The 72089-nt window shown below is 44.2% G+C and overlaps 1 protein-coding gene, 1 non-coding gene and 1 pseudogene across 2 annotated transcripts; 1 reads left to right on the forward strand and 2 right to left on the reverse strand.

Annotated features, from left to right (window-relative positions):
- Window positions 1–14221: 14221 nt before the first annotated feature.
- On the reverse strand, window positions 14222–43422 carry HAPSTR1 (HUWE1 associated protein modifying stress responses). Its single transcript, XM_012448289.2, has 4 exons — window positions 43197–43422; window positions 42474–42554; window positions 31274–31549; window positions 14222–17561 (listed from the first exon to the last, which is right to left on the reverse strand). Exons 1-4 carry the CDS (start codon window positions 43420–43422, stop codon window positions 17317–17319), a joined length of 828 nt encoding a protein of 275 aa, XP_012303712.1. The 3' UTR covers window positions 14222–17316.
- On the reverse strand, window positions 32380–32520 carry LOC135269175 (U4 spliceosomal RNA). The gene has a single exon (XR_010337469.1). It is a non-coding gene; the product is annotated as a U4 spliceosomal RNA (small nuclear RNA).
- Window positions 43423–52477: 9055 nt separating the features above from the next.
- Window positions 52478–52578, forward strand: LOC135269199 (U6 spliceosomal RNA; annotated as a pseudogene).
- Window positions 52579–72089: the final 19511 nt, after the last annotated feature.

Consider the following 72089-nt stretch of genomic DNA (forward strand, 5'->3'; position numbering starts at 1 on the left):
CCGAGGCACAGAGTGGTGGAGTAGTGTGCCTAGGATCACGCAGCTAATAAGGGGCAGAGCTGGGCTTCAAACCCACTTCTTTCTGATGTCAAGGCTTGTGCTCTTTCAAAATTTAATCAGGTGTGCACACAGTTCTTTCAAAATTTAAATAAGTCAGGTATGCGTGCAGTTTACTGCAGGTGCTCATCCATCCAAGAAAACCTCCTGGCTGGGCGCGGTGGCTCACACTTGTAACGCCAGCACTTTGGGAGGCCAATGCAGGTGGATTACGAAGTCAGGAGTTCAAGACCAGCCTGGCCAACATGGTGAAAACCCGTCTCTATTAAAAACACAAAAAATTAGCTGTGCATTGTGGCAGGTGCCTGTAAGCTCAGCTACTTGGGAGGCTGAGGCAGGAGAGTTTCTTGAACCTGGGAGGTGGAGGTTGTAGTGAGCCAAGACTGCACCACTGCATTCCAGCCTGCACAATAGAGAGAGACTTCATCTTACAAAAAAAAAAAAAAAGAAAAAAGAAAGAAAGAAAAGAAAACCTAGCAGGAGCCTCTCTGCTGTCAGTGCTCTGATCTTGCAACAGCCTTGGCGTCTTGCCTCCAGATCTGCAGGGCTCTCTGGAGAGTCCTGGCCTGGACCCACATCCATGCTTGTGTGTGGGTCGGACTGTCCAGCCAATAGGGCAATCTGGAAGGTCAGATAAGAAGGGAGCCAGGGACTATGTTGAGCGCCTGGCTGCTCTCCCAGCAACAGGCTCTGGGAGAGCAAGAGCCAGAGGTCTGTATGAGTCAGCATAGTGGGAAGTGGAAATGATGACTCAGCTCTGGGCCCTAATTTGCTTCTTCTTTGTCTAAGAGATGAGTCATCGCCGATATGCCTTTAATTTTCAGACTTTCGAACTCATCCCAGCAATGTAGAGGAAGCTGATAAGGGAAAGCTCCCTGCAGTGTGGGCTGTGCCCCCAGGAGCCCCCAAGTTTAAATTCAGTCTCTGCTACTTACTAATCACAGGATGTTGGCAAATCGCTGAGCCTGCATCCCCCCATCTGTCAAATAGGGGTGCTAAGGCCTACCTGGCAAGATTCCCTTACCTAATCAGTGCCAGGAGCTGAGGAGATGATAGTAAATGACATAGACAAAATTCCTGCCCCCACGAAACTTACATTCTAACGAGGAAAAACAACAATAAACAAATCTGTATGTATAACCTAAGGCCAGCTGGTGGTGAGCATGTGAAGAAAAAGTAAACGGGTGAGGTGTAGAGGTAAGAGAAGGTAAGAGGATTGGACGAGGAAGTCCCTATAGAGTGTCTGACACTGGGTCTGACAAAGGCTAGGGCTTCAATAAATAAATACAGATTGTCCTTTTTGTGGTTTAGGAATTAAGGGGCATATGGCTTACAGGACTGAACAGAATACACACACACACACACACACACACACACACACACACACACACACACATATAGAATGGCACAGTGGCTCATGCCTGCAATCCCAGCCTCTTTTGGGAGGTTGAAGTGGGAGGATCCCTTAAGACCAGAAGTTTGAGGCCAGCCTAGGCAATATATGGAGACCCCCCTCATCTCTATAAAAATTAAAGAAAATTAGCTGGGCATGGTGACGTGCACATGTAGTCCCAGCTACTCAGGGGGCTGAGACAGGAGGATCACCTGAACCCAGGAGTTTGAGGTTGCAGTGAGCTATGGCAACACCACTGCACTCCAGCCTGGGCAACAGAGGGGGACTCCATCTCTAAAGATAAATAAATAAGTAAATAAATGAATTGTTTTTATTGAGGTGAAACTCACATAACATAAAATTAACCATTAACCATTTTAAAGTCAATAGTAGCATTTAGTATATTCACAATGCTGTGCAACCACTCATGCCACCTCTATCTAGTTCCAAGACATTTTCAGCACCCAAAAGGAAACCCTGTGTTGATAAAGCAGTCACTCCTCATTCCTCCCCCTCCCTAGTCCCTGACAACCACTAATCTGCTTTCTGTATATTGGTTTACCTTCTATTCTGGATGTTTCACATAAATGGGATCATGTAATATGTGACTGTGTTTCTGGCTTCTTTCACTATGCATGTTTTTTGTTTTGGTGTTTTGAGACAGGGTTTCTCTCCTATTGCCCAGGCTGAAGTGCGGTGGTGCACCCTTGGTTCACCACAAGCTCCGCCTCTCTAGCTCAAGAGATCCTTCTGCCTCAGCCTCTAGAGTAGCTGGGACTACAGGTATGCGCCACCACACCTGGCTAATTATTTTATTTTATTTTTTGTAGAAACGGGGTTTCACCATGTTGGCCAGGCTGGTCTTGAACTCTCCACCTCAAGTGATCCTCCTGCTTCGGCCTCCCAAACTGCTGGGATTACAGGCATGAGCCCCCGCACCTGGCTGATCATAATGTTTTTAAGGCTCTTTCAAGTTGTAGTATGCGTCAATGCTTTGTTCCTTCTTATAGTTGAATAATAATCCATTGTGTGGATATACAATCTATGTTTATTCATTTATCAGTTGAAGTAATTTTTAAAATTTTAAACATTTTTGGGTTTTGTTTTGAGACAGGGTCTCACTCCCTGTCACCCAGGCTGTAGTATGCCATCACACCTGGCTAATTTTTTGTAGTTTTGGTAGAGACAGGGTTTCTCCATGTTGGTCAAGCTGGTCTTGAAAGCTGGTCTTGAACTCCTGGCCTCAAGCAGTCCTCTCACCTAGGCCTCCCAAAGTGCTGAGATCACAGGCCTGAGCCACTGCACCCAGCTCATTTTACCCTCTTGATGGTTCGCTTGCCTGGTCCTAGTTCCAGCCCTGGGAGGTGATGTCAGGAATCACTCAGAGGCAGAGGGAGTGAAGGGGATGAGAAGGCCAGAACCAACAAAAGGTGCAGGTTATCGTGGGCAAATGTCTATGTTGTGCTGCCTCAGTGGAGGGCGGGGAGCCTGGGGCATTTATCCAAACCACTCCTAACCCGACTGGTCGAGGTGGCCCTCGGGACTGGAACTCCCCTGACATTTCCAGGGTGAGCCTGTTTGGTTGAGCTGGAGAGCACCCTCAGGTGGAGAAGCAGAGAGATTCAGGCTCCTAAAACCAGAAGTGCTGAGTGAACTGGAAACCATCTCTTCTGCAGCTGCAGGTGAGCTCCGGTGAGCAAGGGGATACAGGTAGCATCGTCAGCCCCTGCAGGAACTTACACGATGCTTGAGAGCTTGACAAATACCAGTTCACTGACTTTTTTTTGTTGTCGTTGAGATGGAGTTTTGCTCTGTCGGCTGTAGTGCAGTGGCACAATCTCAGCTCTCTGCAACCTCCACCTCCCGGGTTTAAGTGATTCCCCTGGCTCAGCCTCCCAAGTAGCTGAGACTACAGGTGTGCGCCACCAGACCTGGCTAATTTTTGTTTTTTTAGTAGAGGCAGGATTTCACCATATTGGCCAGGCTGGTCTCAAACTCCTGACCTCAGGTGATCCACTCGCCTCAGCCTCCCCAAGTGCTGGGATTACAGGTGTGAGCCACTGTACCTGGCACAATTAACTGACTTCTAGAGACAGTCCTACGAAACAGGTATTATCACTGTCCCCATTTTAAAGATGAAGACACTGAGGCCAATAACTTATCCAAGATTACGCAGTGAGTCGATTTTAGAGCAGGATTCAAACCCAGGAAGTCTGTGCTCCTCACGTCCATGCACTGCTCTTGCCCACTCAGTTTTGCTTCCTTTCATGCTTTCCATGGGCCCCAACTTCATCTGCAGACACCATGCCCACTACCCAGTTAGGGTGGCCAAATCTAGCAAATAAAAATACAGGATTCCCACTGAAATGTGAATTTCAGAAAAACAATGTTTTTAGTATGAGTATTTTTTTAAGAGATAAAATATTGTGTGGGAGATACTTACACTAAAAAATAAGTGGCTGTTTATCTGAAATTCAAATATAACTGCGTGTCCTGCATTTAATCTGGAAATCACATTCCCTCTCCTTACTATTCTCCTGGGGTGGAACTAGAAGCCGGTAGGAGGTGTTAGAAGAAGCCCCCCTATTGTTCTCTCTCTTTTTTTTTTTTTTGCTAGAGCCCCCCCCGCATTGTTCTTTTTTTTTTTTTTTTTTTTTGAGCTTTTTTTTTTTTTTTTATTGAGACGGAGTTTCGCTCTTGTTACCCAGGCTGGAGTGCAATGGCGCAATCTCGGCTCACCGCAACCTCCGTCTCCTGGGTTCAAGCAATCCTCCTGCCTCAGCCTCCCGAGTAGCTGGGACTACAGGCGTGCGCCACCATGCCCAGCTAATTTTTGTATTTTTCGTAGAGACGGGGTTTCACCATGTTGACCAGGATGGTCTCGATCTCTTGACCTCGTGATCCACCCGTCTCGGCCTCCCAAAGTGCTGGGATTATAGGCGTGAGCCACCAAGCCGGGCCTTTTTTTTTTTTTTTATTGAGACGGAGTTTCGCTCTTGTTACCCAGGCTGGAGTGCAATGGCGCGATCTCGGCTCACTGCAACCTCCGCCTCCTGGGTTCAGGCAATTCTCCTGCCTCAGCCTCCTGAGTAGCTGGGATTATGGCACGTGCCACCATGCCCAGCTAATTTTTTGTATTTTTCGTAGAGACGGGGTTTCACCATGTTGACCAGGATGGTCTCGATCTCTTGACCTCGTGATCCACCCGCCTCGGCCTCCCAAAGTGCTGGCATTACAGGCGTGAGCCACCGCGCCTGGCCTTGAGCTAGAGTTTCACTGTTACTAGGCTCGAGTGCAGTGGCAATCATCTCAGCTCACCGCAACTCCGACTCCCTGGTTCAAGTGATTCTCCTGCCTTAGCGTCCTGAGTAGCTGGGATTACAGGCACGTGCCACTACGCCCAGCTATTTTTTTTTTTTTTTTGAATTTTTAGTTGAAACGGGGTTTCACCATGTTGGCCAGGATGATCTTGACCTCGTAATCTGCAAACCTCGGCCTCTCAAAGTGCTGGAATTACAGGAATGAGCCACCGTGCCTGGCCCTGAGCTCAGCTCTTTAAAGTGGACTTTGTATCATGACTCTGTATTACTTAAGAGAACACTAGCCACTGTAACAAAGAAACCCTCAAAAGGACAAAAAACAAACAAACAAAAAACAAAGAAACCCCCAAATCTCAGTGGCCTAACACAATAGAAATTTATTTCTTGCTCATGTAAAGTCCAAAATTGGTATTCTTGATGGGGAGGTGGTTCTCTTCCAATACCTGATCCAGGGATCCAGGCTCCTGCTAGCTCGTGGCTCTGCTTTCTCCATCAAAATAAGTAAAATGCAGAAACAAAGAGGATGGCCCAGGAGGTGTCACCAGCAAGGTCTGAAAGCAGCTGTCCTTGCCTCTCCTTGCATTCCTTTGGCCAAAATCCAGTCACATGTCCATCCTCAACAGCAAGGGATGCTGGGAGATGTAGTCCAGCTACACACCAAGGAGTAGGCCAGGAACAGCATTTGGCTCTTAAACTCTGAGTCCCTGAGTAATCTGGGTCTGACCTCACTCCACCTTCCTCATTCACTATGCTATAGCTACCTTGACTCCTATAGTTCCCCCAAATGAAAACCTCTTCCTTACCTCAGCTTTTGTCCTTGCTGCTCCTTCTGCCTAACATGCCCTTCCCCTCTGTCAAACTGGCTTATTCCTTCCCATCCTTCAGGTCTTAGGGTGGGGATCCTCTCCTAAGAAGCCTCTTATGACCATGTCATCAAAAAAAGATCCCTGCAGTCCAGGCTCGGTGGCTCATGCCTGTAATCCCAGTACTTTGGGAGGTCAGGGGTTCCAAACCAGCCTGACCAACATGGTGAAACCCTGTCTCTACTAAAAATACAAAAATTAGCCTGGCATAGTGGTGCACACCTGTAATTCCAGCTGGAGGCTAAGGCAGGAGAATGGCTTGAACCTGGGAGGCTGAGGTTGCAGTGAGCAGAGATCATGCCACTGCATTCCAGCCTGGGTGATGAGACTCTGTCTAAAAAAAAAAAAAGAAATAAAAATAAAGAAAAATGGGCCACTTCCCCTAGCCTCTGTCACAGATTTCTATTTGCTTTCCTCTTGCCACTCATGATTTGTAATGATTGTATCTGGTTTACCTACTTAGCATCTGTCTCCTTTGCTAGACTGGAAGCTCCACGAGGGCAGAAGCTGATCTCCCTTATTCACAGTTGCACTTCTAGTTCCCAGCTCAGGGCCTGGCTCAGAGTAGAGCTTAATAAATGTCAACAGCACTTTAAGTGTAGTTGAATAATTAAATAAATGAACCCAACTTACAAAACATCCTGATGCCATGTTTCTATAGCTCTGGCATATACAAATTATACTGTTGTCCAAATATTAATTAATGAAGTCTGCAATTTCCCCAAGGGGTTGGCTGAGGGTGCTTTCATGTGGATGATACAAGACACAAATAGAGCAAAATGATTTATTCTGGGTCACTGGTGACTCAGTGTCTGGGAATAGAAACATACTCCAAAACCTCTGCTCTAATTAGTCAAGGTAATTATTAGGCACAATAATTAAGCATGAATGACCTCAGCCAGGCTGTTTTGTAACCTCTGGAATTTAAGACCTGTGCTAATTCTGCTTTAATGACAGTATTTGTTATGGCTTGCCACAAACCTTTTTGCTTTTCCTGAGAAATCAAACATATTTGTCTAAAAATATAGTATTTTCAATAATGAATGCTTTGATTTACTCACTGTCACATTCCGGAGTCATTCCTTACATTTCCCTCTAATATGATTTTTGTTTTTGTGGGATTCTTTTGTGTTTTAGTTTTTTATGATTTTTACAGGTCAATTCTAGTCCCATTAGAAACTCCTACCCAGGCCCATTTATTTATTCAATCAATATTTATTGTGGGCTGGGCATGATGGCTCATGACTGCAATCCCCAAATTTTGGGAGTCCCAGGTGGGAGGACCACTTGAGGCCAGGAGTTAGAGACCAGCATGGGCAACATAGCAAGACTCCATCTCTACAAAAAATAGAAAACTGACCGGGCATGTTGGTGTGTGCCTGTGGCGAAGGCAGGAGAATTGCTTGAGCCCAAGGGTTCGAGGCTGCAGTAAGTTGTGATTGTGCCACTGCACTCCAGCCTGGGCAACACATCTAGGTCCTGTCTTAAAAAAAAAAAAAAAAAGGCCGGGCGCAGTGGCTCACTCCTGTAATCCCAACACTTTGGGAGGCCGAGGTGGGCGGATCACAAGGTCAAGAGATCGAGACCATCCTGGCCAACACGGTGAAACCCCGTCTCTACTAAAAATACAAAAAATAGCCGGGCATGGTGGCACGTGCCTGTGGTCCCAGCTACTCGGGAGGCTGAGGCGGAAGAGTCGCTTGAACCCAGGAGGCGGAGGTTGCAGTGAGCCGAGATTGCGCCATTGCACTCCAGCCTGGCGACAGAGCAAGACTGCGTCTCAAAAAAAAAAAAAGGAAAAAAAGAAAAAAAAAATTCTGGCCAGGCGTGGTGGCTTACGCCTGTAATCCCAGCACTTTGGGAGGCCAAGGTGGTGGATCACCTGAGGTCAGGAGTTTGAAACCACTCTGACCAAGGTGAAACCCCGTCCCCTACTCTAAGCAGGGTTCTATGCACTAAGGTAGGGACAGTAAGGAACAAAACATAGTTCCCACTTTGAAAAACTTCCCTAGGCTGGGCGCGGTGGCTCATGCCTATAATCCCAGCACTTTTGGAAGCTTGGTGGGAGGATCACTTGAGGTCAGGAGTTCAAGACCAGTCTGGCCAACATGGTGAAGCTCTGTCTTTACTAAAAATACAAAAATTAGCTAGAAGTGGTGGCAGGTGTCTGTAGTCCTGGCTACTTGGGAGGCAGAAGCAAGAGAATCGCTTGAACCTGAGAGGCGGGAGGTGGACGTTACGGTGAGTGGAGACCCTGCCACCGCAATCCAGCCTGGGCAACAGAAAAATACTACATCTCAACAACAACAACACTTATCTGTATGTGTTATTGTTAGTATGAGGAGGGTTTGTAACACTGTAGTTATTCTTTTAGCATGCTGTTTGCTATAGCCTCACTCAGCCAACATCTCCAGAGGTCTTAATCCATACAAGGCTTGGCAATGTATAAATTGGCTCCTTTAATCCTCAAAGCCGACCTAGAGGAATATGCTATTATTAGTACTGTTATTCTCATTCCCAGTTTGCAGATGAGAAAACTGTAGCATGGGGGGTTTAAGAAGCCTGCCCTCAAATCACATGGCTGGTAGTTAGATGACGGTGGCAGAATCTGAACCCAGGGAGTTCATAATCCGAGCCTGTGCTCTTACCTCCATCTTACTCGGCTCATACCAGAATTTTTGATTGTCTAAAAAGGACCTCAACTTCTCTAATATTGCACATTGCCCCTATACATTCATGCAACAAGCATTTGCTGATGGTTCGAGACTCTGGGCTCAAATCCTGGCTTGATCAGCAATTAGGGTTGCAGAGTTCACTAATAAAATTACAGGTCAGGGCTGGGTGCGATGGCTCATGCTAGTAATCCCAGCACTTTGGGAGGCTGAAGTGGGTGGATCACCTAAGGTCGGGAGTTTGAGACCAGACTGGCCAACATGGCGAAGCCCTGTCTCTACTAAAATACAAAAATTAGTCAGGCATGGTGGTGGGTGCCTGTAATCCCAGCTACTGGGGAGGCTGAGGCAGGAGAACCGCTTGAACATGGGAGGCAGAGATTGCAGTAAGCCGAGATCGTACCATTGCACTCCAGCCTGGGTGACAAAGCGAGACTCCATCTCAAAAAAACGCAAAAAACAAAATAAACATGATTTTCAGATAAACAACAACTTTTTTAGTGTAAGTATGTTCCATGCCGTATTTTATCTGGCAACCCTGCAGGGAATTGCTGTGTGACCTTGGGTACCTCTCTCAAACTCCCTGGTCTCAGATTATTTGTTTTCAAACTAAAGAGAACAATCCCCATTCACAGACTTGCTTTGAGAAGTAAGAATGCTGCCAGGCACAGTGGCTCATGCCTTTAATCCCAACACTTCAGGAGGCCAAGGGTGGATCACTTGAGGTCAGGAGTTCGAGACCAGCATGACCAACATGGTGAAACCCCATCTCTACAAAAATACAAAAATTAGCTGGGTGTGGCGACACACTCCTGTTGTCCCAACTACTTGAGAGGCTGAGACAGAAGAATCTCTTGAACCCAGGCGACAGAGGTTGCAGTGAGCAGAGATTGTGCCATTGCACTCCAGCCTGGGGTGAGAGTGAGTCTCTGTTTCCAAAAAAAAAAAAAAAAAAGCTTATAAAGTACTTGGAATGCTGCAGTGCCTCCTAACTGGTCTTCTTTTCACAGGCAGCCCACTCCAAACTGTGCCCTGTGCATTAGCTAGGCTAGAGGAGAATTTTATTATTTTTGAGATGGAGTTTAGCTCTTGTCGCCCAGGCTGAAGTGCAATGGTGAGATCTCTGCTCACTGCAACCTCTGCCTCCCGAGTTCAAGCAATTCTCCTGCCTCAGCCTCCTGAGTAGCTGGGATTATAGATGCCCGCCACCACCCCCAGCTATTTTTTGTATTTTTAGTAGATATGGGGTTTCACCATGTTGGCATGCTGGTCTCGAACTCCTGACCTCAAGTGATCCACCCTCCTTGGTCTCCCAAAGTGCTGGGACTACAGGTGTGAACCACTGTGCTGGGCTAAGACTTTTTTTTTTCTGAGACGAAGTGTCGCTCTGTTGCCCAGGCTGGAGTAGTGTTGCGATCTTGGCTCAATGCAACCTCCACCTCCTGGGTTCAAGCAATTCTCCTGCCTCAGCCTCCTGAGTAGGTGGGATTACAGGCATGAGCCACTATATCCAGCTAATTTTTTTATTTTTAGTAGAGAAGGGGTTTCACCATGTTGGTCAGGCTTGTCTCGAACTCCTGATCTCGTGATCTGCCCGCCTCGGCCTCCCAAAGTGCTGGGGTTACAGGTGTGAGCCACCACGCCTGGCCGAGACTTTTATTTTAAATTAATTAACTAGTTATTTTTAAAGAGAAGTTCTCACTCTGTTTCCCAGGCTGGAGTGCAGTGGCATGATCATAGCTCACTGCAGCCTCTATCTCCTGGACTCAAGGGATCCGTCTTCCTCAGACTCCTGAGTAACTGGGACTACAGACATGCACCACACTTGGCTATTTTTTTTTAAGGGAGGGTCTCCCTATGTTACCCAGGCTGGTCTTGAACTCCTGGCCTCAAGGGATCCTCCCATCTTGGCTTCCTAGAGGGGACTTTTAAAATCAGGCCACGGCCTATTGAAAACTCTTAAAAAGTTCCCATGCTTGGCTGGGCATGGTGGCTCACGCCTGTAATGCCGGCACTTTGGGAGGTCAAGGTGGCTGGAACATTTGAGGTCAGGAGTTTGAGACTAGCCTGGCCAACATAATGAAACTCTGTCTCTACTAAAAATACAAAAAATAGCTGGGTGTCGTGGCACATGCCTGGGAGGCTGAGGCAGGAGAATTGCTTGAACCCAGGAAGTGGAAGCTGCAGTGAGCCCAGATCATGCCACTGCACTCCAGTCTGAGTGATACAGCCAGACTGTCTCAAAAAAAAAGTGCCTATGGCATCTAGACTAAAGCCCAAAGGGGTACAGGAAAAGCACTTGAAGTGAAGGAGGAAAGAACATGGATGGGGATTTGAAATTAGAAGCTGAAATAATGTAGAATACAGCCAAGCATACTTGAATCCATCCTTCTCTTCTGGCCTCTCCACACGGTCACCCTAGGTTAGACCTCACTTGCCCCTGCAGCTGCAATACCCTTCTCACTGGTCTCCCATCTCCTATGAACCACTGTGCTGGGCGGAGACTTTTTTTTCAGAAGGTAACAAAAGCAGAGTGACTAGAATCATGAACCCAGCTTCAACAATGCTCAGATCATCAGCTCATGGCCAGTCCAGTTTCAGTCACTCCTCGATTCATTGGAATTTTTTTTTTTTTTTGGATGGAATTTCGCTCTTGTTGCCCAGGCTGGAGTGCAGTGGCGCCATCTCGGCTCAGCGCAACCTTCGCCTCCTGGGTTCGATTCTCCTGCCTCAGCCTCCCGAGTCGCTGGGATTACAGGCGTGTGCCACCACGCCCAGCTAATTCTGTATTTTTAGTAGAGACTGGGTTTCTCCATGTTGGTCAGGCTAGTGTCTAACTCCCAACCTCAGGTGATCCACCTGCCTCGGCCTCCCAAAGTGCTGCGATTACAGGCATGAGCCACCATGCCCGGCCCTCATTGGAATTTTTAATTCCTCCTCCAGAGATTTTTTTTCTTTTATGTTGAAAAATTTCAGTCTCAGGGACAGGATAACATGACTCTTCTTTTTCTACCTACTTAGGTTTGTTAGTGGTTGCTACCTATCAAGTCTGCAGTGAGCTATGATCATGCCACTGCACCTCAGCCTAGGCAAGAGTAAAACACTGTCTCGCAAAAAAAAGCGGGGGCTAATTTTTCAATGGCATGTTGAAATAAACTATCAGCCATATTCCGGAGTTCTCCAGGGCTCTGCTGATGGGAGAATTATAAATGCAGATGTGAATGTATCCAACTTCCAAGGAACACAAGTCACTAATGTACACATTTTTAAATTTATTTTTCTATTTATTTCACAGATGATGAAACTGAGCCGAGAGAGGCAAACTTACCTAGGTTCCCATACCTGGTAAGTAGAGTCAGCATTCAAACCCACATGATATCGAGCAAAAAGTCGTCCTTCATATGAGTGGGTAAAAAGCATATTAAAACCGAAAGGTCACTTCTGCCAAAGGAAATATAGATAACCCCACACTGGCTAAAATGCAAGGGGACAGGTACTCTTACTTTCTGATGGCAGAACCCATCAGTATTTTATAGAGGAATTCCTTTGACCCAGCTAGTTCATCTGCAAAATTTTGTCACAGAGATACTTAAATATTAGGCTGGGTGCCGTGGCTCACACCTGCAATCCTAGCACTTTGGGAGGTCGTGGTGGGTGGATCACAAGGTAAGGTGTTCAAGACTAGCCTGGTCAACATGGTGAAACCCCATCTCTACTAAAAAGTATAAAAATTAGCCAGGCATGGTGGTGCGTGCCTGTAGTCCCAGCTACTGGGGAAGCTGGGGCAGGAGAATTGCTTGAACCTGGGAGGCGGACGTTGCAGTGAGCTGAGATTGTGCCACTGCACTACAGTCTGGGAGATAGAGCAAGACTCCGTCTAGAGAAGGAAAAAAAAAAAAAAAAAAGACCGGGCACAGTGTCTCATGCCTGTAATACCAGCACTTGGGGAGGCCAAGACAGATGGATCACTTAAGGTCAGGAATTCGAGACTAGCCTGGCCAACAAGGTGAAACTCCGTCTCTACTAAAAATAAAAAAAATAAATAAATTAGCTGGACGTAGTGGCGCATATGTGTAGTTCCAGGAAGGAGAATCGCTTGAACCTGGGTAGTGGAGGTTGCAGTGAGCCGGGATCGCACCACAGCACTCCAGCCTGGGCAACAGAGACCCCATCTCAAAAAAAAAAAAAAAAAAAATCACTGCTGCATTACTACTAATTAAAAAAACCCAGCTGGGCATGGTGGCTCACGCCTGCAATCCAAGCACTTTGGAGGCCAAGGCGGGCGGATCACCTGAGGTCGGGAGTTTGAGACCAGCCTGACCAACATGGTGAAACCCTGTCTTTAAAATTAAAAAAAAAAGAAGAAGAAGAAGAAGAAAAAAAAAAACCTGGAAAGTGTATCAAGGCTCATCCGTACAAGGAAGTACTATTCTGTCATAAGATTTCACCTTATTTGAAACCCTGTATCTAACAAAAATACAAAAATCAGCCAGGCTTAATGGTGGGCGCCTGTAATACCAGCCACTCAGGACACTAAGGCATAAGAACTGCTTGAATCTGGGAGGCAAAGGTTGCAGTGAGCCAAGATCGTGCCACTGCACTCCAGCCTGAGCAACAGAGTTAGACTCGTCTTAACAACAAAAAGATGTCACCATATTAATTCTAATGTGTAAAAGACCTGTACAGCCTGGGCATGGTAGCTCACGCCTATAATCCTAGCACTTTGGGAGGCCGAGGTGGGCAGATAACCTGAGGTCAGAAGTTTGAGACCAGCCAGGCCAACATGGTGGAACCCCGTTTCTCTACTAAAAATACAAAAAAAATTAGCCGGCGTGGTGGAACGCACCTGTAATCCCAGCTACTCAGGAGGCTGAGGCAGGAGAATCACTTGAACCCAGGAGGTGGAGGCTGCAGTGAGCTGAGATTGTGCCGTTGCACTCCAGCTTGGGCAACAAGAGCGAAACTCCATTAAAAAAAAAAAAAAAAAAGACCTGTATATACTATAAGCTGTTGTATGGCTTGATTTCTGCTGTTCTAATTCTTTTTTAAAGTACTAAATCAGTACAAAGAAAATGAAGGGCCATTGAAACTTGACTTGCCACATCACAGGCTACTGTCTACTGAACTTCACAAAGAGCCTGCAGGAAGTAAAACCCTGGATCTCACCCCATCAAATCCAACAGGTACAACACATGGTCTGACCGCCAGCCTGGGTGCTCAGGCCTGCTCCTCTCTTAAATACTGTCTCCACTAAAACATCACACATCTCAAATATTCCACGGGGAGGCTAGAAGCTGGCCATATGGGGTAAGGTTATCTGAACTATCAAAGCTGACAGCTTTCAAGAAGGGGTAGCAGGTACTATAAACACTTATAACTTTAAACAAGGGGTTCCTATGGAAGAACCTTTCTAGTCACTTCATTCCAAAACTCCAGAATGTATCTCTGAAGATTCTCATCCTCAACATAACTAGATACCTCAGTCACCAATCTAATGAATGAAGTGCCAGGTTATTACATACTATGTGAAGTAAAACGCAATGAGATTAACCTGCTAAAGTAGTCACCACTAGAGGTAGTAGCCAGGCCAAAAATTTAATCATTCTGTTCATAATTTTCTGAAATGGCCCCATTTCAAAATCATCTCTTGGCGTCTTGCACTGGCCTCTGAGGTTGACTAGCCCTCTGGGTTGATGTTGGCCGTCCCTCTCACTATAAAGGAAGTTAGCCCAGTTTCCACTGCTGAATGGCAATCTTCAGGCCCAAAGTCACAATTATTCAAGTTTAATGAGCTCCAGTAGCCCTTAGAAAAAAACACTTAGGAAGCTAATTCTTTTTTAAAAGCCTAAACTTCATTTGATTGCATCAAAAAGTTATTCAGATGTGATGACCAAACAAAACTGCAGACAAGCCCCATGGTTTTTTTGTTTTTATTCATTTTATGATTAAGGTGTGTATCACTACTCCAGTTGGGTAAACCACATTGAAGAATTTGACTGCAGGTCTTTAGATTCAGCCAAATGCTTTCCTGTAGGTTTGCTCTATAAAATATTAAACATTATAATACTTCAGCCATGCTCAGAACACTGCAGTCTAAGGATGAACCTCAACCCACCCATGCCAAGTAAGGGCAACAGGAGCAGAACTAATGAACTATGAATGTCTAAAAGAATCAGAGAATCTGGTTTAAGACGAAGAGAGGTTCTGTTCCCCCAAACTACAGTATTTAGTCTTTAAATCTAACCTGAACTGTTCAAGAAACTGAAAAAGTCAACTTGTTCTTAAAGTACCACACAGGTATGCAATCTTCCATTCTTTAGCATCTAAACTAGCCCAGGCAAACACTTCAAAAACCTAGCTGTCAGAAGTTAAGTTTTCCTAAGAGAAATCATTATCCTTCTACAAGTGAGCTTGTTTATTGTGTGTGTGGGAGAACAGAAGACAGCAATGGGACAGAGAAGGGAAAAGTTGCAACTGGGTGGCAAATGCATCAGGTGCATTTGAGAGTAAATGCAATGGAAAAAAGTAACAAATGCTAAGGTTTTGTAAAAGTTTAATGAAGCCATTAAGGCATATAAATTGTGTTCTGGCAGACAATAAGACCTGCTTCCTCTTACCAAAGAAAATGGCACATGTTTTATCAAAATTTGACAATTCAGAGTAAAGGGTACTGAGTGTAAGCTTCAGAGCACCAACTTAAACAAAATAACAAAAAAACTGTTATCCAACTTGGAGAGAGGAACGAGAACCAAGGCATAAAGGGGAATTAAATGTGTTCCTCGATCTCAAAATCCTTTTACGAATAGGAGTTCTGGCCACTTGTGAGCAACACATCGTACCACCAAACCCCAATTCCAGAATCTAAATTTACAACGATAGAAAAACAAAGGTAACTCCAAATGCATGTCTTGTATATTCCAAAGGGAAGCTTGAAAGTATTCATAACACATAGGCTTGTCTGTTTCAGGTAAAATGACAGGTTGCTATAATTCTTCCTGCTATTATAATCAAACAAAAAATGATCCACTTTTGCAAAAATTTAGAAATCTCTCACTTCCATTCCTAGTTTTAGTATGGAATTCACTTTTTTAAATAAGGGCTACATCTACAATGAATACAAAACTTCAATTCACACAACATTTCTAACATTCCATTCACATCCCACCCAGTCAATGAATATTTATGGTTAACTTAGCAGAGTTTCTTCACATAAAGATATTATTAAATGGCTGAAGAAATTGCAAACTTTAACAAAAGTGCTGTGAGTAATTATTGGAAAAACCCTTACACTGATTTGCAATGGTCTTTTAAGGATAAAAATAGGAAGTAACTGATACTGGACTACAAGTTTGCAAGGAAACATTTTTCACTGTCCTACTTGATATATAATATAATAATATGATAGAATAAATTACAGTACCTGGCAGGCTGACATCAGTTCTTCATCTAAAAAAAAACACTATCATTCAGTTTAGGATATTAAAAATGAAGATGAAACATGCTCTAAAACATTGTAGCTACAAGAGGTCTTATATTTACTCAAAAGAGGAATCTATTGAGAACTTTTATTTAGGTCTACCTAACAGCTTGAGAATCTCCATGCGATTCCATCTTTTCCAGAATGAGATTCCAAACTGAACTTTTTAGGAGAGGGATTGGAGGGACAGGGAGAGTTGGGTTTTGCTATTTTAAGTTGCAATCACATTATTAGTAGATAAAAGAGAGCTTTATCATCTTCTGCCCACTCCAATGGAAACTGCACTAAGCAGGGCCTCCATGAAAAATGTAAAATGATAGACTAGAAAACCTACCCCACTATCCATCTCCCTCTCCCTCTCACTAATACTGAACCAAAAAGGAAGCCCATTCTCAAAAGTTCATAACCTCTCTAGTTTAGGTCACCTCAAATGCAGTCTACATGTTTACATTTACCGTAAGTCAAGTACCCCACATAGGAAGTAGTGTTTTGTCTTAAAACTGAGTACTTTAGGCCTACAGGGTTAATCTGGGGCAGTTTAATAATAATATTGCTGGGCCGGGCGCGGTGGCTCAAGCCTGTAATCCCAGCACTTTGGGAGGCCAAGGCGGGTGGATCACGAGGTGAAGAGATCGAGACCATCCTGGTCAACATGGTGAAACCCCGTCTCTACTAATACAAAAAACTAGCTGGGCATGGTGGCGCGTGCCTGTAATCCCAGCTACTCAGGAGGCTGAGGCAGGAGAATTGCCTGAACCCAGGAGGCGGAGGTTGCGGTGAGCCGAGATCGCGCCATTGCACTCCAGCCTGGGTAACGAGCGAAACTCCGTCTCAAAAAAATAATAATAATAATAATAATAATATTGCTACTTTAGAGCACTAACACACACAAAGTGAATCCAATAAAGCTCTGTGCATTGATTCAATATTAAGTATTAATTGCATGACCATCATAGCACCTCTTTACATCACACAATCACCAGAATTAGAAACTGCTTTGAAAACTAAAAACAGGGCACAGTCCAATAATTAGAGTTGCACACTGTTACTATTTAGAAACCAGGTGCATGGTACAGTGCAGCTGAAAAAATGGAAGCCAAATCATGTTTTTAGACAATTTTAGGAATCTGGCAATATTGTTGAAGCAAAATACTCAACACAGCAGGAAATGGACCAAAAAAAAAAAGCCTTCTATAACCAAATAAACATCTGATATTTCCTTTCCCTTTGAGAATAAATACAGTTAAGGTCACTTTTAGCCTTGGAACGGGTATATGTTTGCCTATGATGATCTTGCTAACGACTACACAATATCTGATGTCCTCTGCTAGGATTATAGTTTTAAGAAAGCCATAGTTACAAGAGGCATCTACTGTAAATACCTACAACTTCCTTTTATGGCAACCACTACAGAATTCACTTGTCTTAAACAGTGAACAAGGGAAGATGGCCTCATGTTTCCTTTGCAATTATAGTATATGTTGAGGATCAAGTGGCTTTCAAGCAGCATGGTGGGTGTGAAAATGTTTGCAGTTTAGATCATTCTGTTGCGTTTATGGGTTGGTGAGTCTGTAATGACATCGCCACACTGGGCTGAGGTACGCTTTCTAGTTCCACCATTGTCCAAGTGGAGTGCCATTTCTTCTGATATGAAAGTGTTCAAATCGACATCATGGAGTCCATTTCTCCTTCGACTAGCATTCGATCCACTGCTTACATGTGTAGGAGAGCCTGGGGTACTCGAACGCACGCTTATACTAGCCATTGCACCACTAAGACCTAGGAAGAAGAAAAAAGGTTTTAGAGTTGCTCAATTATTTAACCCTTTCGAATGCAACCCACTTACTTTCCATGTTGTCACAATGTCAAAGCATGTCTGCCTATTTTCTTTTATAAAGGGTTACTGGCAAGCAATTAAGTTTCATTCTGGAAAAACACACCATCTGGCCTTGAGATATGTTTTATTGGTAATACTACCAATATCTGCAATATTGGTAACTACCAATTACTACAAGTTACCATGTGTCAGCCATGGTGCCAGGTGTACAAATAGCTCATGAAATTTCCCATCTATTAGGTAGGTGCTACACACAATTTACAGAAAGCACAGGAGGCGTTTGCTTTAAAACAAGACATTTTTGGTTACCCACAGTTACCATTCCAACAGATCCCTCTGATGAGTGTGTATGTCTGTGATGTATTCAAGAGAGCAAGAAAGCACTTCCAGGCCTAGGTGGGCTTATTCCAACAACCCCTTTAGATAAGGTGACCATGTAATTTATCATCCAAAACAGTATGACTACTGAGCCCAAAAAGAGTCACTGTTAAAATGTCTACTGGGACATCAGGTACAAAGTCAGTCTGCCCTTACTGGGCTACATGATCCCCTCAAGTCTGGAATGTAGATATCCTTCAGGACAGCCTCAATCATGATCCTCTCTAATCCTTTAGAGAAGTGGGGAGGAGAGGGGGTTATAAAGAATCATGCTGCTTTGTTTTCAACATTAAGAGTTACTGAATCCAGGGCTGGCCACAGTGGCTCACGCCTGTAATCCCAGTACTTTGGGAGGGTCAAGGCAGGCAGATCACTTGAGGTTAGGAGTTTGTGAACAGCCTGGCCAACATGGTAAAACCCCGTATTTACTAAAAAAAATACAAAAATTAGCTAGGTGTGGTGGCGAGTGCCTGTAATCTCAATTACTCAGGAAGCTGAGGCAGGAGAATTGCTTGAAGCCAGGAAGAGGAGGCTGCAATGAGCTGAGACCGTGCCACCGCACTCCAGCCTGGGTTACAAGAGCAAAACTCTGTCTCAAATAAATTTTTTAAAAAAGTTAATGAATCCAGAATATACCTAGCACTTATGGACACTCTTCCTTTCCTTAAACTCTTACACAGTTGAAGAGCAAAACTTACATTCCACCCCTAAATGTTCAGGATGAACCTGTGAAAGGTATGAGTCAGGCCAGGTAACATAAACCATAGTGTTGCATTTTTAAAAACCTACCGTCATTAGCAGTGATCTTAGGCCTTAGGAATTTCCCCTTCCACTATTCTTGCCTCATGTAGAGATTTGTTATTGCTTGACTAAATTTATAACACAGTTTAGTATAATCAATTAATTTTCAAAGAATGTAACTTGTATCTTCAAGTAAGCTTAGAGGTTTCATTTGACAGGGGCCCATTCTTTCTAATCATTAACTCTGTAAATATGTAGCTTAAATTTGAACTTTAAGTTGAAAAAAGATTCTCTGCCTCCTATCACATGAAATCTATTAAATTCCCCTTGACATTTTTCTCCCTCCACCAAATATATGCTGTGAACGTTCTTAAATGCATGGCCTCCACTATCGTCCCATGTGCTGACCATGTCCTCCTGGCCACATCTCCCTTCTGAGGTGCTCTCGACTCTGCACTCTAGGTGCCTCCCATTCCTTCCTGCACAAACCCAACCAATTCCCTGGCTGCTCTCCCTGAAGAAGATGCATCCTCCCTTCCCGCTGGTGGTCAGAGGAAATCAAACTATGTCCCTCTTTAGCCTCTAAACCTTTCAAAGGCTAGCATCTACTAAAAAATAAAAGCATTAACGTGGGAGTTACTTCCTACATCAGGTACTGGATGTCAATTACTCCTATGACATCTACAACATCTCCACTCTGCAGGTGAAAATCCAAGTTTAAAGGTTAAGTAATTCATCCAAGGTCAACAGGCAGTAAACAAGAGCTGGGACTCCCACTCAAGTGTAATCCATATTCCTATTCAGTTATTCTGATTCCCAAGTCTAGAGTATTTAGCAAAAAGGTGGCTTCAAGTTGGTCCTAGGACCAGCCTGCCTCTTAGGCCTCATCTCTCTGAACAGTTTCTCTCCTTTCTCTTCCTGCTCTCTTTACCCTTAGACCGAATCTGCACTACCAACATCATGCAATTTGCAGCTCTCTGAAATAGTGAAGCCTGCAACTGTCTCTTCCAACATTTACGTCGAGTGATCCCACCTGCTCCCCAGCACACCTTCCCTCTGACGCTCCTTTCCTGGTTCTCCTACCTCTCCATTTTCCTGCTGGCTCCTCTTTCCTCCTCCTTGAAATTGAAACTCTCTGCTCCTTCCTATTCACCAGACTGCCAGCTCCCTCCCCCGGTCGCCTTTGTGGGGTTCCCTTCTGCCCCTAAAAGGCTGTTGTCACCCTGGGTGATCTCAATACCATCAAAACGGAACTTCACTTCCTCTTCCCCAACCAGCACAAGCTTATTTTTTAAAACCAAACACCATCTTAAGCTATTTTTCTATAGCATGGTATAATCAACTATCTCTTCCTATAGAAAATATCTTTTCATTTCTATATAATGACCTTAACAGTGCCTGACACATCATAACATACATTGAATTCTGAAAAACAACAATACTTCAAAGTCCTACATCCCCTCGTGGAAATCCACTGAAATCCAACGCTCCACTGTTGATGTTTATTCACCTCTCCAATACCAGGAAATATAAACCAAACCCAGGTGGTTCTCTCTGCTACTCCCATCGAGTTTAAAACTCAATTATCCCCATTGTTGGCTTTTTTTGAGGTTCTACAGCAAGACTAAAGTTAAGGGGAGAGCTATGCCTTCTTTTATCCTCATGTCTCAGCCTGTAACATATTAATACAAGGTGCCCATGTTAACCTTTCATACTTGTTTCATAATGCAAAAGGTCCCAAGGTCATATGGCAAAATACAGGCACATTCGGCAATAAACTGGCCTACTCCAATAATTAAAATCAAGATACCCCTTATCATTTCAAAAGACAAAAAGAATTCAACGAACCCCACCCCAATGCCCTTGTTAACACAGGACTCCAATGGCAGCATGTTTAATATCTAACAACAAATATGGAAGGCTCAAAACACTGTATCAGAAGTGGACTAGGCATTTCAAGCAAATGTTACTTGTTGTTTCAGTTGCCATTCTCCATGAAAAAGAAGATGTATTAAACATCAATTTGGTAAATCTGAACTCCAGCAGCTTCTGGGAGAACCGCTTTTTCTACTGAGTGTATGACCTGGGTGTTTAGCTTGATAACTGTAATGTGCAATATGATCTATGACTGACTCTCATTGCATTGAAAATATTTTCAAAGTTTGCCTACCTAATCTTCCCCAAAAAGACTTCACAAGGGTCAAAAATAATTAAGATTAACAACCAAAAAATGTGCATTTTGACAGCCCAAATTTTATTTTACAAACCAATGACAGCTACTAGAAGATGCTTTAGGAAACCTTAGCTAAGCCACATAAACAATCAGGCCTATACAAGTACAGAAAAATCTAAACATGCTTCAGAACTAAAAAACAAACAAACAAAACAAAAAACAACAAAAAACCAAGTTGTACGTCCTGAGGGCATACAACTTAATTTCCTCCAAAAACACTTTTTCAAAAGGGCTACGGGAGTTATCAATTGACAAAAAAAGAACAAATAGCATAATTAGACAGAGAAGTCTCAATTGCTTAACACAAGATAAACTCAACAGTTGTATTCTGTATCCATTTTAAATTAGTCCAGGGGTGGAAAAGATTAGGATGGTTTCATCATACTTTGAAAAGGAAACTCCCACTGGAGCTAAAAGAAATTTACAGACCAGGTTATAGGAATCCAAGTTACATGATAAATTGTTAAAAGTAGCACATAACTATTATTGTCATACCAAGTTCATGCTTAAGCAACAAGAAAATCCTGTTTGCAGCATTAATTACATGTAATTCAGTTTCCAGGCACATAGTTAGAGGTCACACACAGGCAGAGAAAGAACAAATGCCAGCCCAGTCATCTCACTGCCGCAGTCCAGCAGCCAGTGGCCCAGGACATCATCTACACTGTCTACCTGCTTCCCAACCGCTTAAAAGCCCCATGAGGGAAGGCAAGGCAGCCAGCCCAGGAGGTGAGAAGGCATCGTTGGTCCACCTTTGCAGATCCGTTCCACCAGTGTTATCTCCCAAAGAAAATGGGATTTGAAACCGCAACTTAAACAAAGTGGGTAATATCCTGACTGGAGGCCCTAAGAAACTGGCATTCTTGCGTTGAAAATGAATTGCACTATTCAGATGCACAGCACTCCTTTTGCACAAAGTTGTGTTCTGAGGTGCCAGGACATACAAGTACTTGCAGTGTCAATGTCGTGTTTAAGATGTACCAGGGGAGTTCAAACATTTAAAAGGGAATTCTATTAGGAAGATTTTGGTAATTTGAAGTAGATACCACTCCCCACCCCAATCTGTAAATTATAATACTGAATTTTTATTGAAATAAAGCACACTAAATCAAACCAATTACAAAGATACATGGGTCACACCAAGAAAACATTTTCAGTTATGCTGACAGCCCCAAATGTTTTCCACATTTTTCAAAGACAGTTTTTAATGTCATGGGAAAATTGCTCACGACGTTAAAATGTAAAAAGCAAAATACAGTATCATATATGCAGTATCTCAACTATGAAATAATTTTAATATTTATACATTGAAAAAAAAGACTAGAAGAAAATGCACCAAACATTGAACTGCAGTTTATCTCTATATAGTGGAATAACAAGATATTCATTTTTTTAATTTTTGAAAACTTTCAAATTTTCCAAGAAATTATTTATAAATCATAAAATCAGTGAGAAAATTAAATTGAATATCAAAACTGCTTAAACAAGCACTAGGCTGAGTCACCTGGCTTTGAGGTATGCTACATGGCCTCCTTTTTCACTGCAATGAAAAAAATGTGTGACAAAATTTTATCGCAGGTTCAAGACAATGTTGCATTACTGATGTTGGAAGCTTTATGTCCTACCTCCTCAAACATCAGCAGCTAACATCTAACCTTAATCTACAGAAAATGCCAACTTTTCACTGAAAACTTTAATGCTACCTGAATTGCCTTAATTGTTCTTTTCAGGGGTTGGCTTGAACAAAGGGGCATAATTTACAAATTCCAGCCTTCACAGGAAATTTAATTAAAGATTCTTTAAAATAATTCATTTTAAGCAATTAAGAGATTGCTTTGGTGCATTAATCTCTTACATCTTAATTTCCGAATGTTTTTCAGACACATATTACTGTTAAAACAGTTATCAACAGTTATTTCAAGAAGATGCAGACTGCAACATTCAACAAGCATTCCTTAAGAATCTACTGTATTCCACACACTGCCAGGAGTGTGGATTTCCAGAGAGAAGAAAGGATTCTGAAAGGTGGGTGGGTATATCCAACAGGTTGGTTCTAATTAATCCTCTGTAACAGAAAACTGCAAGAAGTTTCTTTCGTACTATACCATCAGTTTTGTTTTGCTTTGAGACGAGTTTCACTCTTGTCGCCGAGGCTGGAATGCAATGGCGTGATCTGAGCTCACTGCAACCTCTGCCTCCTGAGTTCAAGTGATTCCCTGCCTCAGCCTCCCGAGTAGCTGGGATTACAGGCGCACGCCACGACCCGGCTAATTTTTGTGTTTTTAGTAGAGACGGGGTTTCACCATGTTGGCCAGGCTAATTTCAAACTCCTGATCTCAGGTGATCCACCCACTTTGGCTTCCCAAAGTACTGGGATTACAGGCGTGAGCCACCACGCCCGGCCGTATCATCAGTTTTAAAACACTTAACTGAAACATTTGTGCTAGCTGTCAAGACATACTTCTAAATATTTAGCTATAGCAATGGAAGAGGTAGAAAAGTGACACGAAAAGGGCAAGACAGAGAACCAAAGACAATTAAATTTCTTCTTAAAATGATTATCAATTGTCTAAGAAATTTTATCAGGAGTGATTTGTTCTCAAAAAAAAAAAAAAAAAAAAGTGGTAACTTCCTTTCTGTATCACTCTGGCATTTGTAGGGCCAAAGAATGTTTTGACCAACAAAGGATACAAAAATCTGCACTTGGAGGAGAAAGAGTATCTTACTGGTTCAGGGTGCCTAAAATAAGCTTTCCTTTTTCTAGGGAAAAGGTAGCAGTTTTATACTTTGGATGTGACAAATCAGTTATGTGCCTTATATTCTTCTTTGTAAAACATTCCTAGCTAACCTTATAACCCCTAAATCTGATTTTGAATAATTTTTTTATAGGGCCCCACACCCAGTTTCTCCAGATACAAGAATCTTGTCAAGCAACTTAATGATTTAAGAGAATAAGAAGTTCCATGGAGCCCACAGAAAGATTCTGTTGGGCAAAAAAAAAAAAGAACACACAAATGCAGCCTATTAATTCTCAAGGCGATGACACTGCCTCAATCTGATTCCTTGGATTTAGATACCTCACACTACTATAATTCTATCAGGCCAGAAACTCAGAAACTCCTTCAGGAGATTATTAGCTTATTCCTTTTTTTATTCACCTGCCCCTACTCTTAGCCTCTAATAAATAGAGTGCTTGGTATTCACTGTATTCAGTAAATACAGGACAATAGGAAAGGCTGCAGAATGACAATAAGAACTCTTAACACCAAACCCACAAAGAAAGCAAAGTTTTCAAACCAAAAAGTTCTCGGCAATCAACTAAGGAGCCGCTGTCTTGTAACTCACAAAGCACTGCTATATATGAGATATATATATCAGATATGAGATAGATATATACATCTCCTTAAGTTTTTTCCTCTGTGTTTTGAAATTCTTGTATTAAAGGCTAGACTGCCTAAGCTTGCCTAAGTCCCCTTGTCTTTTAAACTTGTTTTAAACACAAAAGAAACTTAAAATTGGGATTAAAGCCAAAAGCCAATGATAGCAATGGTTTCCACTGGTGCCTATTATGATACCAGATCCTGTATGCTAGAAGCCTTTGAGTCTGAAATGATGTGTAGCTTTAGAGAGGGACAAGTCAGGCCCAGTGGATTTAATTCCAAGCCCTGCAGTCAACAATGTCATCAAAATCAAATTCAGTTTGGGAACTAAAACCAAGTGTATGAAACAGTCTGAATTAGGGTCAGCAACTTACAGAGACCACCTATAAGATGCTATGAGTGAGAGTGAGGCTTTGAATAAAACTTCAGAGTGAAGTCTGGCTTGGCGTCTGGCTCCCCACCCTAGGACACATGCCATCTTCTTACTCGGGACCCTATTCACTTAACCCCCATGACGACAGCTAGGATGAAGAGAGACCAGATTTCAATCTAATGCTTTCAAGAAACAGCACTGGGTTGCGCAGGGCAACTCCAAATCTCTCCTTCCAGTGAGGAGAGAGACAATTTAAACCAACTTCACTAGTATGTCAACATGAGACAAGCTCAAGATCTTAGCAAGTACTATTTAAGCAGTCAAAAGTTTTAAATGACCTGACCCTCCAGCGTGATATCTGCAATTTAAAATGTGACCCTTACTAAACAGGGAGGCAAAAAAGTATTCCAGAAGGCAATGGCCTCTGGGCCTTGAGATCCTTGGTCTATTTTTGTGGTAAAATAGCCCAGGGAAAAAGAGGGTACTCACAGGACCTGGAAATAACCAGCAATTCTCCTTTTCTCAAGGCAAATAATACTTCCAGTGTCATGGTAGGGTAGGTAACCTGCCTGGGTTCTCATTTAATGTATCATCTTATAAGTAAGTATATCACCTTTCACAAAGGAGACTGGCTTGGAGAGGCTGAGTATGTCGCCCATGGTTATGCAAGGAAAAGAGCCTATAACAGCAAGCCTATGTATTCCTCCTAACAGTGAACCAGGGACACAGCTGGTCATTCACCTTTAAGCCTACTTATCCAGATTTGCTTATGGGGAAAACCCCAGAAAGATATAAAATTTGCATCGTTTCTGATGACTTTCAAGAAGCAAAGCCTTGAGATCTTTCCTACCTGAACACCTAAGCTCTAGGTTTCAGAGGGGATGATGCGGCAGACAGAAATTCTAAAAATATAAGGGCATAGTGGTTAGGAGTATGCACTTTGAGACCAGGTACTGTGGCTCATGCCAGTAATCCCAACATTTTGGAAGGGCAAGGATGGGAGATAGCTTGCGCCCATGAGTTTGACACCAGTCTGGGCAACATGATGAAACTCCAACTCTACAAAAAATAAAAAATTAAGAAATATGTTGAAAATTAAAAATTTATAAATTCAAAAACTATATATTTTTAGATACAAGACTTGTGTATCTATTCTACCACTTACTAACCTGCTCCCTATCTTAGCCAAGTGAGTCTTTCTTCATCAACCAAGTGTTAATAACCCAGGGTAGGTGTGAGGATTAAATGAGAACCTCCTTAGTGTAATGCTTATTTTATTTTATTTATTATTTTTTGTGGCGGGGAAGGGAGGAGGGGAGCCAGTGTAATGCTTTTATAAACACTGAAAGAGTAGGTTTAACTGTTATTATCCTATGGTCCCATGTAAGTCTCAGTTGTTCTAATTCAAGATTATCATGTAGCACCCTAGGCAAACAGGTTACATTATACCCTGATTGTAGCTATCTGGGGTAATTCTCAACTCTTTCTAGAGGTTCTGGGTCCCCACAGTGTTGTATTTATTCACTTAGCAGGTCTCTGCGATAATCCCAGTGGTAAACTCACAAATTTATGTCATGTTCTTCGCTATGTTCTATCAAAGCCAAAAGGACTAAGGCAAGGTCCCTGCTATATTGTGGCCCCAAGGGGCTGGGATAGTCACAGAAACAAATCATGCAGCAAAGCAAATGCACAGGTCAGGGAGGCTACAGAGATTGGGAGACCTGAAGGAAGGCTGTGTCACAGAAGTGAGGTATGAACACGTAGGGGTAGGAGCTGGACTCAAAGAGCACAGAGGTATTCAAGAGATAAACACTATGGATAGGATACCTGACCCATGGTTAAGACCAGATCATAAGGGTCTTGCAATAGCATGCTGAATTTGAACTTCTCTGTGTAGGCCCCAGGGAAATTTTAAACCAAGAAGTGACAAGATCAGAAAGATCACTCCAATGGTCTCATGAAAGATGGACTGGCGTCAACAGCTCAGGACTGGGAAGTGAGAGCTGAAATATCAGCCCAAGGGCTAAGGCTCACCTCCTCTGGAGGGCATGCCCTGAGCCGCACACAACAGGGCTATACTGTGAAATAGCCCTTTCTGCCCTCAGAATTATCTTCCACATACCACATTCACGGCATTAATAGAAATTATCCAAATCCGTGTTTGCCTCAACAGAAGAAGGAAACACTCTATATTTGTTTATATACTTCCAGAGACAGCACTCAATCTGCCATATAGAAAATGTGCTGAATGGCTCAATGAGTCTGTTGCTGGAGCGGAAGAATGAGTCCATCCTGAAATGTCATCTGAGACAAATGCCTGTGGGACACTTTGGAGATGTACACCAGAGGACGGGGGACATGCCATCTGGCAGTCAAGAGAGGAGGTCTAAACGAGAGGCCCAGATTTGGATATGAAGAGTGACATGGGGAACGTAATCTAGGGGAGTGACAGGGCCTGAGGACAGGTCAGGCAGGCCAATGTGGCAGAAGAGAAGCCAAGATGAGGAAAAGCTCTACAAGAAAAGGAATGAACAGAGGACCGGTGAGAATGGTAGACAGAGATCCACGAAGCAGTTCAGAAGATTTCTGGTCTCAAGTATGCTGTTTACATAAAAACGAGTGACCAGTTATTAATTCAACTCTTGGGAAGTTTATAATATTATTTTAAGACATAGGATAACAAAGCAAGACAGAAATCAACTTAGCACATGCATATGTATCTCTTTAAATCCTCTGTGAGTCTAACATACAGATGACTGGGTCCCATAGGACACAAGAAAAAAAAATTAACATGTTGCAGACAAGTGTCAAAATAAAGCAGTGAATTAAATCTTTAAGCCTTGATAACCACTAATTGAAGTCATTTTAATTAAAACTATTTGAGGCTGGGCATGGTGGCTCACAACTGTAATCCCAGCACTTAGGGAGGCCGAGACAGGCAGGAGGCTGAGACAGGTGGATCACTTGAGGTCAGGAGTTTTGAGACCAGCCTGGCTAACATAGTGAAACCCTGTTTCTACTAAAAATACAAGTATTAGCTGGGCATGGTAGTGGGCACCAGCTACTCAAGAGGCTGAGGCATGAGAATGGCTTGAACCTGGGAGGCAGAGGCTGCAGTGAGCCAAGATCACGTCACTGCACTCCAGCCTGGCCGACAGAGCAAGACTCAGTCTCAAAACAAAACAAAAAACAAAAAAAAACCTCTCTGACAACCATTAATTGATATACTTTTTTTTCTTTTTAAATAGAGATAGGGTTTCACCATGTTGGCCAGGCTGGTCTCAAACTCCACCTCAAGTGATCTGCCCACCTTGGCCTCTCAAAATGCAGGCATTATAGGTGTTAGCCACAGTGCTCGGCCAATTGATCTACTTTTGAGTAAAGCTCTTGGCCAGGCATGGTGGCTCATGACTGTAATCCCAGCACTTTGGGAGGCAAAAGAGGGCAGATCATGAGGTCAGGAGTTCGAGATCAGCCTGAACAACACAGTGAAACCCGATCTCTACTAAAAATACAAAAATTAGCTGGGTGTGGTGGTGCACGCCTAGAATCCCAGCTACTCAGGAGTCTGAGGCAAGAGTTGCTTGAACCCAGGAATGCTGGAGGTTGCAGTGAGTCGAGATGGCACCACTGTACTCCAGCCTGGGTGACAAGAGCAAAACTCCATCTCAAAAAAAAAAAAAAAAAAGGTGTTTACATTAGTCTCTCCCACTAAACTGAGCTCTGAGGCTTACTTAGAAGGGTAATGAATGGGATTTTATTCATTGTCACACTCTCTACATGAAATACTCTGCAGGTATCTTAAGTCTGCCATTTTCCTTCAAGTTAAGAGCATATTTATTTGGTTGGGCTATGTTTAATGGGTGTAGGAGTAAGGAATGGGAAAAAAACTGAAGGAAAACTGTCTTCTCTTATAAATACATAGGACACGATAGAGGAGTATGAGTTTGCTTTGATTATAAACTCAAGTCTGCCTCAATAGATCAATTCTTTTCCCATGTCCTTTTGTTCTCCGAACACATGAATTTAGATTCACCCCAAATGTAAACCTCCAAAAATTTCAATTTGACCTAACTTAACTTCATAAATTTGGCTAAGCACATAATATGCAAGACTGAATTCAGACATTGTATTTACTTTGACTATGGTGTTTCCAAATACATTTTTAAAAGAGCATCTTAACAGTTTTTACTTCAGACAATTCAACAAATCAGATAATAAGGACACCCAGTTAAAGTCACTAATTTACATTACTAGTTAACAATGGCCCTATTACTGGAACCATTCAAATTACTTTCTTTAACTATTCAAATTAAACTACTACTCTCCCCAATACACTGATGTTCTCACAAACCAGTAGAGCACAACTCAGTATAATTTATGTTTCTGTAGATGCTTTCAAAGGGCCCTATTACTTCATCACAGCACTGTTTTAACCGTATGAATTAGAGGTATGAACCCTAAGAGTAAGAATACATTCAGTCTCCGATCTATACTGGATTAGTTCTACATTAACAATTTATTGAAGGGAAAGATCATTTTTTTCCTACACAAAGTCTTATATTCAAACTTTTGAAAATCCTCACAACTTAAACATGTGAAAATTATAAATAGTCCCTTCAACTGTATCATTACTTAAAACTCCCAAAGTTCAGGAAAACAATAAGTAACAGGTTGAACAGATCAAATATGAGAAAATGTAATGGGAGTTGGAGTTTTTCAGGGCAGAGGGGGCTGGCCTGCCGTTGTTATTATTATGTACACTACTCCGTTAAGTTAACAAGCATGGTTTTTATGTTTCTTAAAACTATCTTCTAAAGTTTAATAGCACAATACAATAAAAAGATACCCTAAGAGAAGCATGGAATGAGCCATAACCCTCTTAATAAAGGAAGAAAATCACAATACTTAAGGAGAGACAACTGCATCAAATATTACCATGCACTACAATTAATCTAACAAACTATGTACACCTCTAGTTAATTGTTTTCCCAAACTTTAGGGGGAAAGATGTGAAACTCTCTAATTCAGCAGAAACAGATCAGTCACATTTTTGTCTGAGTTTCCAAAGTTCTGACAGCCTAACTACTCCACTGTATCAGGAATAATGCGCAGTCTTAAGTACTGCATCCATACAACCTGAACTTTCCTGCAATTAATGTTTTTGTTTTTAATTGTCCTAAACACTATCTAGCTGAAAAAAAAAAACATTGGGGTTTAGGAAAGAATCATGGTTTGCCAGAGAGAACAAGATCTCTACAGGTATAAAGTTTCAATGATTCAATTTCAATAAAGTTTCTTTATATCCCACTAGTTCTTAGTACCTTACCAGGTTACTTCATTTTAGATGACCTGTACTATGGTCCAAAAATGTTAACTTTCAACAAGACTCATGACACCTAACTAATTACTTCTACTTGCTTAGCGATCTGCATGATACATGCTTTCATCTTGGTTTCAAGCAAGTCTTATTCTGTTGCTTTTTTTCTATAGCAGTATTAAATGCTGTCACACAGGTTAACTCTCCCAGTTCTATTTGGAAGTCTGTATTAGAGAGCAACAGGCAACAACAGACTTATCACTGACTACACTCCCCAGGCTTCTCCAGCAATACTAAAATCCCTAAGCCAAGAGTGCCTTCTTACAACAGGTCTGGACTGGCAAGATGGTGATGTACCTGTCCACTGGCTGCATCTCTACTGGTCCCGCCTATTAAAGTGCAAGGGACCTGAGGGACAACAGGCAGAAGGAAAACTGAGTCTTACATCTGTCCTCTCTCACAATCTACAGCATACTAGGTAAGAAAGGTGTCAAGGGAGGTGCCAGGTCCCATGAGAACTAACCCAACAATTTCCCACCTTACTTGCCTGTCATGGAGCAAGCAACTAGAAATGTAATAGAATTTTTTTTTTGAGATGGAGTCTTGCTCTGTCACCAGGCTGGAAGGCAGTGGCACCATCTCAGCTCACTGCAACCTCTGACTCCCTGGTTCAAGCAATTCTCCTGCCTCAGCCTCCCGAGTAGCTGGGATTACAGGCATGTGCCACCATGCCCAGCTAATTTTTGTATTTTTAGTAGAGACGGGGTTTTACCACGTTGGCCAGGATGGTCTTGATCTCTTGACCATCCGAGGCCTCGGCCTCCCAAAGGGCTGGGATTACAGGCGTGAGCCACCACACCCAGCCTAGAAATGTAGCAGAATTCTTAAGACACAAGAACTTCCTCTTTGACCTCAGAAGAGGAAAAAAAACATATACAATATGTAAGTGTAAAGTGATATACTCTAACGCTGCAGAAAAATCTGTCATTTTAAACACCAATAAGCTCAAACTAACTTTCTGAAAACATTTTCTAGGATGGGTTAGCTGACAGAGTAAGTTCACCCATGTAAATTCTTAGCTTACATTCTATTAAACATTTCTAGAGAAAGCTGTTACTGTAAAAGACAAAAAACAGTCAATATATCCGGACCTAAACCTAAATGTGAAAAATGGGTCCACAGGCACCCTCTTAACCATTTTCCAAAGAAATATGTTTAAACGGCTTTACCATGCAGAGCTATGGCTTCCCGGAAGGGTTGCAAATCAGTCTCTACAGATGAGCTAGTTTCCGTTGAAGTAGCTCGGTTAGGGGACACTACAGTCAGTCTTGGGGGAGCTCTAGAGTTTCGTGGTGGAGGAACCTTTCCACACAGGAAGCTGATCAAATCTTCTCTACGAATAGTTCTTCTGCGTTTTTTAACCCAAGCCAACACATCCTTATTGCGTCGCTGATAGCCAATCTGAATTCCAATATCAAAACTTCGTTGATGGGTATCCACGCTTTCTGTTAGAAAAAAAGAAAAAGAGAAAACATGTATCATGATCACTAGAGCCATAATGTATTCCCCTCTAAAGAAAATCATTTTACAAGTTAACCAAAGTGAATACCATGATGTGGCCTCTGACCCCATCAGTATCGACTAAACTGAAATGATTTCAATCATAATGAAAATGTTACATATGATATTCAATCTTAATGGTCTAAATTCAGTGTTTCTTACACTTCTAGAGCTTGTCTTGTTCTTAAAAAAATTTCTTTTAACATCTGCATTTACCATCTAATTGGGAAGATGCCCTCCTACTGACAGATTCAGCACCGACAATCAGGAACATGCCGAAGGCAGCAGCAAACGTGTTAGAATGAAAAATTAATCCTGATTAATTTCAACACTAAAACCAAACAGCATGGTGGAAACAAAAAGCTTCATCCATTTCCCTAGGTATATTGTCATTCTGCTTCCAGTTCCCAACAGCTTCCTGTAACTCAACCATTCCCAACAGATCTCCCAGACTAGATTACCTATATACTGAGTTTTGGTAAAAATGACCCCTACCTTTTAGTGGTTTGATCTAGTTAGAAAAAAAAATTGAAAATTTAAGTCACTGCAATTTATTTTTAATTGTGCTATGCTCGCACAAAAATCACCAGTATGTCTTTTTAAAAAAAATTTATAAATATATATATATATAAAAACTAAGATGGGGTTTCACCATGATGGCCAGGTTGGTCTTGAACTCCTGACCTCAGGTGATCCACCCACCTCGGCCTCCCAAAGTGCTAGGATTATAGGCATGAGCTATCGTGCCTGGCATCTTTTTTTTTTTTTAATTCAGTCTCCATAGAGACTGACAAAAATTGCCAAAGCTGACTGTATTTAAAGTCGTCATGGAAGGGTATTGGGAAAAGTTTTCAATTAGCAATAATCGCGCCTTGGATAAACCTCATTGGCTACAATACTGCCACTGCGCAAAGCCACCATTATGTCTTTAATGGAATTAATCCATTGTACTTTATCCCTGAACCTTTTGTAAAAGCAACAATACTGTGTACATTTCTCTATTACTTTTTGTGGCTTTATTTTAATTTCTTGTCTGCTATGTCTACAATAGACTCTGAAAGGATAAGCAATAGTTAAACAATGTAAAGCTGTGTTCCAGCAAGAAGACAATCATCCAGACATCACAGAGGATCCCAAGCTGAATTTGCATTATTAAATAAAATGGCAAGAGGGCAGCAGAATAACCAGAACTTTATAACAAGCCCTACTCCTTAGCAGACGATAGTATTTATTGCTAAAGATAAACAGAGATACTGTCCACAGAAGATCTTTTCTCTTAAAAAGTAATGAAAGCAGGACCTGGGATGTTATGAAGAAAAAAAAAATACTTAAAAAGGACCAGGAGGCCGGGCGTGGTGGCTCACGCCTGTAATCCAAGCACTTTGGAGGCCAAGGCGGGCAGATCACCTGAGGTCGGGAGTTCAAGACCAGCCTGATCAACATAGTGAAACCCCGTCTTATTTTCTAAAATTAAAAAGGACCAGGACTAGATTTCAACAACAATTTGGAAACCCAATATGCTATAAAGTGCATTCATAACTTCACATTTACACACCCATCACAACTTTGAGAAAGTGATTATAATTTTACAAATATAAAAAACTCGAGAGTGAAGTAACTTCTCCAGTGTCTCACTACTGGTATAATGTAAATCAATAATCTTTATTTTTCACTTCTTCATAAACAAAGAAAGCGTCTACTCCATTCTGAATGTAAATAGCATTCGAAAGGATCAGCACTTTCTCATCTCTTTGGGAAAAGATTTAGATGAGCCAACCCTAAAAGGGTGGACCACCCAAAGATGACCTTGTGATGCTGTACCTAAAACTTAAATGATTCTGAAAAAGCTGGAGGCATTAAGAGAAATCAACACATTGAGCAACTAAACCTATCTTATCAGACTACAGAAAGGATAAATGTAGTATGTGTGAACCTAGAAGCAATCAGGTTTTTAAACCTATCCTACCTAGAAGAATTGCTTTTAATCACGTTTTAAACGAAGAAGTTTCTGTTTCTAAAGAGAATGAGGATATTTTATTCTTCAAAAGCCAAATGGAGGTAAGCCCAGACCTGAAGAAACAGAGGAAAAAAGTCTGAAAAAAGGGATTTTTTCAGTAAAAGGGATACAAGAAACAAGTCTAAAGAATGCTTGGAGAGCACAAAGAAAGACGGCCAGGCGTGGTAGCTCAGGCCTGTAATCCTAGCACTTTGGGAGGCCAAAGTGGGTGGATCACTTTAAGTCAGGAATTAACCATGTTGACCAGCCCGGGCAACATGGTTAATCTCCATCTCTCTATTTTTTTTTTTTTTTTTTGGAGACAGAGTCTCACTCCATCGCCAGGCTGGAGTACAGTGGAGTGACCTCGGCTCACTGCAACCTCCACCGCCCGGATTCAAGCAACTCTCCTGCCTCAGCCTCCTGAGTAGCTGGGACTACAGGCGCGCACCACCACGCCCAGCTAATTTTTTTTTTTTTGTATTTTTAGTAGACATGGTGTTTCAACATGTTGGCCAGGATGGTCTCTATCTCTTGACCTAGTGATCCGCCCGCCTCGGCCTCCCAAAGTGCTGGGATTACAGGCGTAAGCCACTGCGCCCAGCCAATCTCCATCTCTACTAAAAATACAAACATTAGGCTGGGTATGGTAATGTTACAGGCTCACGCCTGTAATCCCAGAACTTTCGGAGGCCAAGGTGGGCAGATCACCTGAGGTCAGGAGTTTGAGACCAGCCTGGTTAACATGGTGAAACACCATTTCTACTAAAAATACCCTCGGCGTGGTGGCACATGCCTGTAATCCCAGTTACTCAGGAGGCGGAAACTGCAATGAGCTGAGATCGCGCTGTTGCACTTCAGCCTGGGCAACAAGAGCAAAACTCCATCTCAAAAAAAAAAAAAAAAAAATTAGCCGAGCATGGTGGTGGGTGCCTGTAATCTCAGCCACTCAGAAGGCTGAGGCAGGAAAATCAGCTGAACCAGGGGTGGAGGTGGAAGGGTGAGGAAGCTTGCAGTGACCCAAGACTGTGCCACTTCACTCCAGCCAAGGCAAAAGAGCGAGACTGTTTCAAAAAAAAGAAAGATGAAGCAGACATGTAAACATACACCTGGCAAACCAAACAGCAAAAGAGAGAAGCTAAACTTGATACAAAACTCAAAAGCCAAAGGGAAGGGGCCACGTGAGGTGGCTTAAAAAAAAACTATCCTGTGAAGAAAGAGCCTGGCCAAGTTTTGGTTTGTTTTGATTTGAAGACACAAGAAGTCCAACAGTCAGATCTGCAAGGGACTAGTGCTTTCATCACAATTTGAACAACATTGGAAAACTCAATAATCACTAGTGGCCTGGCTTAGATATAAGACAGTTATATAACCAGTTGTGAACCTCTTTAAAAAATTATGCAACTGACCAATTATTTCACCTCAAAAATTATGAGATGACCAAGTCTCAACATCAGGACTATGAGTACAGTAAAAGTCATGCGTTTTACAAACACTACCTTACAGACTAGAAGGTACTAGAGGAGAAAAGCAGATACAACATTGAAGGTTTCAGGTATGTTTTTGCACCACCAGGGCATAATGTGGTTTTAAACCGTTAACAGTGTATTTTGAAAACCAAGTCCAATTGCCTTACCACTCAAATTAACCCAACCTCAGTTATTTCCCAAAATACGAAGTCTCATGTAGATGCTGAAGTATTTAAAATAAGAGTTCTTCCTAAATAGTTATCTGACTGAAAATAAACCTTCCTCATACCTCGAGTTAATCAGGAGAGCTGTGTGCTTACTAGAGAATCTTAGGCATGACTACATTTTAACGTAATCCCAAGATAATCTAGTTGTCCAGTGGATAATCACACAATCACACACACACAAACACAGCCCCTTGAAGGCTCTCAGCCGAACACTGCTCTGATCACACCCCAATTCTAGAAACATGGGGTTTCAGGCACCTATCCAAGAAAAGCAGAGCGCAGAGGCCATGGCCAGTCTTGTGTGCAACACTATTTCATCGAAACCAAAGTCACTGTGGAAAAGAGCCACATACTTGAAGGTTAGGCAAACCCCAAGGGCATCGAAATGTCAATCTAACCTTTAACCACAACACATTCATTTCCTTATTCAAAAAAGGAACTGGGGCGGGTGGGGTGGCTCACACATAATCCCAGCACTTTGGGAGGTCAAGTTGGGTGGATCACTTGAGGCCTGGAGTTTGAGATCAGCTTGACCAACACGGTGAAACCCCGTCTCTACTCGAAATACAAAAATTAGCCAGGCATGGTGGCAGGCACCTGTAATCCCAACTAATCAGGAGACTGAGGCAACAGAATTGCTTGACTCTGGGAGGCAGAGGTTGCAGTGAGCCAAGATGGTGCCACAGTATTCCAGCCTGGGTAACGGCAAGACTACATCTCAAAAAAAAAAAAAAAGAAAGAAAGAAAAGAAAAAGAGAGAAAAACTGATTCATACACGAGTCATAGATTTCCCGTACTTCATTTTTTAAAAAATGCTTTTATATAAACATGTAAAATTGAATCCAAGAAATTTTAGAAGACAAATTCTCCTACCACAATGGGCTGGGGTGGGGGCAGAGGGCAAAGAATTATATTGATTCTGAAGACCAAATGCAGAACTTTCTTACAGGACTGCACAAAATTAATCAGATTACACTACTTATAGCTTTTCGATACACACAAAACATCATGTGAAGTAGAGCAGGTATCCCAAGTTTATAACAAAGAACTGAAGTTCAAAGGGCCTTATGTCCAAAGTTCAGTAACTGAGTTCCTTCTACGACCTATCTCTTCCTCAAGTGAGAAGCTATCTCTCAATCATAGACAATCTACAAACCGTAAGAACACAATGCTACATCAAAGCAACACTTCTAAAGAAATACTACTGCCTACATAAGATTTAAACTTAAGAATTAAATTTGTACTAGTCAGGCCAGGCGTGGTGGCTCACGCCTGTAATTCCAACACTCTGGGAGGCAAAGGCAGGAGAATCATGAGGTCAGGAGTTCGAGCCCAGTCTGGCCAACATGGTGAAACCCCATCTCTACTAAAAATATAAAAAATTAGCTGGGCATAGCGGTGGGCGCCTGTAATCCCAGCTACTCGGGAGGCTGAGGCAGGAGAATCACTTGAACCCAGGAAGCATAAGTTACAGTGAGCAGATATCACGCCACTGTACTCCAGCCGGGGTGACAGAGACTCCAACTCAAAAATAAATAAAGAAAAAATAAATTTGCACTAGTCAGTCCACCACAGAGAAAAATATTTTATTATTTTTTAGAGGAAGGGTAGAGGCAGGTCTCACTGTTACCCAGGCTGATCTCACACTCCTAGCCTCAAGAGATCCTCTCGCCTCAGCCTCCCAAGTGCTGGGACTATAGGTGTGTGCCATGACACTCCAACCAGTAAAGAAAATGTAATGTTTCTTTAGGAATGTAACAATCTTAAGTCACAGTCAAAATAAAACTGTTTCCAATGGTATTCCTCAAGGAAGTAGTATCCAAAAATAAGTATTCTAGCTGCTTATAGGTTTGCTTAATCTTCACCTAGCACACAAAACTAAGGACAGGAACCAGGGGGAGATTCTTAACCTTCACAGTTTGTTGCCTGCCTGGCATCCAATCCTTGTCCTTCCCTTCCTAAAAGCACTCCAAGTTTCTGTTTGGATAGCCTATCACATTCTGAGAGACGCTCCCTCCACATTTGCTCAAGGGGTGGAAATATGGCTTAGCCCTCAATTCATTTGCATAATCCCATATACCCTTATGACTGGTTGTGAGTAAGCAAGTGATCCCATTATGGCCAAGAGATGACAGAATTCATTTTTAGAGTGGCCCTACGATATGAGCCACAAGTCATTCGCCAACCTAATGAAGCCAGTCTGAAGACAAGTGTGTGAGTACACACAGGGGAGACCAGAGCAGGGGAGAGCCTGGGCCACACAATGAAATCAATCCTACAGTGGCCTTTTAAGTCAGAGGGGGCCAATACATGTCTATACAGCTAAAGCCAGCCTGACTTGTGTTTTCTGATACTTGCAACCAACATATCCTTTCACAGAAAAATTATGTACAGGCCAGGTGCAGTAGCTCTCACTTGTAATCCCAGCACTTTGAGAGGCTGAGGCAGGTAGATCGCCTGAGCTCAGGAGTTAGAGATCAGCCCGAGCAACATAACAAAACCTCATTTCTACCAAAAATACAAAAGATTAGTTAGCTGGGCATGGTGGTGCATGCCATCTACTTGGGTGGCTGAGATGAAAGGATCACTTGAGCCTGGAAAGTAGAGGTTGCAGTGAACCAAGACTGCACCACTGCACTCCCACCTGGGTGACAGAATGAGACCCTACCTCAAAAAAAAGGAAAAAAATAAGAGCTACACACAAAAATAAGCAGTTTTCTATAAAAAATCTACAATCTACAAACAACATCATGAATAACTGACGCTACTCCTGACAAAGCTAAAAATTTTTTTCTTTTAAATTAAAAAAAAATTTAAGACATAGGATCTCACTATACTGCCCCAAGCAATCCTCCTGCCTCAGCCTCCCAAAGTGCTCAGATTACAGGCTGGAAAAGTTAAACAGAATTTAACGCTTAGGGTCTCTCACTGTAATCCATACTAAGGTATTCTGAACAAAGTCTCAAACTCAGTAATAATTTTTTACAGCAAAGTTGAGTCACAAGCCAGCTCCATCAGTCTCCAGGTAGAATATGATTTCCAGCCATTTGTTTATAAGTCACCTGCCATTTGGTCCTCACATTTACACTTATGCTCAGTTCTCCTTTAGCTTACGAGTCCAAAATGGCCACACTGAAGTGAGACATTTAAAGAGGGCTTGGCATCAAGATGTATCAAAAATGAGAACTTGAAGGGCATCAGACTATTTTTCCCATACTCCATTTAGGGAAAGAAGATGAAGGAAAGTACACACAAGAGTTTATTCCAACACAAGAAAAAAAAATGAAGACAGAAAAGAAAAATAAACTATTATTACTTTACTTCATTTTAAGCACTGCCCATGGTGACAAAAATCCAAAAAATAGTTAAAACTTGACCACCAACACAATGAATGCCACGGCACTCACTATGCCAGGCACAAAGCTAAGAGCCTGTGCTATAGTCTGTGGTAGTTATCTCTATTTACAGTTAATTCAAACAAGGAATACAATGGTGAAATAAACACTTGGCTTACTGTAGGTCTCCAGGACCATAAAAGAAACTCAGGCAATGTGGCAGTAGACTCCAACTCACAATGACACTAGCCCTCTGCAAGCACTGCTAGAGTACAGACCATGCTCAGGGAAATGCCGTTCAAGAAGATAACCAGAAACAACGTTTAGCAATATATCCAGGACTGCATGTAACTAATGCTCAAATACAGTTTCAAAATGCGGAGGCAAAGAAAACAAACATCAAAGAAGAAAAAGATGAAAAGCTGAAGAACAATTACAGAAGTGGCTCTATGGGCACAATCGAGCATGGGCTCACACAGGCTGCTGGAAAGTGGGATCTCTGATGTAGGGAGCAAACACAGGTAGGCTTGGCCAAGACTTCCCAGGTAAACACCAACCCTAGCTAGATTAAAATGATTTTTTTTTTAATCCCTTCTGTAGTTGTGGCTATCAAAAAATACACTGATCTAAGAATACTACTGAATATTGAAGAAACACCATCCTCTCTGCATTTATCAAATCAAAAAGCAGCAAATCAGGATTTTGGCTTCCTTCCTTTTTCCGAAAGGGGAAGAAAAGTCTTACCCCTACTATCTAGAGTATAAGGAACCATGCACTCAATTTTATTGAATTCTATCCTTGCTGAAGGTACAAATTCAACTTACATTTACATTCTTTTCCAAATCCTTCTAGCCACATTCCAACCAAACCAATTAACTGAATGCTCAACTTTTCAAAAGCCCACTGACAACTAAAAGGGACCCTCTGCTGGGTTTTTATCTCAATCATGACCTTGTCAATACTGACCTTCCTAATGAAGGTCAGGATTGAGATAAACACCTAATGAACTTCTTGGCAGTTATTAAGAAGCTAGTAGGAGTGCCAAACTGTCCCCAAGCTGCAAAATAAGCCACTTTTACCTTGCTAGATTAAGTGTTTAATCATACAAAATGCAGGAATGCTGCCTGCTACTCACTTAGAAGTATCTGCCAAATTTTCCTCCGCTTAAATTTGTATTTGAATATTTAATCAGAACTATTCTCATTTAAATTTAGTACTACTTACTGCACTTGTGACACTACCTTGCTAATTTTATTGGTTCTATTTAAGGTAACCAATTATTCCTACAGCTGTACTGTATGCCTGTTCTCTAAAGACCACACCCTGAAAAGAAGTGTGAGGCTATCCAGAGTATTACCCACACACTCCTTGAATCCAATAAAATGATACTACACTATTGAATTCCACAAGACACAACTTACCATTTCTTTTAGGCAAGAAGGGATGTGTTTTCACTGTACAGAAACAAGGTACAAAATAAAACTAATTCAGACTAACAATCTAGCATTTACAATAATCCAAGAATCATGTGATATTTAAGATAAAATTAATGTTCCTCAAGTTTTCTGAGCAGGAAAACTAGAAACTATAACCATTTTAAAATAATCAAATTAAGGATTATTTCAGGGTTCAACTGCTGAACCCACCTTCTTACAAGAAAAGTTAGCACTAAAGAAACTGCTAGTGGGCCGGGTGCGGTGGCTGACGCCTGTAATCCCAGCACTTTGGGAGGCTGGGGCAGGCAGATCACGAGGTCAAGAGATGGAGACCATCCTGGCCAACGTGGTGAAACCCCAGCTAGCTTTGTCCTAAAGGGACACATTCTACAAGCACACAACAGCACCAAAGCCAGAGGACACTCACATTTGTACATGGCCTAGGCTAAAAGTCTGGTATATAAAAACACTAAAAATGTGTTGCCTTCCCCTTCAAGCAAAAAGCAATACTAACAAGAGCAAAACAATAAACAGCACTGTAATACTCGCCAATCAAAAGGCACTGAACTATGCACATCTGCAATGGGAACTCGATGGGTAAATCTTATCAAAGTAACTGGAAGAAGCCAGACACAAAAGGCTACAAGAACTAGACGGTTCTATTTAGGAAATAATGAAGAAAAAAACAGCAATCAAATCAGTGACTGTCAGGGCTGGAGTGGAGGTGACAGATTCATTCTACTTGTTAGTTTAAAAAAAAAAAATCAAAATATACACCCTAAAAGGGTGATTCTACTGTATGTAAACTACACTCCAAGAAACCTTAGTATTATTTCAAAATTCCCTTTTTGGACAAAACCAAGAGCCATTCCAAAGAAAATGTTCAAGACCGTCAAGCACTGATGGATGCTGAAACAGTTTACTCAGTCACAATTTAACAAACAGCTAGGCCGGGCGTGGTGGCTCATGCCTGTAATCCAAGCACTTGGGAGGCCAAGGTGGGGGGATCACCTGAGGTCAGGAGTTCAAGACCAGCCTGACCAACATGGTGAGACCCCGTCTTTAAAAAAAAAAAGAAAAGAAAACAGCTACAGAAAAATCAAACTTAACCACTGGGGCACTATTTAACCATGTTGCCCTTTTTTCAGTATGGCTGGACTAGTACTTTAAAAGTTCCTCATTCCCTAAAGTTAGCGTTCCTTTTCACCACTTTGTTACCAGTTCTCAAATTACTGTCCCAAAAAACTGTAGTCGCCTCAAAAAAATCTCACCGTAAGAGCTATTTTTCCTACAGAATGCTGTGGCCATTCGCACATTCTTATGCAAAAACAGTAACTTGAGAGTCAAGAAGCAGCTTCAAAGCCTGTTCCAACCTATATTGATATTTTTAAAATGCACAAAAGTCCATTACTGTTCTGAGCAGCTCTTAAAAAGTTTGAAAGCATTTTAATTTAATTAACATTTTTCTTAAGATTAACAAAGTCAAATCCCTTTTCCTTAAAAACCTTGCCATTACTCGGATCACCTGAGGTCGGGAGTTCAAGACCAGTCTGACCAACATGGTGAAATCCCATTTTAAAAAAAACCTTGCCAAAAAAATCAACCCCAAATTTCCCAATCTTTAATCAGTAAGGCACAAATATAAACCCACCGTTACCAAGAGAGCAAAAAGGGCAAGAACGTTTACTAACACATCTTCGTGTCATCACAAAGGGGGGAATTAACTCCAGAAAGGCACCCTCATAAAACACACATCTATGGACTCAAAACTCTCATCAGAGCTCATGCCGGCAACTTATAACCAGATACAGAATCGTTCTGACAGAAAACACTTGATGGAACTGCTAGAGGAAAGCACTCATTCACGTCCAATTAGCAAGCTTTCAAGCACTTCAACGCTATCAGACTGCCACACTCTCAAACGCCTAACTCAAGAACCTTCTCTATAAAGTTCGCCCCATCTCCGACTGTGGTACAAAAAACATCAACTCTTTTCTTCCCTCAAAGTCTTTTCCAGAGGGAAGCAAGGCTTAAAAGCTCAAGGCCTCTCAACCTGGGCACTATTGACTTTTAGTGGCAGGATAATTCTTTGCTGAGAGGCGGTAGGGGGGCTTGGGACCTTCGGCAGCCTCTATCCACTGGGTGCCAACAGCAGCCCCCTCTCGGAGAAGACAACCAAAAACGACCCCAGGCGTTGCCATCTGTGGCGGGGGGTGGGGGGGTGGCGGAGGGAGGTGTCATAATTGCCTCCGGATCTAGCTAGAGCACCGCCGGGATTCTCAAGTTGCAAGGTATTCAAGATTAGCAGCTGGGTTGGGGAGCAGAAAACACACTTGGAACGCAGGGCACACACCCTGACGCAGGCGGCCCTTCCATGAATCGGCACTGCAGCAAGGTTATCTTTACCTTTGTAGAGATTGGTGACGGCGGTGGCTGCGTTTTGGAAGGGGACCCAGAGAGAAAGTCCTGGCTGCTGACATACACGGTCTGAAAAGCAAGCCCAAAAAAAAAAAAAAAAAAGAAAGAAAAGAAAAAAACACACACATAGAGAAAGAAACAGAAAAAGAATGTTATTTGGGTGTCAATCACTCCGAAACGGCCATATTAGGTTTCGCCATTTTGTTCAAGGGTTTCGGGATCCCAAACCCAGTGGAAAAACGGAGGGCAGGCGGGATCGAGGCAGAGAGAAGGGGAAGCCGCAGGGCAGAGGGGCGCAGATCAGGGACGATCGGCGACGGAGGGAGGTGCCCCCCTCGAAGTCCCCGCCCCGAGGCCGGCTCGGGGCACAATGGGGCCGCCCCGCCGTCTCCCTTCGCCATTTTGTGACCGGGGGCTCCTCCCCTCCCCCCCGACCGAGGACACCGGGCGGCCGTACCCGGAGAGCCGAGTCCTCGGACGGCACCAAAGCGGGACTCCTCCCACGCCGGCCCGGCCCCCGCCTGCCCTCCAACCCCGGACCTCCCTCCCGCTGCGCCGTCTTTCGGGGAGGGGGCGACTGGGCCGCGGCGCCACGGGCCGGGACCCCTGAGGCCGCCGCCGTGGCCGCCCCCCAAAGCGGCCGCTGAGCCGACAAGGCCGGGCCCGGGCGGGGGCGGCCAGGCGGCACCAAGATGGCGGCGGCGGCCTCACCTTTGTAGAGCTGAGCGACGGCGGTGGCCGAGTTCTGGAAGAGGTGCCACAGCTTCTGCTGCTTGTGCTCGGGCTGCGCGGCGGCCGCTGCCTCCTCCTGCAGCTCGGGAGGCAGCTGCTCGTCCTGCTCGGCCTCGGCCAGGCACTGCCGCTCCCACTTGGAGAACCAGTGCTCGGGCCCGTGCTCCTGGATCTCGGCCTCGCCCTCCTCCTTCCGCTCCTCCATCCTCCGCGGCCTCCCGCGGCCTCTCCGCCGCCGCCGCCGCGTCCTCCTCAGGCGGGGCCCCCGAGGGAGCGTCGTCGTCGAACGGCCCGGCGACAGGGCCTGGCGGCCGACGGCGCCTTCTCCTTGCAGCGACCCAGGCCTCCTGTACCCCGACGTCCGGCGAGCCCTGCCCCGCCGCCCCGCACAACCAGGGACGACCCCCGCCCCAAGCCTTCCCACCCCCGGGCCCGACCGAAGGTCGCCCCGGACCAGATGACCGCTGCCGCCCCTTGCCTCGCCCTCCGGAGCCGATTTAACGCCTCCCCATGGCGCAGCGGCCTTCCCACTGCCGCCGCCGCTGACCGCCAAGCCCTCCGCGCAGCCCAGCCTGCGCCGCCGAGCCCACCCCAAAGACTGAGCAACGTCGTCGTCACCGCAGCCGCCAACGACGCCTCTGCGGCTGCTGGTCCCCGCCCTCCCCCGCCCACATGCTGACTTGAGAAGCACCGCCCATTGGGCCTGAGCTCCCCAGCCTGATTGGGGCGCGGCCGTTCTAAGGGCCCCTATTGGTCGGATGCGACCGGTTCCGCGTGCCGGCTTCTGAAAACAGCGTCGTGATTGGTTGGTTTCTTGTACTGTCTGCCTGAAGTAACCAATAGGCTGGGGGAAGGGAGTAAATGTCAGGGAGGATGAAGAGGGAGGGGGAAGAGCTAGCAGTGGGTGGAATCCGAGCCAAACTGGGGGCGGGGCGGGGGTTGTGGAATAGAAAGCATGCGCATGCGCACTTGCTCACTGCCCCCGAACTCCGAGGAGCCGAGTGAGGATCACGTGACAAGACCCAGCGACCGCACCCCACGGGAGCTTTTCCGGGGTTTACAGGCCCTGGGGGCTGCAAAATCAAGTGCGGCAGCTGCCGTGGACTCGGAGAGGTGTGGTGGGTGGCTGCGTGCTTACTCCAGCACCGGGGCTCCCAAAGGGAGGAGGGAAGTAGAGAAAGTGAATAAAACGCCCTACTTGTGTCCAAGTTTGCAAAGAGCTTTTATTCTTTTATTTGAGTCACCCCCTTTTGTTTTGAGACAGGGGTCTCGCTACGTTGCCCAGGCTGGTCTGGACTCCTGGCCTCAAGCGGTCCTCCCGCCTCGGCCTCCCAAGGCGCTGGGATTTAGAGGCTTGAGCCATCGCGGCTGGCTCAGAGTCTCATTTCTTAGATGGGCAAATCGAGTGTCAGAGCCAAAGAAAAGCTTACGAATTGGGAAGTCGGCTCAGCGGCCCCTACGCCCTGACGCCCCACCAGGACATTGCGGTTTCTAGGTGAACATGACCTTGACGACCACCTTGCCGCCCTCAGAGCCGAGGATAACCCGACGGGCGAGGCTGCGGAGGGCCCGCACGCATCTTCGCCTTCGCTCGCGCGGTGGCCCCCGCACCTGTCCCGAAAATCATACTCCCGGCCCACGTACACGCCCGGCGTCACGCACCAGCCATTGACTCCCCCTGCGGGAACCCGCGTGGCGGCGGCTCCCCAGCAGGGCGCGATCTCTGGGCGCCCCCGCGGCTGCGCGCCCCGCTCCCCTGCCGTAGTTTCCCCGGGATCTGGCGCCCGGGAGAAGGTAGCCACGCAGGCAGGTGGTGACTGCACAGAGGCAAAACCCACCATCCCGACCTACACTTCCACGGTTGGCACCAGCCGGCCTGGAGCCGCGGAGGGGGCCGGCCAGGGGCAGCGTCGTCCTCGGCCTTTCGAGTGCGCTTGTACAGAACAAGGCAGCTTTACAAGAAAATCTGCCCCCCTCACCGTGGCCTGCAAACCCCTGTAGGATCTGGCTCTGGTGCCTCTCACACAAAACCCTACTTGGCTCATGCCCTGACCCCCAACCCGTGACACACACATTCGCGCGCACACACACACACACACACACACAAAAAAAAACCCTACTTGGCTCATGCCCTGCCCCTCGACCCGACACACACACACACACACACACACACACACACACACACACACACACACACACACACACACACACACACGCTTGCCTTATTTCTCTGGGACACCAGGCTCTTTCCTGCCCCAATCTGCTCTCTCTGGAAGCTTTTCCTCCTCCTCTTTCCTCAGATAGCTCCCGTTTAGGAAGCCTACTAGGACAAGCCTAAAGTAGCACCCACCACACTCTTTCCTATTGTCTGGTAATATTTTTTCATAGCATCAGTCACTATCTAAAATGCTATATTAGGCCGGGAGCAGTGGCTAAAAAACATAGTTCCAATTGTAGGGAAGAATATAAAGTGAAAAGCAAACAAAAGTCATTCTACCTACCTCATTCTGCATCCTCCCAATCCTATTCCCAAGAAATAACTTGTAACCTTTCAAAATGGAGTTACGTGTACGTCATGTGTGTATGTATGTGTGTACCTATATACGTGTATGTCCCTTTTTAAGGAAAAAAAGGTGATTTTGGCCAGGCATGGTGGCTCACGCCTGTAATCCAAGCACTTTGGAGGCCAAGGTGGGCGGATCACCTGAGGTCAGGAGTTCAAGACCAGCCTGACCAACATGGTGAAATCCCGTCTTTAAAAAAAAAAAAAAGGTGATTTTATGTATACTGTCCTACAAACCTTTTTCCCTTAACATAATTTGGATGTCTCCACATTGGGACCTAAAGGTTTATTTATTTTTAAAATGTTGCAAAGAATTTCATTGTATGGATTCACTATAAAGTATTTAACAGGGCCCCTATTAATAAAAATTTAAGTTGTGACCAATCTTTGGCTATTATAAACAATGCCGTAATGAACATCTTGTACGTACATACTGCAGTGAACAGCCTTGCATGTATACATATGTGTATGCAAACATATATCCTCAGAAATAGTATTTTAGAGTCACAAAGTATATGAGTTAAATATTTTATGAGGCTGGGCGTGGTGGCTCACACCTATAATCTCAATAATTTAGGAGGCCAAGGCAGGGGGATTGCTTGAACTCAAGAGTTCAAGACCAGCCTGGGCAACGTGGTGAAACCCTGTATCTACAAAAAAATACAAACCTTAGCCAGGTATGGTGGTACGCACCTGTAGTTTCAGCTACTCAGTAGGCTGAGGTGGGAGGATCGCTTGAGCCCAGAAGGCATAGGTTGCAGTGAGCTGAGATCGTGCCACTTGCACTCCAGCCTGGGTGACAGAGTGAGACCCCATCTTGATCAATCAGTCAATAAAACTACCTGCTGAAGTGTAGGACCAATGGTTGTTGATATGTCAATTTCTACATTTCTGCATTCTGTAGTACACGTGAGAAGTCCAGGCCTGTACATGTAGGTATGACAGAGGAAAGAACAAAACTGGATCATTTTGCTGCCTCCAGGCCCTGTTTCAAAAGCCACACACAGCTTTGGACAGTCCAGCCTGGGTTTCAAGTTTTTAAAAAATTAAGGCTGCTCTCGTTCTCCTTCATGTAATTCAGACACTGTTCCAGAAGCTTCTGACCTTTTCTTGTGAAAACATAGTATTTCAGCCATAGATAGATACAAAAAAGAATGATACTGAATTGCATAAATGCTGGATCTGTAATAAATACTTGTTAGCAAAGACCTCTAAAGAGGGCCGGGCATGGTGGCTCAAGCCTGTAATCCCAGCACTTTGGGAGGCCGAGGCGGGTGGATCACGAGGTCAAGAGATCGAGACCACCTGGTCAACATGGTGAAACCCCGTCTCTACTAAAAAATACAAAAAATTAGCTGGGCATGGTGGCGCGTGCCTGTAATCCCAGCTATTCAGGAGGCTGAGGCAGGAGAATTGCCTGAACCCAGGAGGCGGAGGTTGGGGTGAGCCGAGATCGCGCCATTGCACTCCAGCCTGGGTAAGGAGAGCGAAACTCCGTCTCAAAAAAAAAAAGACCTCTAAAGAAAAAGGAATGTTGATTTCCATGACCCTGAGCTTTATTTTAACCTCTAATAGTTTCTTTTTTATTGTTGTTTTGAGACAAAGTATCAGTCTGTAGCCCAGGCTGGACTGCCGTGGCACCATCTCAGCTCACTGCAACCTCCACCTCCTGTGTTCAAGCCATTCTGCCTCAGCCTCCCGAGTAGCTGGGACCAGAGGTGTGCACCACCATACCCAGATAATTTTTTGTATTTTCTGTAGAGACAGTTTTGCAATGTTGCCCAGGTTGATCTCCAATTCCTGGGTCAAGCAGTCCTCCCACCTCAGCCTCCCAGGTAACTGAGACTACAGGAACATGCTACTATGCCTGGCTAATTGTTGTATTTCTTTTTCTATTTATTTATTTATTTATCTATTTATTGAGACAGGGTTCACCATGGTCTGGATCTCTTGACCTCATGATCCTCCCACCTCGGCTTCCCAAAGTGCTGGGGTTACAGGCGTGAGCCACCGTGCCCAGCCCTAATTGTTGTATTTTTTTGTAAAGACGGGTTTTTGCAGGGTTGCCCAGGCTAGTTTCCAACTTCTGGACTTAAGCAATCCTCCTGCCTCAGCCTCCCAAAGTGCTGGGATTTCAGGTGTGAACCACCACGCCCAACCCACCTTGAAGAGTTTCTGAATTCTGAATTCATAGTCTTAGAGCCCTTAAGCTATTATTCGATATCTTATTATCTTCTTATTCATGTGTACCTTGTAATCAATGCCACTTGGAATGGAAGAATGTCAAATGACAATGCACAATACATATTATGACCAGCAGTCAGCAAATGGAAGACCTTGTCAATGTGGAGATTCTCTCCAATGCCACTTACTCCTCAGTTTAAAGATCAAACCTCTAAGAGATGCTTATGGTGGGGAGAACTTAAAAAAAAAAAAAAAAAATCAAACCTCATAACCCAGATGCAGTGGCTCAGGCCTGGTAGGCTGAGGCAGGCGGATCACCTGAGATCAGGAGTTCAAGACCAGTCTGGCCAACATGGTAAAACCCCGTTTCTACTGAAAATACAAACATTAGCCTGGCATGGTGGTGCACACCTGCAATTCCAGCTACTCGGGAGGCTGAGGCAGGAGAATCACTTGAACTCAGCAGCAGAGGTTTGAACTCAGCAGCAGAGGTTGCAGTGACCCAAGATCGTGCCACTGCACTCTAGCCTGGGCAACAGAATGAGACTCCGTCTCATTAAAAATTAAAAATTAAGGCCGGGCATGGTGGCTCAAGCCTGTAATCCCAGCACTTTGGGAGGCCAAGGTGGGTGGATCACCTGAGGTCAGGACTAGGCTGACCAACAAGGTGAAACCCCGTCTCTAAAAAAAAAAAAAAAAAAAAAAATTTAAAAATTAAAAAATTTTTAAAATAAAACCTTATGAGATTCTGAATCAAGTGATCTCTCTGCCCTTAATGATATTAGAATGTTTCACATTTCAAGCAGTGGATTTTTATATAATTGTAAGAACAGCCATGAAAATTTGTTGCATTCCTTTAATATTTTTTGGGCACTTGTCAAATTATGAGAGTAATACACAAAGTAAAAAATTAAAAATAGCTGGGCACGGTGGCTCACGCCTGTAATACCAGCACTTTGGGAGGCCAAGGCAGGTGGATCACCTGAGGTCGGGAGTTCAAGACTAGCCAGACAAACATGAAGAAACCCAGTATCTACTAAAAATACAAAATTAGCAGGGCATGGTTGTGGGCACCTGTCATCCCAGCTACTTGGGAGGCTGAAGCAGAAGAATTGCTTGAACCCAGGAGGCAGAGGTTGCTATGAGCCCAGATTGCATCATTGCACTCCAGCCTGGGCAACAAGAGTGAAACTCTGTCTCAAAAAAAAAAAAAAAATTAAAAATAGGCCAGGCATAGTTACTCAGGCCTGTAATTCCAGCACTTTGGGAGGCTGAGGCTGGAGGATCACTTACACTCAGAAGTTTGAGACCAGTCTGGGAAACATAGGGAGACCCAGACTCTTAGCTGAGTGTGATGGTGCTCACCTATACTCCCAGCTACTTGAGAGCCTGACGCAGGAGAATCATTTGAGCCCAAGAGTTCAAAGCCAACTGGACAACATAGCAAGACCCCATGTCAAATAAATAAATAAAAATAAAGATTATAAGAATAAAGGGAATTTGTATCTGCCTACTTTGAAACAGATTCTCTTCACATACATTTATTGATTTGTAATTCAGGTAGCCTACAGTTCACCCATTAAAGTATATGATTCAGTGGTTTTTAGTATATTCACAGAGTTATGCAACCATCCCCACTACCTACTTACAGAACACTCTCATCACCCTTATAAGAAGCCTCTCCTTGTTAGCAGTCACTCCCCATTACCCTCCCTTGAGCCCTTGGCAAGCACTAATTACTTTCTCTCTCTTTGGATTTGCCTATACTGGACATTTAATATGAATTAGATTATAAAATATTTGGACTTTTGTGTCTGGCTTCTTTCACCTAACATAGTTTTTCCAAGGTTCTTTTTTGTCATAGCATATATCAGTACTTTATTTCTTTTTATGGCCAAAAAGTATTAAAATATCTCATTTTTCATTACATATATGCATACACATACACACACCACAATTTGTTTAGCCAATCATCAGTGGATGAATACTTAGATTATTTCCAATTTTTGACTCTTATGAATAATGTGGTTATGCTATTCACATACAAGTTTTGTGTGAATGTATGTTTCCATTTCTCCTGGCTATACACCTAGAAGCAAAATTGCTGGGTCACAGCGTAACTCTATATTTAACTCATTGAAAAACTGCCAAACTGTTATGCAAAATAGCTGCACTATTTTACATTTCCACTAGCAGTGCACAGGGGTTCCAATTTCTCCATATCCTTGAGTCTAGCTCTGCGGCCCAGGCTGGAGTGCAGTGGCGTTATCTTGGCTCATTGCAACCTCCACTTCCCAGATTCAAGCAATTATCCTGCCTCAGCCTCCCAAGTAGATGAGATTACAGGAGCACAGCACCATGCCAGGCTAATTTTTGTATTTCTTTAATAGAGACAGGGTTTCACCATGTTGGACAGGCTGGTCTTGAACTCATGGCCTTGTGATCTGCCTGCCTCTGCCTCACAAAGTGGTGGCATTACAGGCATGAACCACCATGCCTGGCTTTTTTTTTTTTTTTTTTTTTTTTGAGACAAGGTCTTGCTCTATTTCGAAGGCTGGAGTGCAGTGGCTATTCACAGGAGTGATCGATCCCACTACTGATCAGCATGGGCATTTTGACCTGCTTTGTTTCTGACCTGGCACCCCCATCCTTAGGCACAGGCCATCCTCCTGCCTCAGCCTCCCGAGTAGGTGGGACCACAGACACACATACCACCACAGCCAGCACCTGTCCTTTTTATTATAGCTATCCTAGTGGGTGTGATGTAGTATCTCACTGTGGTTTTAATTTGCAATTCCCTGTTGACTAATCATGCTGAGCATTTCTTCATATAATTATTGGCCATTTGTTTGTCTTCTTTGAAAAACTGTCTATTCAGGCTAGGTGTGGTGGCTCATACCTGTAATCCCAGCAGTTTGGGAGGCCAAGGTGAGAGGATCACTTGAGGTCAGGAATTTGAGACCAGCCGGGCCAACATGTTGAAACCCAATCTCTACTAAAACTACAAAAAATAGCCAGGGGGGCGTGGCATGTGCCTGTCATCACAGCTATTCAGGAGGCTGAGGCAGGGGAATCACTTGAACCTGGGATGTGGAGGTTGCAGTGAGCGGAGATTCTGCCACTGCACTCTAACCTGGGACACAGAACAAGACTCTGTCTCAAAAAAAAGGCCGCAGGCATGGTGGCTCACGCCTGTAATCAAAGCACTTTGGAGGCCAAGGCGGGCAGATCACCTGAGGTCAGGAGTTCAAGACCAGCCTGACCTGACTGACATGGTGAAAGCCTGTCTTAAAAAATAAATAAATAGGCTGGGCGTGGTGGCTCACGCCTATAATCCCAGCACTTTGGGAGGCCAAGGCGGGTGGATCACGAGGTCAAGAGATCAAGATCAACCTGGTCAACATGGTGAAACCCCGTCTCTAATAAAAATACAAAAATTAGCTGGGCATGGTGGCGCATGCCTGTAGTCCCAGCTACTCAGGAGGCTGAGGCAGGAGAACTGCTTGAACCCAGGAGACGGAGGTTGTGGTGAGCCGAGATCGAGCCATTGCACTCCAGCCTGGGTAACAAGAGTGAAATTCTGTCTCAAAAAAATAAAAATAAAAATAAATAAAAAAAAAATAAAGAAAGAAAGAAAAAAGGAATGTCTATCCATGTCTTGCACTCATTTTTAATTGGGTTGTCTTTTTATTATTGAGTTATTATTCTACATAATAGTCTCTTATCAGATATATGATTTGCAAATATGTTCTCCCATTCTGCGAATTGTCTTTTCAATGTATTGATGCTGTCCGTTGAAGCACAAGAAGTTTTTGGGCTGGGTGCGGTGGCTCATGCCCGTAATCCCAGCACTTTGGGAGGCCGAGATGGGTGGATCACCTGAGGTCAGGAGTTCGAGACCAGGCTGGCCAACATGGTGACACCTCATCTCTATTAAAAAAAAAAAAAGTTTTTAATTTTCATGCAGTGCAATTTATCTATTTGTCTTCTGCTGCTTATCATTACATAGATTTTAAAATTGAGGTAAAATGCATATAACATGAAATTAACTATTTCATATACATTTCAAAAAATGTATGAGCTGGGTGCAGTGCCTCACGCCTGTAATTCCAGCACTTTGGGAGACCAAGGCAGATGGACCACTTGAGGCCAGAAGTTCAAGACCAGCCTGGCAAATATGGTGAAACCCGGTCTGTACCAAAAACACAAAAATGTCTGGAAGGCTGGGCACAGTGGCTCACGCCTGTAATCCCAGCACTTTGAGAGTCCGAGGTGGTCAGATGTGAGTTCAAGACCAGCCTGACCAACGTGGAGAAACCCCGTCTCTACTAAAAATACAAAATTAGCTGGGTGTGGTAGTGCATGACTGTAATTCCAGCTACTCTAGAGGCTGAGGCGGAGAATTGCTTGAACCTGAGAGGTGTAGGTTGCAGTGAGCCGGGATTGCACCACTGCACTCCAGTGAGCCAAGATTGCAAAACTGTGTCTCCAAAAAAAAAAAAAAAAAAAAAAAGAGCTCGCTTCGGCAGCACATATACTAAAAATTGGAATGATACAGAGAAGATTAGCATGGCCCCTGTGCAAGGATGACACACAAGTATTCTTTTTGTTTTTAATTTAAAAAAAAAAAAGAAAGAATCTTTGGAGACATTTTGGTTGGGGATTGGGGGTCGCTACCACATCTAGTGGGTGGAAGCCAGGGATGGAGGCTGCTAAACATCCAACAATGTACAGAACAGCCCCCCACAACAAAGAATGATCTGGTCCAACATGTCGGCAGTGCTGAGCGTGAGAAACCATGATCTAGCCACATTATCTCGTTTTTCTTCACACGTGACTAGTAGCACAGTTACTGTCAATTGTCACCATTACAGATGAAGAGACTGAGGCTTAGAGGGGATAAATACTCAAGCAAAACCCCGCAGCCAGGCCTGGTGTGGTGGCTCACACCTGTAATCCCGGCACTTTGGGAGGCCAAGGCAGGTGGATCACCAGAGGTCAGGAGTTCCAGACCAGCCTGGCCAACATGGTGAAAACCTGTCTCTACTAAAAATGCAAAAATTAGCCAGGCCTAATGGTACTTGTACCTGTAATTCCAGCTACTCGGGAGGCTGAGGCAGGAGAATAGCTTGAACCTGGGAGGCAGAGGTTGCAGTGAGCCCAGATTGTACCACTGTATTCCAGCCTGGTGACAGAGTGAGACTACATCTCAAAAAAAAAAAAAAAAAAAAAAAAAAGAAAGAAAAGCAGTGATTTAGCTCATGGTCCTATAGGTTGAGAAGGTCAAGGGAATGGCCCTGGCCTCTGGAGAGGGCTTCTGTGCTGTGTCACATTTCAGAGAAGGTCAAAAGGGAAGTGGATACATGTGAGGAGAGGAAAACCTGAGAGGTTTCTTGGTTTCATAACAACCTGCTCTCACAGGGACTAATCCATTCCCACAGAAATCAATTCAGTCCTTACTACCGCAGAAACAGCAGCAAGCCATTCATGAAGGATCTGACCCTCTAACCCAAACATCTCTTAGTCAGCTCCACCTCCCAATACTGCCACATTGAGGATCAAATTTCTTTTCTTTTCTTTTTTTTTTTTTTGAGACAGAGTCTCACTCTGTTTCCCAGGCTGGAGTGCCATGGCATGATCTTGGATCACTGCAACTTCTGCCTCCCAGGTTCAAAAGATTCTCCCTGCCTTAGCCTGCCAAGTAACTGAGATTATAGGCAACCGCCACCATGCCTGGCTAATTTTTGATGTTTAGTAGATTTGAGGTTTCTCCATGTTGGCCAGGTTGGCGTCGAACTCCTGACCTTGAGTGATTCGCCTGCCTCAGCCTTCCAAAGTGCTGAGATTATAGCTGTGAGCAACTGAACCAGCCAGATTCTACCTTTTGAAGGTAGGACTGTCACAGAATTGGGAAACCTGGCTGGGTGCAGTGGCTCACACCTGAAATCCCAGCACTTTGAGAGGTCGAGGCGGGTGGATTACCTGAGGTCAGGAGCTGGAGACCAGCCTGGCTAACATGGTGAAACCCCATCTCTACTGAAAATACAAAAATTAGCTGGTTGTGGTGGTGACACCTGTAATCCCAGCTACTTCGGCAGCTATGGCAGGAGAATACCTAGGAGATGGAGGTTGCAGTGAGCCAAGATTGTGCCACTGCACTCCAGCCTGGGTGACGGAGACAGAGTAAGACTCTGCCTCAAAAAATAAAAAATAAAAAAAGAATTGGGTAACCTATTTTACAACCACCACATCTAGATCTTACCCATGTGCATTCAGCTCTGTACTGAAGGTGGGATTCTTTGTTCTTGCAGTCTTAGACTCCAGAGGTAATATGGCTTGCCTGAAGGTGACAGTGGACATAGAACATGCACAACTCACATTCCATGGCCATCTTTATAGGGATACTGAGATGACTGTTCTAGCAAGGCGAGAGGGGGAGGGGGAGGAGTGTGGGGAGAGATGGGCCCCTTTTTAAATATCTCTACTGGGGCAGAAATGGCAAGCTCATAACTGAATCCAGTCACAACTCACTTCATTTGTTCAACTGATGGGACATGTTTCTCTCTAAACTCTTGTTTTCTTTTTTTTGTTTGTTTTGTTTTTGGGGTTTTTTTTTTTGAGACAGAGTCTCACTTTATCACCAAGCTGGGGTGCAGTGGCGCAATCTCGGCTCACTGCAACCTCCACCTCCCAGGTTCAAGTGATTCTCCTGTCTCAGCCTTCTGAGTAGCTGGGACCACAGGCGCATGTCACCACGCCTGGCTAATTTTTGTGTATTGATTTGTTTTTTAATGACTTTTTTTATTTTATTTTACTTTTATTTATTTATTTATATGTTTTTTAAGACTGAGTCTTGCTCTGTTGTCCAGGCTGTAGTGCAGTGGCGCAATCTTACTGTAACCTCCGCCTCCTGGGTTCAAGTGATTCTCCTGCCTCAGCCTTCCGAGTAGCTGGGATTACAGGCATACATCATCATGCCTGGCTAATTTTTTTGTACTTTTAGTGGAAATGGGGTTTCACCATGTTAGCCAGGCTGGTCTTGAACTGCTGACCTGAGGGAATCTGCCCACCTTAGCTTCCCAAAGAACTGGAATCACTTTGGGCGTGAGCCACTGTGCCTGGACTTTTTTTCTTTTATAGAGATGGGGTTGCACTGTGTTGCCCAGGCTGGTCTCCAACTCCTAGGCTCAAGCAATCCTCTAACCTTGGCCTCCCAAAGTGCTAGGATTACATGTGTGAGCCACCGTGCTGGGCCCTAAACTCTTGTTTTAAATAAAAACACAGATAGCAAACAAAGTTAAATTTTAAAGAAAGAGTTTTTTTTTTTTTTAACAGAAAACAAAAGGCTTATATGTTCTCCTCCCCTTGTTATGAAATGCAGCTTACCTTGGGCAAGCAAATTCTACCTGTCCTAAAAAAGCAATAGAAAATACTGCTAGTCTCTTCTCTATGAGACAGAAACACTTTTATCCATTACTGTCAAGTAGGCCAGACATGGTGGTTCATACCTGTAATCCCATCACTTTGGGAGGCCAAGGCCGGAAGATCACTTGAGCCCAAGAATTCAAGACCAGCCTGGGCAACATGATAAGACCTCACCGCTATAAAAAATGTTTTAAAAATTTAAAAACTAGGCTGGGTGCAGTGGCTCACACCTGTAATCCCAGCACTTTGGGAGGCCAAGGCAGGTGAATCACAAGGTCAAGAGATCGAGACCATCCTGGCCAACATGGTGAAACCCCGTCTCTACTAAAAATACAAAAAAATTAGCTGGGTGTGGTGGCGCGCACCTGTAGTCCCAGCTACTCGGGAGGCTGAGGCAGGAGAATTGCTTGAACCCGGGAGGCGGAGGTTGCAGTGAGCCAAGGTAGCACCACTGCACTCCAGCCTGACGCCTGGTGATGGAGTGAGACTCTGTCTAAAATAAATAAATAAATAAAATAAAAAGAAAAAAAATTAAAAACTAAATGTTTTATTTAGTTTTTTTCCTTAAATTTTTAACGTAATGGAGAATGGTAAATTTTCCCAGTGGAGGAAAGACTAGATGTTCTCAAGGGTGTCTCAAAAGTGAGCATGTAATGAGATAATATATATGTTATAAGTAAAATTTTGATGCTGCAAAAGAAATAGCACTCCAAGATAAATCCTCTCAGCAAGGCAGTTTACTTCTATAGAAGGGTGCAGCTTACGGATGAAGCAATGGTGGCCACATGTCTGGACAAGGATGGGAAGAGGTACTTATGTCTGATGGGGGTCACCCCTACTGCTGTGTCATTTCCCTATCAGCTAGGGTTAGACTGCACAAGCTAGACTAATCCCGATTGGCTATTTTAAAGAGAACAGGGGTCTGAGCTGGAGTGACAGGGTGGGTGGTTTGGCAAGAAGGATGGTTATAGGCAGGTCAGAGCAGGTAGCCAGGGGTGACCTAGGTCAAAGAAGGTGACCAGAGGAGGTGACTGGAGCAGGTGACTGAAGCAGGAAACTGGGATGAGTCAGGATGGAGCTGGGCTGGGGGAACAGATGTGAACTACTGATTAGAACCAGTGGAGAAGGTTGTTTACTTTGAAACAGAGAATTAAAGAGTAATCTCGGCCGGGCACGGTGGCTCAAGCCTGTAATCCCAGCACTTTGGGAGGCCGAGGCGGGTGGATCACGAGGTCAAGAGATCGAGACCATCCTGGTCAACATGGTGAAACCCCGTCTCTACTAATACAAAAAAATTAGCTGGGCATGGTGGCGCGTGCCTGTAATCCCAGCTACTCAGGAGGCTGAGGCAGGAGAATTGCCTGAACCCAGGAGGCAGAGGTTGCGGTGAGCCGAGATAGCGCCATTGCACTCCAGCCTGGGTAACGAGCGAAACTCCATCTCAAAATAATAATAATATTAATAATAAAAGAGTAATCTCGTCTGATCTCAGAAACTAAGCAGGGTTGGGCCTGGTTAGTACTTGGATGGGAGACTGCCTGGGAATACCGGGTGCTGTAGGCATTATAAAAATTAAAAAATAAATAAATAAAAAAAAGAGAATTTAAAGAGTAAGAAAGCTGAACATACTGATTCTTTAAAACTTGGGGTTCACAGCCGGGCACAGTGGCTCACGCCTGTAATCCTAGCACTTTGGGAGGCCGAGGTGGATGGATCATGAGGTCAAGAGATCCAGACCATCCTGGCCAACAAGGTGAAACCACATCTCTACTAAAAATACAAAAATTAGCTGGGCGTGGTGGCATGCGCCTGTAGTCCCAGCTACTCGGGAGTCTGAGACAGGAGAATTGCTTGAACCCGGGAGGTAGAGGTTGCAGTGAGCTGAGATCGTGCCACTACACTCCAGCCTGGCTCCTGGCAGAGCAAGACTCTGTCTCAAACAAACAAACAAAAAACTTGGAGTTCACCATATCTAACATATACATAATCCCGTCCACTAGCTTCCATCCTAATATCCATTCCCCCATTATTCTTTGCTAGCAGAGCCTGAATTTAATTCAAGTGAGCAATGTGCCCATCTTAAGGACTACATTTCCCAGCCTCCCTTGCAGCTAAGGGAGGATGATGAAATAATAAGAGGAAGTCACTGGGTGGGGCTTCCAGGAAAGTTATTTAAAGGGAAATGACTTAGCTTGCCCTCTGGCTCTTGCTACTTCCTTCTTCCTGCTTCCCGGAACACAAGCAAAACACTGAGGGCTGCAGCAGCCATCTTTGACCATGAAGTAACCTTAAGAAAGGAAGCCATGTGCTAAGAATGGTGGAGAAGAAAGGAGGAAGTGCCTGATGAATATGTCAACATCCCTGGACTGCGTTTTTTTTTTAAGTAGTGAAATATAAACCTCTAGTTTATATAAGCATCAGGCCTCCATGTGCAAGCCTGGACCCAGAAAGTCTGAAGTCCTGCCTGCTTTGGCTGATCACCTCAACCCCTGCATTGGCCATTATCCCTAATCACCAGTGGAGCTTCTTCTCCCAGTTAAGATGGCTTACCCCACCCTGCCATTTGTTTTTTTTTTTTTTTTTTTTTTTGAGACGGAGTTTTGCTCTTCTTACCCAGGCTGGAGTGCAATGGCGCGATCTCGGCTCACCACAACCTCCGCCTCCTGGGTTCAAGCAATTCTCCTGCCTCAGCCTCCTGAGTAGCTGGGACTACAGGCGCGCGCCACCATGCCCAGCTAATTTTTGTATTTTTTAGTAGAGACGGGGTTTCACCTTGTTGACCAGGATGGTCTCGATCTCTTGACCTCGTGATCCACCCGCCTTGGCCTACCAAAGTGCTGGGATTATAGGTGTGAGCCACTGAGCCCGGCCCTGTTTTTTTGTTTTTATCTTAAATATCTTGATTCACCTGTCTGGACCACTCTGCCATCTTAACTGTTCTTATGATAATGTGAATACTCCTCACCTCACCCTGCCATCTTAACTGTTCTTTTAGTAATGTGAATACTCCTGAATCCACCCTGCCATCTTAACTACTCTTGCGCCTTACCCCACTAGCCACTGTAACTAAACTTATGGTAATGTATACTCCTTGCCCCTACCCCCACCACTGTAACTGATCTTACTCTGTAACTTTCCACTGCCCACCCCAAACGTATAAAACCAACTCCTAGGCCGGGCGCGGTGGCTCAAGCCTGTAATCCCAGCACTTTGGGAGGCCAAGGCAGGTGGATCACGAGGTCAAGAGATCGAGACCATCCTGATCAATATGGTGAAACCCCGTCTCTACTAAAAATACAAAAAATTAGCTGGGCATAGTGGCGCGTGCCTGTAATCCCAGCTACTCAGGAGGCTGAGGCAGGAGAATTGCCTGAACCCAGGAGGCGGAGGTTGCGGTGAGCCGAGATCGTGCCATTGCACTCCAGCCTGGGTAACAAGAGCGAAACTCCGTCTCAAAAAAAAAAAAAAAAAAAACCAACTCCTATCCCACAGCCCTTTGCTAACGCCCTTTTCAGCCTTAGCCCACCTGCACCCAGGTGAATAAACAGCCATGTAGCTCACACAAAGCCTGTTTAGGGAGTCTCTTCATGCAAAGCGCATGTTTTTAACAGTAAGCAACTGTAGTCAGGTCTCTGTACGAACTAAACACAATTCATTCATCCTTATAGTTTGTAAAACTTGAGAACTAAATTCTGATTTTTTTTTTTTATCTTGCCCAAATTCCTATCTAAGGGGTCTGGCGAGTCATGCCCTACAAACCATAAATTCTCATCAGATGGGTTTTATTTAACCCTATATATATCTTGACTTACTTTCCATCCTGACTCTGGCATAATATGACGAGACAAGGAAGAAAATAAAAATATTTTACCCCCAGGCCGGGTGCAGTGGCTCACGCCTGTAATCCCAGCACTTTGGGAGGCCTAGGCAGGTGGATCATGAGGTCAAGAGATTGAGACCATCCTGGCCAACATGGTGAAACCCCATCTCTACTAAAAATACAAAAATTAGCCGGGCGTTTGGCACTTGCCTGTAGTCCCAGCCTCTTGGGAGGCTGAGGTGGAAAAATTGCTTGAACCCGGGAGGCGCAGGTTGCAGTGAGCCGAGACTGCGCCACTGTGTTCCAGCCTAGTGACAGAGCAAGACTCCATCTCAAAAAAAAAAAAAAAGAAAAAAAAATTTTACCCCCTGGGGAAGGGGGATGGGGAAAAAAATATTTTACCCCTAAAACATGTTTGTCACATTTTGAAATGGCCCTGCAATTCTTCCTTTGTAGGGGAGACAATTCACATCTGTAAAGAATCCCTATTAACAGAGCAAGACCTTTTACTTGCAGGCATCTCCAATTCTGAATAGATTAAGTGAGAGTCTAGAACCTTTTAAAGGATCTGAGTAGGAAACATGTCATCTGTTGTTTCTAAGGGTAGCTGCTATGAGACTTCAAAAGAACCTTGGTCTCCACAGTTTATTTATTAATTATTATTTTTTAAATGGAGTCTTACTCCATTGCACAGGCTGGAGTGCAATGGCGCCATCTCAGCTCCCTGCAACCTCTGCCTCCCAGGTTCAAATGATCCTCCCTCTTAAGCCTCCCAAGTAGCTGGGATTACAGGCGCACACCACCATGCCTGGCTAATTTTTGTATTTTCAGTAAAGATAGGGTTTCACCATGTTTACCAGGCTGGTCTCAAACTCCTGACCTCAGATGATCTGCCTGTGTTGGCCTCCCAAAGTGCTGGGATTACAGATGTGAGCCACACCCCCATCCCACAATCTTTTATCTTAACCTGAACATTTCCTTTTTGTTGATCGCACGTCCTTGGACAAAAACTCAAAAATTGTCAGTCAGCAAATGTTTAAATTTACCTATACCCTGGAAGCCCCCACACCACCCCTGACTTCAAGTTGTCCCGCCTTTCTGGAACAAACCAATGTATTCCTTAAATGTATTTGATTGATGTCTCACGCCTCCCTAAAATATATAAAACCAAGCTGCAGCCCAACCACCTTGGGCATATGTTCTCAGGACCTCCTGAGCGCTGTGTCACGGGCATGGCCAATCATATTTTACGGAGTTTGATTCAATTTATTGACAAGTTCATGGTAATCTGCAGATTTCTCAATACAGGTGATGCTTCTTAGTTTGAGGAGATCTATGGTTGTTCCTTGTTTTTGCTTTCGTTTTCCTTTTACCCACTGTGTTTGTGCACCTTTTCTCCATTACAGCCTTGTGTTCCTTCTAACTGGTCCTCAGCCTAGAACTGTAGCTGCAAGTTGCTGCCAGTTATCAGATAATACTCAGGATAAGACTGTGATCCCTCATCCTGACTGCTATCTGAGGGTTGAATCACAGGCAATTAAACGTATTTTCAGAAAGACTGCCTGTGGCCCTCCCCAACTTGCAGCCACTCTGCGGGTGGTTCTCTGAGCCTGGATTGGAGGCAGAGCCTGGGCTGGAGACATGCTTCATTCAGCCTGATGATAGTGTCATGGAGGAAGGTGCCTCCTGTAGACTGTGTCTTAGGTCTCCTGCTTCTGATGACTGAATTGTTCCCTGATTTTTCTGCAACTGTGTTCTAATAGTGGCATGGCTCTGAAAACTCAGATTCGTGGGTCAACCCTGGCATCACATGAGGATCAGCTTCTTGATGAGCCAAGACATCTATGTGATAGAGCCATGCTATCTGAACACAACCTGCTTCCAAAAATAGTAACACAGACCCTCGTATTCAAATATAGACTTTGGTTCTGGAGGTCTGGAAGTCTGCATTTTTTTTAATTTTTAATTTTTAATTTTTTTTAGCAGAGACCTGGTTTCACCATGTTGGCCATGATGGTCTTGATCTCTTTACCTCGTGATCCACCCACCTCAGCCTCCCAAAGTGCTGGGATTACAGGCTTGAGTCACCTCCCCCAGCAATTTCTTTTTATTTTTTTGAGATGTAGTCTCGCTCTGTCACCCAGGCTGGAGTGCAATGGCACAATCTCGGCTCACTGCAACCTCTGCCTCCCAGGTTCAAGCAATTCTCCAGCTTCAGCCTCCCAAGTAGCTGGGATTACAGGCATGCACCACCATGCACGCCCAGCTAATTTTGTATTTTTAGTAGAGAAGGGGCTTCTCCATGTTGGTCAGTCTGGTCTTGAACTCCCAATCTCAGGCATTCCGCCTGCCTTGGCCTCCCAAAGTGCTGGGATTACAAGTGTTAGCCATCACGCTCGGCTTCAGCTTCATTTTTTTTTTTGAGATGAAGTCTTGCTCTCTTGCCAGACTGGAGTGCAGTGGTGCGATCTTGACTCACTGCAACCTCCGCCTCGCAAGATTCTCCTGCCTCAGCCTCCCAAGTACCTAGTACTACAGGTGCGCACTGCCCCCCCAACTAATTTTTTTTTTTTTAGGAGGGATGGGGTTTCACCACGTTGGCCAGGATGGTCTCGATCTCTGGACCTCATGATCTGCCCGCCTAGGCCTCCCAAAGTACTGGAATTACAGGCGTGAGCCACTGCGCCCAGCCAAGGGTCAGTTTCTTGACAAGCTAAGACATCTATATGATTCAGCCACACTGACCACAACCTGCATCCAAAACCAGCAGTAACACAGGCCCTCGTATTCAAATACAGATTTGGTTCTGGAGGTCTAGGAGTCTGCGTTTATTAATTAATTAAATTGATTTATTTATTTTTGAGACAAGGTCTCACTCTGTCACCCAGGCTGTAGTGAAGTGGAGCAATCATAGCTCACTGCAGCCTTGAACCCTTGGGTTCAAGCAATCCTTTTACCTTAGGCTCCAGAGTAGCTGGGATGACAGATTTCCGCCACTATACCCAGCTAATTTTTGTTTTAATTTTCTGTAGATATGAGGTCTCCCTATGTTACCCAGGCTGGACTTAAACTCATGGCTTCAAGCCATTCTCCTGTCTTGGTCTTCCAAAGTGCTGGGATTATAGGCATGAGTCACCTGGCCAACCCAATGGTTTCCTTTTTTAACCTTTTTTTTTTTTTTTTTTTTTTGAGACAGAGTCTCACTCTGTCTCCCAGGCTGGAGTGCGGAGTACAGAGCCACAGTCTCAGCTCACTGCAACCTCCGCCTCCTGGGTTCAAGAGATTCTACTGCCTCAGCCTCCCGAGTAGCTGGGACTACAGGTGTGTGCCACCATGCCTGGCTAATTTTTCTATTTTTTAGTAGAAACAAGGTTTCACCACATTGGACAGGCTGGTCTCAAACTCCTAACCTCGTGATCTACCTGCCTCGGCCTCCCAAAGTGCTGGGATTACAGGCCTGAGCCACCGCCCCCGATCTCTTTACTTTGTTTCTCTTTTTTGAGATAGACTCTCACCCAGGCTGAAGTGCAGTAGCATGTTCTCAGCTCACTGCAGCCTCAGCCTCCTGTGCTCACATGAACTTACCACCTCAGCCTCCCGAGTAGCTGGGACCACAGGAATGGACAACCATGCCTGGTTCATTTATTTTCTGTAGAACTGGGGACTTGCTATGTTGCCCAGGCTGTTCTTGGACTCCTCGGCTTAAGCCATCTGCCCACCTTGGCTTCCCAAAGTGCTAGGATTACAGTCATGAGCCACCACACCCAGCAGTGGTTTTTAATATCTATCTAACCCCACTGTTCTCCGTTTGAATTTTAACAGTTTTCCTTCCAGTCTTTTATTTTTATTTTATTTTATTTTTTGAGACAAAGTCTTGCTCTGTCACTCAGGCTGAAGTACAATGGCGTGATCTTGGCTCACTGCAACCTCCTTCTCCCAGGTTCCAGTGATTCTCTTGCCTCAGCCTCCCGAGTAACTGGGATTACAGACATGTGCCATGACGCCTGGCTAATTTTTGTACTTTTAGTAGAGAGGGGGTTTCACCATATTGGCCAGGATGGTCTTGAACTCCTGCTTCAGGTGATCCACCTGTCTTGACCTCCCAGCCTTCTGGGATTACAGACGTGAGCCACTGTGCCTGGCCGCCTTCCAGTCTTTTATATTAACATAAGTATTTCCAGTGCTGTGCTAGTGCCAGCTCCCACGGGCTTGGATAGGCAGCTGTGCCTGTCTCTATTCTGCTCCTCCTTCAGTGACATCACAAGGTACCTTGAAATCAGTCATGCTGGGAGTATTTACATCATGGAAATGGGCAAATGCTATGCTATAAATCAGGGATTTTCTTTGCACCAAGTCAGTTGTTAAACATTTACCAGCACATCACTGATTTTATTGTCATCAGGTTTACCTTGTCATGTGTCCACCAACTATTTCACTCTACCCTACAGTATACCAGGAGCTTCATTCTACTAAAGGAAGATAGACAATACATAAGTAAACATAGAAACAAAGATCATCGGAAGTAGTGATATAAAGTAGGGAAAAAATTAAAACAGGTGATATGTTGAATAGACTCCTTTTATCTCCCACACCATGTCATGAACATTTCCCTGAGTTCTAAAAAAGGTCTTAACTGAGTGCAGTGGCTTGTGCCTGTAATTCCAACACTTTGTGGGGTCCAAGGTGAGAGGATCACTTGAGCCCAGGAGTTCAAGACCAGCCTGGGCAACATAGCAAGATCTCATCTCTATAAACAAACAAATATACATAAGCAGAATATATACATAAAAAAATAAATAGAAATGTAAAAAAGCTTTAGGGAGCATTCTTCTCAATGACTACACAATATTTATTCCTTGTATGAATGTTCTACTTTATTTAAGTAGAACCCCCTAGAGTTCAGAATTGCCCAACCTCAGCACTATGGATATTTTGGACCAAAATAATTATTTTTTGTTGGGAGCTGGGCTAAGCATTGTAAGATGTTTAGCAGCGTCCCTGGCTTCTACCCACTAGATGCTAGTAATACCCACCCCACCCGGCTTCTGCTAGTAATGACAACCAAAAATGTCTTCTGGAGTGACAAAATCACCCCAGTTGAGAATCACTGCTATAATTGGACATTTATCACTTTGTTGTTGTTGTTGTTTCTTTTTGGTTTTTGTTTTGAGACAGGGTCTCATTCCTGTTGCCCATGCTGGAGTGCAGTGGTGCATTCTCGGCTTACTGCTACCTTCTCCACCCAGGCTCAAGTGATCCTCTAGCCTCAGCCTTCCGCATAGCTAGGAGTACAGGTGCCTGCCACCACACCCAGCTAATTTTTTGTAGACACGGGGTCTCACTATGTCACCAAGGCAGGTCTCAAACTCATGGGCTCAAATGATTAGCATGCCTTGGCCTCCAGAAGTCCTAGGATTATAGACATGAGCCATGGCACCCAACTCATTTGCCACTTTAAATTGGCAAAAATAGCCCAGGCATAGTGGCTCACGTCTGTAATCCCAGCACTTTGGGATGCCGAGGCAGGAGGATTGGTTGAGACCAGGAGTTCAAGACTACTCTGAGTGACACCCCTATCTCTACAAAAAATTTAAAAATTAGCCAGGCATGGTGGCTCACATCTGTAGGCTCAGTTAGTTGGGAGGCTGAGGCAGGAGGATTGCTTGAGCCTAGGAGTTCTAGCTGCAGTGAGCCATGATGACGTCACTGCACTCAAGCCTGGGCAATAGAGTGAGACCACATCTCTTAAAAAAAATAAATAAATAAACTGGGCCAGACACAGTGGCTCACGCCTATAAACCTGGCACTTTGGGAGGCTGAGGCAGGGGGATCACAAGGTCAGGAGTTCAAGACCAGCCTGGCCCCCATGGTGAAACCCGTCTCTACTAAAAATACAAAATTTAGCAGGGCGTGGTGGTGGGCGCCTGGAATTCCAGCTACTCAGGAGGCTGAGGCAGAGTTTGCAGTGAGCCGAGATTGTGCCACTGCACTCCAGCCTGGGTAACAAAGGGAGACTCCATTTCCAAAAAAAAAAAAAGCCCCAGCAATCAGTTGTAACACACCCTCCAGGGGATTTTGTTCTGATGCAGTCTCCAGTTTGATAACCACTACCCATGAAAATCGTGCTTGAGGTTAGTTAGGTCCTGCAATGACTGGTTGTGGTTGCATCATAATGACGTTTTCCCCTCAGGCAGATCCATGGCAGTTCTAGGTAATTAGTGCAAATTAGCAGTGTTCAGGTGTGCTTTTGACCTAAGTACCACCTTTCAGCTCAGGATTACCAAACACCACTTATTTTTATCTGGAGAGGCTCTAGGAAGCTCTGGGGCCAGGGAGAAAGTTAAGAAAAGAAAGCAAATGGGCCATCTGACTGGGCTCTAACCACCACCTTGTGATTCCCCACAGCATCTAAACCTTGGTTCTTTAAATAAGGAACATTTGGGTCTTTTCACAAACTGAAAACCACAGACTACAAGGCAAAGCTGAAATGTACTGCTAACAGCTATATTTCATGGTTGTTGCCATCTTGTGAAGTGTGCTACCATGAATTCAGTTCTGAGTATGAAATGTTTTCCTTGTTGGGGTTCAGGACATGCTACCCCAAAATATGATACCTGGGCATTTGAAAAAAACAAAACAAAAAAACAGCAGAAGCAGGAAGGTCCCTCTAACCTTCCCTTTGCCTTCTCCCTTCAAGCAAAAAAGCCATAAAACACAAAAAGGATTCTTTGATCTTGTCTAGAGCAGATCATAAGACCTGTTAGAGGTACTTACTCTGTACCCAGAGGAAGGAAACATCCTTATCTCTGAAGGCACAGGGACACAGGGAACAACCTGAACAAACAGGCCTTGCCAACTTCCAGCCAGTTTATTCCCATTAGGTCATATGTCTACTCTTCATCAACCTAAGCATAACATACAGAGGTTTCTGGTAGGTGCGGTGGCTAACGCCTATAATCCTAACCCTTTGGGAAGTCAAGCTGGGTAGATCTCTTGAGTCAAGAGTTTGAGACCAGCCTGGACAACATGGTGAAACCTTGTCTTTACAAAAAGTACAACAAAAATTGGCCAGGCGTGGTGGCTCACGCTTGTAATCCTGGCACTTTGGGAGGCCAAGGCGGGTGAATCATGAGGTCAGGAGATGGAGACCATCCTGGCTAACACAGTGAAACCCTGTCTCTACTGAAAATACAAAAATTTAGTCGGGCATGGTGGCACGTGCCTGTAGTCCCAGCTACTCGGGAGGCTGAGGCAGGGGAATCACTTGAACTTGGGAGGCAGAGGTTGCAGTGAGCCAAGATTGTGCCACTGTACTCCAGCCTGGGCAACAGAGCAAAACTCCATCTCAAAAAAAAAAACCAAACAAACAGGTTTTCCTGTTTCTAGACCTTCATTTCTGCAGATTTTCATGTCACATGAAACTTAAATGTATGTTTTAATCTCTCTCTTGTTATGGGGACTCAGCTATGGACCTAGCAATGGGTGAGGAAAGATGTTTCCTTCCCTACATCTCCCATGGTTCCTAAATGGGATTTGCACTTGCCTACCGAAGAAACAAAAGGAACACTGGTCTAGTGGTTCTCCATTGTGGCATCACTGTTCCATTCAAGCTGACGTTTGTAAGCAGAGGCAGTGTTGGGTTGTCACAGTGATGTGATCTCTGGCATCTAGTGGGTGACTGCCAGCATTGCTCGCCATCCTACAGTGTCCAGGTGGGAATCTAAAATGACACAATCACTTTGAAAAATAATTTGAGGCCAGGCGTGGTGGCTCACACCTGTAATCTTAGCACTTTGGGAGGTCAAGGCGGTGGATCACCTGAGGTTAGGAGTTTGAGAACAGCCTGGTTAACATGGTGAAACCTGTCTCTACTAAAAATAAAAAAATTAGCCGGATGTAGTGGCATGCTCCTGTAGTCCCAGCTACTCAGGAGGCTGAGACAGGAGAATTGCTTGAACCCAGGAGGCAGAGGTTGCAGTGACCCAAGACTGTAACACTGCACTCCAGCCTGGGCCACAGAGACTCCCTCAAAAAAAAAAAAAAAAATGCATCGGCTGGGCACTGTGGCTCAGGCCTGTAATCCTAGCACTTTGGGAGGATATATACATACACACACACACACACACACACACACACACACACATATGGATATATACACACATATATGTATATACATTAAATACATATATCCATATATATGTATATATTATATATATATTAAAAATATGTATATATTATAAATATGTAAAAAATATACATATTATGTATATATATAATATATGTGTATATATATTTTTAATAGGCTAAACACCATAAAAGTTTATTTCTTTTTCAGGCAAAGCAGGCTCTGGGTCCAGATGACTCTCCAGGGCTTCTGTCCTCCACGTGATGACATGTGGTGACTCAGGGATCCAGGCAACTTCTACCTTGTGACTCCATGCTTTCAATATAAGGTCTCCTCTATGATGAGCAAGATGAAGCCTGGAGAATCTTGCAGGAGCCTCAGAAGGGAAGTGACACACCATTTATGATTCATATTCTATTGGCCAGAACTAGTCATGTAGCCCTGCCTAACTCAGAGTCATTGGGAAGGTATTTCCATATACTGAAAAAGGAAGGGACAACTGGATACTGGGCAGTGTGATTATCAATTACATATGCAAGGAGTAGATTGAATGCAGACACTAGTATTCAGAGGTGAGCATCCTTACCTGCTGTTAAAGCTGGGGAGCCTCCCACTTTGGGAGGCCGAGGTGGGTGGATCATCTGAGGTTAGGAGTTCAAGACCAGTCTGGCCAACATGGTGAAACCCTGGCTCTACTAAAAATATAAAAATTAGCTGTGTGTGGTGGCACATGCCTGTAATCCCAGCTATGCAGGAGGCTGAGGCATGAGAATTGCTTGAACCCGGGAGGCAAAGGTTGCTGTAATCCAAGATCGAGCCATTGCACTCCAGCCTGGGTGACAGAGCAAGACTCCATCTCAAAAAAAAAAAAGCTTCAAAATTAATTACAACATTTTAACAGGAAGCCTCCCCTGCACACTCACACACACAATTCCACATTATATTATTACCTGAAAAAAACAGCGTTCGTTCACCTAAGTGTGTGACAAATGACTCTCCACAGAATGTAGGTTTTGTTTTTTGTTTTTTTTAAATTAATAGAAACAAGGTCTTGCCATGTTGTCCAGACTGGTCTTGAACTCCTGGGCTCGAGCGATCCTCCTAACTCAGCCTCCAGAGTGGCCAGGACTACAGGCATATGCCACCAAGCCCAGATAATTTTTTTTGTTTTGAAAAAAGTCTTGCTCTGTCTCCCAGGCTGGAGTGCAATGGCACCATCTCGGCTCACTGCAACTTCTGCCTCCTGGGTTCAAGCGATCTTCCTGCCTCAGCCTCCTGAGGAGCTGGGATTACAGACCCATGCCACAACGCCTGGCTAATTTTTATATTTTTACTAGAGATGGGGTTTCACCATGTTGGCCAGGCTGGTCTCGAACGCCAGACCTAAAGTGATCCACCCACTTGGGCCTCCCAGAGTTCTAGATTACAGGCATCAGCCACCACACCCAGCTAATAGTTTTATTACTTGGCAGAACGAAGGAGGATAACTGGGAGTCTTCTCCAAAGCAGTGTCTCTCTGAGGGGAAGTGACAGAAATGTTTTATGGGGTGACGGAGAGGGGAGATGGTGCATCATTCCACATAGAGGAGAGGGTCTCAGTGCCACAGACTCAGCTAAGTAATCATGACAACACACAGGTCGCATGTGATGGTCACAAACTATAGCTCCTCCCAGGGTGGAGACACGAACTTGACAATCAAGAAAGTTCACTCGTGCTCATGTCTGTAATCTCAGCACTTTGGGAGGCCCAAGTGGGTGGATTGCTTGAGGTCAGGAGTTCCAGACCAGCCTGGCCAACATGGTGAAACCCCATCTCTACTAAAAATACAAAAATTAGCCAGGTGTGGTGGCGTGCACCTGTAGGGCCAGCTCCTTGGGAGGCTGAGGCAGGAGAATCGCTTGAACCCAGGAGGCAGAGGTTGCAGTGAGCTGAGATTGCACCACTGCACTCCAGCCTGGGCAACAGAGTGAGACTCCATCTCAAAAAAAAAAAAAGTATATATGTGTGTGTGTGTGTGTGTGTGTGTGTATATATATACACATATATGTACATATATATGTACATATATATACACACACATATATACTTTAGTATATATTTTTGTATATACACACATATATACTTTTTAAATATATGTACATATATACATATATACACATATACACACACACACACACACATATACACACACACACATATATATCAAGGTAGAGTTAAGGCACAAAGAGGTTTCTAACCGAACTGATGGGCTTTTTCCACACCAACAACCAATCCTCCAACCTTCCAGACATTCTGATACTGCCCAGGGTTCACATCAGACCCCACAGGTGAAGGGTTTCATTCCGCAAGGCTGCCCCACTTTAGATGCCAATATCAAGTCTGGGACATCCATACTTCTGACTGACCAGACATAAACTGGGGGTTCCCACAAACCCCTCATTAGGTTCAATAATTTGCTAGAACAGCTCATAGAACTCAGGAAAACACTGTACTTACTATTACTGGTCAAGGTAGGGGAAGGGGGCTTGGAGCTTCCATGACCCTCCAGGTGTGCAGCTCTCCCAGTAGTGGGATGTGTTCACTAACCCAGAAACTCACGAAAACTCATTGTCCAAAACTGTATTTTGGCCAGGCGTGGTGGCTCACGCCAGTAATCCCAGCACCTTGGGAGGCTGAGGTGGGTGGATCACCTGAGGTCAGGAGTTCAAGACTAGCATGGACAACATGGTAAAATACCATCTCTACTAAAAATACAAAATTCATAGCTACTCGGGAGGTTGAGAAAGTAGAATTGCTAGAATGTGGGAGGCAGAGGTTACTGTGAGCCAAGATCATGCCACTGCACTCCAACCTGGGAGACACGGTGAGACTCCATCTGTCTTTCTTTCTTTTCTTTTCTTTTCCTTCCTTCCTTCCTTTCTTTTTCTTTCTTCTTTCCTTCCTTTCTTTCTTTCTTTTTTTTTTTTTTTTTTGACAGAGTCTCACTCTTGTTGCCCAGGCTGGAGTGCAATGGAACAATCTCTGCTCACTGCAACCTCTGCCTCCCGGGTTCAAATGATTCTCCTGCTTGAGCCTCCTGAGTAACTAGGACTACAGGCATGCTCCACAATGCCCAGCTAATTTTATATTTTTATTAGAGACAGGGTTTCTCCTTGTTGGTCAGGATGGTCTCAAACTCCCAACCTCAGGTGATCTGCCCACCTTGGCCTCCCAAAGTGCTGGGATTACGGGTGTGAGCCACCATACCTGGTCTTCTCATATGAATTTCTAAAGGTAGAATTGATGGATTCGGATGGCACATTTTAAGGCTTTGGATATGAACTGCCAAAATCTTCCCCAATTTCCCTCTTTCCTTACTCCAGACTGCCAAAGAAACGTCTGTTTGTCTACATCCTCACTAACTTGGGATGTTAAATATGGGTTTATAAAAATCTCTGCAAATTGCTTCAGCATGATATTCTTTTTTTTTTTTTTTTTTTTTGAGACAGAGTCTCACTCTGTTGTCCAGGCTGGAGTGCAGTGTCACAATCTTGGCTCACTGTAACCTCTGCCTCCCGCATTTCTCCTGCCTCAGCCTCCTGAGTAGCTGGGATTGCACACGTGGGCCACGACGCCTAGCTACTTGTATATTTTTAGTAGAGACGAGGTTTCACCATGTTGGCTAGGCTGTTCTCAAATTCTAACCTCAAATGATCCACCTGCCTCAGCCTCCCAAATTGCTAGGATTATGAGGCGCAAGCCACAGTGCCCAGCCAGCATGATATTCTTAATGTAACAAAATGTCTTCTATCTGAAAAAACACATAAAAGAGCTTTATTTAAAGTACGAATTCAAATCAAGTAGGTTAAAACTAATCTTCTTTTAAATAGATCTATGCAGCAAAAATTATTAAAATGTCTGGGTACGGTGGCTCACACCTGTAATCCCCGCAAGTTGAGAGGCTGAGGTGAAAGGATCGCTAGAGCTTAGGAATGCAAGACCAGCCTGGGAAACATGGTGAAACCCCGTCTCCACAAAAAATACAAAAATTTGCTGGGTGTGGAAGCACACCTATGTAGTCCCAACTACTCAGGAGGCTGAGGTAGGAGGATGGCTTAAGGCTGGGAGGTCATGGCTGCAGTGAGCCATGTTCATGCCACTGCACTCCAGCTTGGGCGACAAAGAAAGACCCTGCCTCAAAAAATAAAATAAAATTACAGGCGCGGTGGTTCATGCCTGTAATCCCAGCACTTTGGGAGGCCAAGGCGGGTAGATCATCTGAGGTCGGGCGTTCAAGACCAACCTGACCAACATGGAGAAACCCCGTCTCTACTAAAAATAAAAAATTAGCTAGCTGTGGTGGCACATGCTTGTAATCCCAGCTACTTGGGAGTCTGAGGCAAGTGAATTGCTTAAAACCGGGAGGCGGAGGTTGCAGTGAGTGGAGATTGCACCATTGCACTCCAGCCTGGGCAATAAAAGTGAAACTCTGTTTTGAAAAAAAAAAAGGACAGAAAAAAGAAAATGAAATAAAAAGTTTATTATTAATAAAAAATAAGGCACACCCAACTGTTACAATTGAGGCCACTTTAAAAAAACACAAGCACTCTTACCTCTGGCTGTAAGGACACAGACTATTCTGATTTTATCACCAGGAAAACTGCCCATGAGGAAGCTGAGCCCAGCTGTGGCACTTTGGGTTGCCAGGGAAGCTGTTGGCTGAGCTGAGAATAAACATAAGCGATTCTATTCTCAGTAAGTGGTTCTAACCGCTA

This window comes from Aotus nancymaae, unplaced genomic scaffold (assembly GCF_030222135.1).
Source record: "Aotus nancymaae isolate 86718 unplaced genomic scaffold, 86718_ANA_hifiasm-v0.15.2.pri h1tg000049l, whole genome shotgun sequence".
Lineage (NCBI taxonomy): Eukaryota > Metazoa > Chordata > Mammalia > Primates > Aotidae > Aotus > Aotus nancymaae.

Excerpts from the sequence above, each read along its gene's own strand:
- HAPSTR1 (XM_012448289.2), bottom strand. The coding sequence starts at position 43,422 with ATGGAGGAGCGGAAGGAGGAGGGCGAGGCCGAGATCCAGGAGCACGGG. Across the intron at positions 42,555-43,196 it reads CGTCGCTCAGCTCTACAAAG|ACCGTGTATGTCAGCAGCCA; the intron begins GTGAGGCCGCCG and ends CTTGCTTTTCAG. Across the intron at positions 17,562-31,273 it reads GGAAGCCATAGCTCTGCATG|GTCTTAGTGGTGCAATGGCT; the intron begins GTAAAGCCGTTT and ends TCTTCTTCCTAG.